Source organism: Capricornis sumatraensis, chromosome 5 (genome assembly GCF_032405125.1).
Source record: "Capricornis sumatraensis isolate serow.1 chromosome 5, serow.2, whole genome shotgun sequence".
In the NCBI taxonomy this organism is placed as follows: domain Eukaryota; kingdom Metazoa; phylum Chordata; class Mammalia; order Artiodactyla; family Bovidae; genus Capricornis; species Capricornis sumatraensis.
The window spans coordinates 121,714,125-121,775,072 of NC_091073.1; the positions used below are offsets into that span (position 1 = coordinate 121,714,125).

The 60,948-nt window shown below is 53.0% G+C and overlaps 1 protein-coding gene and 1 non-coding gene across 3 annotated transcripts; one reads left to right on the forward strand and one right to left on the reverse strand.

Moving 5' to 3' along the window:
* Nucleotides 1-16,769: 16,769 nt before the first annotated feature.
* Nucleotides 16,770-57,898, reverse strand: CNPY1 (canopy FGF signaling regulator 1). Of its 2 annotated transcripts, none has more exons than XM_068973064.1 (4): nt 57,800-57,898; nt 24,506-24,709; nt 22,658-22,754; nt 16,770-18,729 (listed from the first exon to the last, which is right to left on the reverse strand). In XM_068973064.1, the coding sequence occupies exons 1-4, from the start codon at nt 57,896-57,898 to the stop codon at nt 18,692-18,694; spliced, it is 438 nt and encodes a 145-aa protein (XP_068829165.1). In that variant the 3' UTR covers nt 16,770-18,691. The 2 variants fall into 2 exon arrangements, with proteins under 2 accessions (XP_068829165.1, XP_068829167.1); XM_068973066.1 differs by lacking the exon at nt 57,800-57,898 and adding an exon at nt 25,048-25,133.
* On the forward strand, nt 42,979-43,050 carry TRNAC-GCA (transfer RNA cysteine (anticodon GCA)). Its single transcript has one exon. It is a non-coding gene; the product is annotated as a tRNA-Cys (tRNA).
* Nucleotides 57,899-60,948: the final 3,050 nt, after the last annotated feature.

Genomic DNA, 60,948 nt, shown 5'->3' on the forward strand with positions numbered 1-60,948 from the left:
CACTAACTCCTGAAGCTTGCTCAAACTCGTGTCCATCAAGTCGGTGATGTCATCCAACCATCTCATCCTCTGTCATCCCCTTCTCCTCTTGCCTTCCATCTTTCCCAGCATCAGGGTCTTTTCTAATAAGTCAGCTATTTGCATCAGGTGGTCAAAGTATTGGAGCTTCAGCTTTAGCATCAGTCCTTCCAATGAATATTCAAGGTTGATTTCATTTAGGATTGACTGGTTGGATCTCCTTGGTGTCCAAGGGACTCTCAAGAGTCTTCTCCGACACCACAGTTCAAAAACATCAGTTCTTCAGCGCTTCGTTTTCTTGACGGTCCAACTCTCACATATGTACATGACTACAGGAAAGACCAAACCTTTGTCAGCAAAGTGATGTCTCTGCTTTTTAATATGCTGTCTAGGTTGGTCATAGCTGTTCTTCCAAGGAGCAAGTGTCTTTTAACTTCATGGCTGCAGTCACCATCTGCAGTGATTTGGGAGCCCAAGAAAAGAAAGTCTGTCATTGTTTCCATTGTTTCCCCACCTATTTGCCATGAAGTGATTAAAAGGGGTGCCACGGTCTTCATTTTTTGAACAGCCTGTCAGCATTGTTTAATGTAAAATGGATCTATAGCTGTGTCATGATGCTCTCAGTCACAAGAAACAGAAAAAAACATTGGCTTAAACAAGCCCCAAGGTCCAGCAGTAAGATGGCTTCAGGAAAGGCTTGAGCAGGGCTCACCAGCGTCACCCGGGCTGGCTTTCTTTGCCTCTCCCTTTGACTCCCCAGTTGTTGGCTTCATCCTAATGCTTCCTTTCTGCATGGATACAGTTTGACTTCTGGCCAAAATGGGGGTCTCAGGCTTCTTGCTTCTCACGCAGAGGACTCCCACTCCTGGGTCCCACGCTTAGAAAGAAGGAAGGTCCTTCCCAGAGGCTCCCAGTGACCACGTCCTGGTGCCTCACTGGCTCACATCGCGTTCTGTGCTTTTCTTGAGCCAATGACCAGGTGACGTGGTGGCTGACCTGCCCAATCAGAGCCCTCCCTGGAGCTGGGCCCGGGTCAGCCCCTTCCAGGAGGCACCCACGGAAACCCAGGGTCCTGGGTGGAAGGAAGTGTGTGGGCAGCGGATGCAGGAGGGGCCCATCTGGGGTGAGGCTGCAGGCAGGCCACTGTCTGGCTCTTCCAAGCCGTTTTGTCCCCGTCTCCCCTCTCCACCGCAGACCTGGTTCACACCGGCCAGGTTGGTGTTGAATTAGAGCTTGTCAGCTGTTCCTCTTGGGACATGCTCGTGTCCAGAGAGGGGCTTCTCAGCTGGCTTGAGTGGTAAAAGAACCCGCCTGCCAACACAGGAGACGTAAGAGACATGGGTTCAATCTCCGGGTGGGGAAGATCCCCTGGAGGAGCGCATGGCAACCCACTCCAGTATTCTTGCCTGAAGAATCCCAAGGAAAGAGGAGCCTGGTGGGCTACAGTCCGTGGGGTCACAAAGAGTCAGACATGATTGAAGTGACTTAGCACACAGTGTCCAGATAACTCCTCCAGGGTTTCTGGTCTCCACCTGGCCACCCCCCACACCATGTCCATCATGAGCCCCACTCGAGGTCAGGACCCCCCCTTTATACTGCAAAGCATGACGCCTCCTGCTACAACACAGGCTGAGCTCTGCCCTGGGCTCCGTTCACTCAACTCTGCTGACCCGACAGTGACTTTCAGGGTCTCCCATATCCCTTGTTCCAGCCACCAACTCCTTCTTGAGCTGTGACCTAGGGGGTCACTTGCCTTGTTGCCCCCTTGGGGCCCCCTTCTCCTCTCAGGGGAGCACGGCCCCTTTGCCATCTGGACCCCCGGTCATCAGGACCAACACCAGCCTCTGGGCACAGGTGTGATGGAAACCGGCCCACCTGTGAGAGCCAGCCTCGCAGAGCCGCTCCGCCATGATCCCTAGGGTGTCCTTGGCTTTAGGAGGCCGGTGGCTCCTTGGCTGTCCCTTTCTCGCAGCACAGCCGGGCTTTCTCCGAAGTCCCCTCCTGGCCTGGGGCTGGTCTGCCTCTTGGCAAGCCCCCGCCCTGCCCCCTCCATCACGCCCCACCCCCTGCTGGGTTGTCTGTCTTCTAAGGACACAATTACCCCTAGGAGGTCAGGGACTCCCTGGAGCCCTGACCTGACTGGTGTCCCCCACCCTCACCAGGGTCCCACTCCCGTCTCTCCAAGACGCCTTCCTGGGCTGCTGTCTGCTCCAGGCCGGTCGGGTGGAGCCCTAGATGGGTGTCAAGGAGGGGTCTTTGGAGGCTATCCGTCACAAGCCAGGTGCTCTGACCCAGAGACCCTGCTCCTGGGGTCCCAGGCCTTCGGGGGTCAGCGCACTGCTCTATGGGTCCCTGTCACTGAGGCCAGGGCAGGCCCGGGAGCTTTCAGCCCTCAGCAGATGGTGCTGGGTGACCTCTGCAAGTTAATTTCTTGGCTGCCACTATGAACTCCCAAGGGGAGTGTCTGCACATCAGAGAGAACTCGGAGCGTGGCTGCCTGTAATCTGACAGGCTGAACAGGGGCCGGAGCGGACCGGGAGACCTGGGCAACGGGAGGTCTCCCTCCTGGGGGACGGCGCTGTCCTCTCCCCACCAGGCGGGCTCTGGGGAGGCCCCAGGCAGGGCCCTGCCACTGCCCAGTGTGGGAGCCGGTGGTCTTCGGTCTGTGCCTCGGTTTCCCCACTGGCGGTGCTCTCTTCATCCGTTCTGGGATAGCCAACTGCACGCCCAGGCCCAACGCCCTGCTTGCCTCCTGTGCGCAGGGCCTCGGCCAGAGAGCCAGTCTGGGCCTGTCTGTCGTGCCCACACAGCTTTTCATGCCAGCTCGAAGGAACTCACACCCCGCTTCCACGTTTCCAGCCCGACCCATCCCTTTCATCTGGAGCAGTGATCCCGGCCTTCTCAGATAAAAAGATCTCTTTTAACATCCGAAGATTGGATCCACAGCCGGATGGTTGTTACGGTGGTAGTGCTTTCTGAGAAAACGTAGACAGTAACACAGCTTTCAGCTCCACAGGGCTTTTTAAAAACAGCTTTGTATTTACTTGTGTTTGGCTGTCCCGGGCCTTCGCTGCCGTGCGCGCTCATCTCCAGTTGCCATGCGTGGGCTTCTGGTTGTGAGGGCTTCTCTGGGTGCAGAGTTCGGGCTCCAGGGCACGCGGGCTTTTGTGGTTGTGGCTTCAGGGTTCTAGAGGTTCGCTCAGTAGATGTGGCTCACGGGCTTAGCTGTTCCAAGGCACGTGGGATCTTCCCGGACCAAGGATCGAACCCATGTCCTCTGCACTGGCAAGCAGATGCTTCACCACCAACCCACCAGGGAAGCCCTCCATGGGGCTTTTAAATGACATTTTATCAACCACATCAGCACCCGCATGTACCTCAGACATAATTTATATATGTGTACATATGTATCCGCTCAAAAATACATGCATTACGTGTATACACTCCCACGAGCGTATCCACCCTGTGAGAACAGAGCATTACAGCAAGGAGGCCCCCAAGCACAGGGTATTCTGCACAGGACACTGAAGGCACTTCTCTGGAGACCCTTCTGCCGCCAGCAGGGCCTAGATCCCTGGGCAGCTCTGTCCCCAGGGGCTGTGTGGAGACCCAGGCTGCTTCACACACAGTGCAGTCTAGGAGGGCTTTCCGTGCCAGCCGACATGGAAGCCACTTGTCCACGTGCCTGTCCAGCCTTTGAAACGTGGCTAGGGCAGTGGAGGACCTGAATTTTAATTTTATTTAATTGTAACTGATTTAAGGGAACTCTCCCCAGGGCTCTTGGCTCTGTGCTGGGCACGGCCCTCACCCGAGGGCCTCCCCGCCATCTGCCTGGTCCAGACTGCGCGACAATGCTGGAGGTGGCAAGACACCCTGCAGGAGGCGGCCCAAGGGTTCCAGCTCATAGTCCCTTAGAGGATTTCCTCTCACGGGGGTGCTGAGGGGGTTGGGGGGAGGGCGGGGCAGCCACTCGCTGGGGTTGGAGGTGGGGCTGTGAAGGGAGAAGGAATTTCGGGGGACAGTTGTGGGCCTCGCTGTGCTACTAACACCAGGTCTGGATCCGTAGCATGTATTTTGTCTGTAGAACTAACTGGTAAAGGATGCATTGGAGGCCCCTTGCAGTCACGGCATCCCCCTGGGGTGGTTCGGTGACCTGGCTCGGCCCCTGGCTCAGGTCCTTCCCTGGCCACGCGATGCAGCCAGCCCAAGCTCTGAGCTGGATTGGGGTCCCTGCCTGCCTGTCACTGTCCTGTCCTCGACCCCCTCAGCTGGGCTCCCTGCCCCCCGGGGTCCAGCTGCCTTGGCCGCTGCAGCCCCAGGTTACACTCCGCCCAGCAGCATGATGCTCCCATCTGTTGGTGCGTCCATCATCCGGGGGTCTCTGAGGATTCTGGCCTCACTTCACCTCCCTGGCATCCCTGAGAGTGACAAAGGGGCCTCCCCGCTGGCCTGAGGGGTACACTGAGGAGGGGTACAGCCCCACCCCAACCCTGGCCTGATGCGCAAAGCCCTGGGCAGGACGGGGAGGGCCGCTGGACAGACAGCTCCTACGGGGCCAGAACGCACAGCCCCGCGTTCCTGTGATGGAAGCTGCCCGGGACTCGGGCGTCCAGCCCCAGCACACTCTCCCCTGTCCCTTTGTGTTTCTGTCCTGCCACGGGTGACCACCCCACTGCCGGGATCCTGAGCAGGGAAGCTGTGTGAGAACTCGTGCGCGTGGAAGTGGGGTCAGAGATGCCGGGGGCAGGGGAGGCGGGCGTGCTCAGGGGAAGTCAGCACTACTTGCCGGGCCAAGAGGTCGGCCACAGAAAGCGATGCTGAAGGTGGTGGCAGGGCCCGATGGTGGAGGCGGCATCAGGGACGGTGGTGAGAGGTCCCTGGAGCAGATAAAGGGTGGGCTGCAGGGGGGTGGCCTCCAAGGGGCCAGCAGAGAAGAGATGAAGCCTGCACCCGTGTGTCGGGGGGTGAATGCCAAGAGAGGAGCCCCAGAGGCAGCAGGGGGGTGGCCTCCAAGGGGCCAGGAGAGAAGAGATGAAGCCTGCACCCGGGTGTCGGGGGGTGAATGCCAAGAGAGGAGCCCCAGAGGCAGCAGGGTCAGCAGGCACAGTGGTGCTGGGGCAGCCTGGCTCCTGTTCAGGCCTTTATCTCTCCACCAACCCCAGGGCCTGGAGTGTCCTCCCTGGAGCGGGCAGAAGAGCCCCACACAGCAGCCCTCCCCTTCGCCACCCAGCACAGGCCAGGAGGACCGAGGTTCCAGGCGGGCATCGCCACAGGGCAAGGACCATGCTCTCTGGCTGAGTGTCGCTGTGTTCTCAGCCACTCCTTGCATCCCCAGCCTGGGTCGCCAAGTCCCTGGGAAGGAGGGATGGTTCCCAACAGGAAACATGAGCTCAGGACACCGGCCCCCCACTGTTCCCCCAGGGTCCTTCCCTGCCTCCCTCCCCTACTCCCACTCCAGGAATGGTCCTGAGCACCGCTGACCAGGACTTCATGGTTCAGAAGCCACCAGAAGGCAAAGGGCGAAGGGGCCACTGGCGGCCCCCGCCCCCGGCACGCCTGGCTGCCTCGCTCTGTGTGCGCGGTGGGAAGGGCTGGCCCGCGGAGGGACAGGGGCGCACCCCGGGGAGAGACGGGCAGCTGCTCCTTTACATTTCTAATCAGGACCCGGAGCCAGGACGCGCCCTGCCCCGGCCCTGCGGGGCTCGAGGGGACCGGAGGCTACAGGGGGCTCATGCGTCAGGAGGCTGACGTCCCCGGAAGGGGGACTGTCAGGAGTGTTAGCGGGAAGGGCAGCCGGCCCCAGGATGGCGCCGTGGCATGAAGGAGGTATTTCCAGTTGTCTGCTGATTTTTTTTTTTTTTTTTTTTAGCAACACTAGAGGGTGGTACTGGGGGTAAAGAGCCCGCCTACCAACGCAGGAGAGGTAAAAGATGCGGGTTTGATCCCTGGCTCGGAAAGATCCCCTGGAGGAGGAAATGGCAGCCCACTCCAGTGTTCTTGCCTGGAGAATCCCATGGACAGAGGAGCATGGCGGGCTACAGTCCATGGGGTCACAAAGAGTCGGACACGACCTAATCGACTCAGTACCCAGAGAGCAAAGAGCTGTTTCTCCACCGGCAGGCCCCAGAGCCCAGCACGCCGGGGGGAAGGCCACCTAAGCACCTGGACTCAGCGCTGGGTGTCCACAACCTTCCTCCCCCAACCCCGGAGTCTGGCTGCTCGTTCTGGCCCCTCCTCTAACAAGGAGGGGAAGTCTTGGCCGGGGGGCTGATCCGGGGCATCGCTTTCCGGTCCCTTCCGACGTTGCCATGGTGGACCTCAGGCATCTACACGCTTGCAGGAAACGGGGCAGGAGAGAACGCGCTGACATGGAAGACGGAAATTTTTTTTTTTAATGTGCAAACAGTCTGGGGAACCCACAGCAACAAAGGGAAAAAAGAGGAGACAGCCCAACAAAGCCTGGAAGGGCAGAGGGGGCTGAGAAGCTGAAGGGGGGCGCAGGCAGAGGAGCAGGCCGCAGATTAGCAAATGAGCCGGGGGCGAGGGCCGGGTGGGGGAGGCCTTGCTAGGCCTGGGGGCTCCCAGGACGTGGGGGTGGGCCCTGGAGGGACGACGGTTCGCCCGATGTGGGGACGTGGGGACAGAAACACGACTGAGACGAGCAGGCCAGACAGGCCAGGATAAGGACTGCAAACTGCCGCGACGGCAAATACTTCCGGGCATCACCGTGGGCGGAGGCGTCCGGAAATTCACAGAACCGCGGGGCGGAGCCACCGTCCAGCCGGGCCTTTGCGCCCCGGGAGGAAGGAAGACCATCTCGGAGGCCAAGGTCTGCTGGGCTCGCCCCCCTGTTGCAAGCTCTCTCCCCAGCACCCCTCAGCTGCCTCTTGTCTATTGTGTTTGTTTTGACCGAGATGGAATTGGCAGGTAACGTTATGCTCCTCCTGGGTGTACAGCGTAAAGACTCGATATGTACACGCATCGCAAAAGAGCGTGGTGTTTGCCTTCATGACCAGAGAGAGAACAAGCCTAAGAATCCTCATCACGATGGAAAAAAATGCGGCAACAACGGGAGGCAGTGGTTTTACTAGACTTATAATGGCGAGCATTTCACAGTATAGTCAGCCTGCGATTCAGACACAGAGTCACACCCGAATACCGGGATCCAGACACCCCAGAGGGGCAGGAAGAATGTCGAGAGAGCAGCGCGAGTCAACACGGGAGAGAAACACCCGAGGGGCAAGAATGGGCTGAACTCGGGCTGAGAGAGGGGGATGGGGCGCAGCTGGAGGCAGGCTGGGAGCCTTCCTGGCCCATGAAGCCTGGAGGACCGGGGCAGGAGCTGGGCAGGAGGTGGTAGGTTTGGGGCAGGGGCAGTATGGCGACAGGTGAAGCAGCAGAGATGCAAACGCCAGGGGCAGGCAGCACAGGGGAGGATGCCCCCAAGGAAGTGGCCGACGGGCGTCAGCTCCCTCCCTGAGAGCTCGCTGGGATGCTCAGAGTATCCTGGGCAATGGAGGCAAGACCATCCGTCAGTCGGTAACTCTGCAGCCCTGGGAGGTAGGAACACGTGACTGGAAGGGACACTCCGCGGGGAGTCCTACTGTTGATGGATGAAAAGAGAGAACATCCAATCGCCTGCTTTCCCTTCAGATGACCAGTTAGGTGAAGAAATCACCATGTACGGGCCCACTCTTCTTTTCCCCCCTGTTTCTAAATTTGGGGCTGTGCTGGCTGTTCCTGGCTGCTGTGGGCTTTTCTCGAGCTGCGGCGAGTGGGAGCTACTATTCCCGCTGCGGTGCACAGGGCTCTCATTCTGCTGCCCTCTCTCGTTGTGGAGCACAGGCTCTGGTGCGTGGGTGTCTCAGGAGCCGGAGCTCACGGGCTCAGCGGTTCCGGCTCCTGGGCTCTGGAGCGCTGGCTCGGTCGTCGCGGCGCATGCGCTTAGCTGAGCAGCATGGGGGATCGTCCGGGACCGGGGGTGGAACCCAGGTCCTCTGCCTTGGCAGGCGGATTCTCACCCAGTGCACCACCAGAAAAGTCCCCATTCTTGCTGGTATTTATTACTGGAAATGTATGAGATTAGTCTCTTTGAGGGGCCCACTTTCCCCCAGAGCGCTTCGTTTTGTAAAGAGTTCTGGCGACACAAGACCCAAAGACCTTATGGTCCCATCTCCCTTTGCCACCAAAGTATAGTAAGTGGAGCTTACCATTGACTTATTTGTACATGCTTCCGGTAAATCTGAACGCTGGTCTGAAGGGTTCCTTCAAGCAGCCGCGTTACTGATTTGAGTGCTCCCGAAAGAAAGCGCTGGTGGTTGGCTTTTGTGAGCTGCTTCTCAGATGAAAGGAGTCCTCTAATCCCCCCTGGATGAAACAAGTCTGCTTATGGGGTTCAGATTGGGGTTTTGTATCACCCATAAAAATTTTCTTCATATGAGATGAGACGGTTGGCATCACCGACTCAACAGACGTGAATCTGAGCAAACTCCAGGAGATGGTGAAGGACAGGGAAGCCTGAGGTACTGCGGTTCGTGGGTTCACAGAGAGTCGGACACGACTGAGTGACTGAACAACAGTGCTTCTGAGACCATTTTGTACCTTTACTAGTAGTAGTAAGTGCAGCTGACTGGTCTTTGGGGGAGCATTTCAGGATGAAACCTGGGACCACTTTAGGACGGGAGGGTAAGAAGGGGAGAGGCTAAGCCAGACCAGCAGGCCAGCACCTCTGGCAGGAGCCCAAGGGTGGGGCTCTAACTTGCTGTGTGGCCTTGGACCAAACAGCCCCTCCATTCCTCATTCATCCTCTCAACATCGCTTATTTCTATTTCCTTTAGGGCAGGAGTTACTCACCTGGGTTCTGTGAATTTGGGTGGGAAAAACCCATCCTTGTTCCCATCTATCTCTAACTAACATGGACCAGTTCGTTTCATTATGAGATCGGCATAATGACGCTCTGGCAAGCATTGTGTCGCCTGTGACACTGTGAACCACAGACGCCTCTGTGCTGTGCTACAGTTGTTACAGATGATAGCACAGTTCCTGCTCCATGCCTGCTGCTTCAAAGTGGGTGATGAGACCTCGTTAGTTAACCTATCAGTAAAGGTGCATACATCACAAGTGTATTTCGTAACTATCTTAAATCTAATTGGTTTCCTAGAGGTCTTGTGTATTTCGCTTCATGCATTTAAACATCTTTGCCTAAGGAGGGTTCCCAGGGCTCCCAGGGCATTTAAAAAAAGGTTAATAAGCTCTGCCTAGAGGGGTGCTGAGGGGTTGAATGGTGGCTACAGGAGAAGCAGCTCTTTAGGGCAAAAGAAGGGAAAGTTGAGTTCACAGACCACGTTCCTATTGCAGCGGTGAACTCAAGGGAATGACTCCGGGGGCTGAAGGGCTGACCTGGGCTGACTTCGTGACCTGCCTGTGTTCAGAGCGGCCGGTTCCTGCGGGGCGGTGTCTGGGCCACTCCTCCCGGGCCTGGCTGACCCGGCACGGGTGAGCACCACGTCACCCAGCAGCACCCGGCTGGGTCGGCGGCCTGAACAGGGTGGCGCGGCCCTGCTCACCACCCACCTGCCACCCACCCGCCTCTCACTGGCACCACGTCCCTGCTGTGGTCCTGAGGAGAGATGTCGCCCGCGGACTAACCGGCAGGGCTGCCCCCATGGTCCTGCTCGTGTCGATGACCGGCCGGGGCCGCCCAGGGGCCCCAGACCTGCTTCCGGGGTCTGACAGTGGGGCACCCCAGGGAGGCACGCTGGCCCTGCGGTAGGGACGCCTGGGCCTTTAGCCCTGGTCACGTGTCTCTCCAGACCCTGGTTTCTTGGCCCTATTTCTTGGCTGCTCTGCTCTGGCCGCGGGATATCACTCCCCTGACCAGCGGCTGAACCCATGTCTCCTGCAGTGGGAGCTCAGTCTCGACCACTGGACCACCGGGGAGGTCCTAGATGCTGGTTGTTTCAGCTTCGCATGAAGGCGGTAATTGTATTTCTGAACCACCAGTGCACACGGAATGGTCTGGAAGCATCACTGGGACTGCAGTTATCAGAGCAGCGGAGCGCTCCCGGGGCCAGACAGGGTGGGGTGTGGCAGGGCTCACCTGAACTCTGGGTGACCGGCTTCAGCCTACAGCTTGGGAACCTCGCCAGGCGGGCATGGGTTGGTCCAGGTTCCACTGTCTTTGGAGTGAAGATGCAGGAATTTGCCAAGCAGGGGACGGCTCTCCTAGATGCCAGATCTCCCCAGGAGGATGGCACCATCTTAGACTCCAAAGGCATTGTGGGTACCAGAGACTCAAGGCTCCCTAAGGCCTCCCTGGACCACGAGGAACCTGGTCCAGGCTGATGGGGACGGTGCCCGCCTCGCAAGGGCCACACAGAGACCCCAGTGATTCACATGTGCTAATGCCAGAAATCCTACTTCCAGAAATTCATCCAAAGGAAATTTCCTTGAATATGCTAAAGACACAGCTACCAGATGGCTCAGTGGTAAAGCACCAACCTGCCACTGCGGGAGAGGCAGGAGATGCGGGTTCGATCCCTGGGTCAGGAAGATCCCCTGGAGAGGGACATGGCACCCCACTCCAGTATTCTTGCCTGGAGAATTCCATGGACAGGAGAGCCTGGCGGGCTACAGTCCACGGGGTCACAGAGTCAGACACAATTGAGCACACACACGCAGCTTCCAAAACTCACCTTCATCTTTTTCACAATGATAAAAATACTGAAGATAATCCAGATGACCCAACACAGGAGACTGAACGAGTGTGGTGTGTGTGAGAACACGAGGTCACACTTGGCAGCCGTCAGAGTCACGGTGTTAAAGGGGATGAGACAACAGGGAAAGGAGCTCACCGCACGTTGAGGGCAAAGGCTACTCACAAGCAGGAGGGAAGATGTCTAATTCACACACGTGTACTCACACGTGTGCACAGACATACATATGTGAGACAACTAGCTGAGTGATGAAGCTGAGAAAAGTCTTATTTTCTTATTTTTTAAATCTATATTTTCTAAATACATGTATTTCTTTTTACTTATAAGAAAGAACATAGGGGGTTTTTTTGTGTCTGATTTTCATTTTATTTTGTCTGGATTTTTTTTTCTGGGCCACATGGCATGAGGGATCTTAGTTCCCCCAATCAGGGATCGAACCTGCACCCCTTTCTGGGGAAGGATGGAGTCCGAACTGCAGGACCGCCAGGGAAGTCCCTGTTTTGCCTGGTTTTAAAAAAGGAAAGCTAAGTTAAAGAGGCAGAAATGCCCTTCTCTGCAGTGTCCCTGGTCGGGGCAGACGGAGGCGGCCCTGGGCACCCACCTGCCGCAGCCCTGCCTGCTCTGGTCTGAACCACACTTTCTGAGCCTTCAGAGGAACGAGGACTCCCACAGCATGAGCCCCGTGGACCCCAGAAAGGCAGACCCAGTGCGGGGCAGGGCGCTTAGGTGGTCTCGAATGTGGTCTCCCAGATGGGCAGAAGACCAGCAACGTCCACGCAGGGGCTCAGGAGCGCGGAGATGGGGCCAGCAGATAGAGCAGTGGAACAAGGCTGGAGGTCCGCCCCGCCACCTCCGGATAAGGGGGTGTTCCTGACCGGGGGGTCGCCAGGATGCAGGCTCGTCCAGGGGCGTCATCTGACACAGACTCTAAGGGAATCCGCGAGTGCCCATCTCCTCCCGGACACCTTCCACTCTGTGAGAACCGAAGGTAATAAATAAAACCAAAATGTCCTCTCCCTTACTGAAATTTACCCAAACTAGATGAAATGGCTCCACCATCGGAGCACGGCATGACACTCAGGCAGTGCCCACGGCCCCAGCATACCCCAGGAGGTCGCAGTTCTGCGAAAGCCCGGAGGGTAGGTTCCTGAAGATGCCCAGCCCCGCGTGGCCCCAGGGTGCACAGCGGAGGCCCTGGGGCCAGAATGGGGCCCCACACTTCCTGCCAGTCCCCCTGCAAAACCAAGAGCAGACTGAGGTCGGGCTGGCCTCTGTCCCTTAGCTGAGGATCATGGAGGCCCCTGCACCGCGGTGTCCCCGAGGGGGCGGGGCAAGAACACCTCCATCCTCGGCAGGCTCCAGCTTCTTCCTCGGCGGCTCTGCTTCTTCAGCCTCACATGCTCTTGTACCAGACCCCTTCTCTCAACCCTAGCAAAGGCCACGGGCCAGGGAACGTACCTTCCAAAAAGCTTCCGTACAGATTCCGAAAGCTGTCCCTGGACGTGTTTACCGCTGGCACTCCCCAGCCTCCAGCCGGGTCTTTACCCTCTCTGCACCCGCTGACCCCCTCCAAGGGGCTGGTCACCCTGGAAGAGGTGGTCCTAGCGGGGAGACCACAGAGCCCAGCTCAGGTCCACCCAGGGGGACATCATTTCTCACGCTGAAGACCCCAGCGCGGTCTCCCTCCACACATGCCCCCTTTCCCATGTCGGGTTCCGGTTCCACAGGGCGTGGAGGGTGCAGTGCCCACGGTCACAGACGCGTTTCCCTGAACTCCTCCTGGTGCCCGCTGCACCCAGGGGCCCGCTGACCCAGGATGGTGACGAGCAGGGCAAGTCCAGGCGTGTGGAGAGCGGGTGGGGGGTCGTGATGGGGCCAGCTGCCGTGCAGGGACCCCACGAGGGACGGGGCGCCAGGCGTCCTGCCATAGTGCCAGCTGACGAGGCCACCTGGAGCAAGGGCCCGGGCCTGCGGGCGGACGAGGGGACGTCCGGGACGGGCTGGGGCATTGCTCACTCAGGTCTGACCACGAAGCTCTATTTCTCAGCCAGGCAAGAGCAGGACTTCGAGCCGGGCTGGCTCCCAGGTTCAGACCAACGAGAACAAGCCGGAGAAGCTGGTGGGCCCCCTCCATTCCCGCGGCTTTCCCACAGCCTCACGGGCTGGCCAGCCGAGAAGCCTGCTCCCTGGGGCCTCAGGTCAAGGACATCCCCCAGAGGGACCGCTCCCCCCGGTCCTGCTCCCCTCGCCTGCCTGGGCGCCCCCTCAGTGCCAGGGCCTGGGGGGCCCTGCCTGGGCCTTGTGACGACCTTGCCCGGAGGGGAGGGCATCTCTGGTCCCACCGCTGTCCCCTGAGCCACGGGGTGACTGCGGGCCCTCGGCAATCGTGGGAACGCAGGAGAGAGCTTCCACCACTGGGTATGTTGTCGGGCACCAAGGCTCCCTTGGACCTACCCTACGCCGAGGAGAAGGAAAAGGATTTCTGAGCGAGCAGTAAGTATTCCTTTCTCAAGGCTGAAGGTCTCACACACCCTTAGTTCATACGGACAATCAGCAGCTCGTCCTTGGGTTTTATGAAACACAAACGCTGCTTCAGACGCTTCTCTTCCTGCGAAAGGGCCTTGCAAGGCACCAGGAGGAGGTGCGAGGCCGGATGAGCCTTCTGTGGTTTGACAGGAGAAAACGCACGTCCAGCACACAGTGCCTCAGCTTGTGCACGGCTGGCCCACACCCTGGCGGCTTTCACCCTCAGAACTGGTGCAGGTTTTAGCGCCCACAAAGTATACAAAAGCCAGCTAATTTGCAACATCTCCTATTCACCATTTGGGGGTATTGCTTAAGAAAACCTACTCAAGTGACCCTTTAATCTTAGGGCATTAATATTTAATCACGGCTTTGATTGCATATAAAGGCAGTTTGCGGGCATATTTTCACCTAAAGGTCTAATAATTTAATAACACTTATTGAAGCTGCATTTGCATGAGACCTTGCTCTCTTTTAATACCATGTTGCTTTAAATGGAGTCCATTTTTAATGGGGACCAAATAGTCTATTTTTTGGTTCTCTGCTTTCTTCTACAAACCACAGGGCATGAAGGTGCTTAATCAAGGTCCTTTGATGAAGAACAGCAAAGCCATAAAGATCATTTCTATCAGACAGTGGAGCTCACCTGACTGAAGTGAAGTCTCCTCTCTCTGCGGACAGTGGTTCCCCCAGCGTTATCAGCACCTTTTATTGGCCGCTATCAGATCACACAGCAGAGAAATCCCCACTGGTCAGAGAGCAGCTTGGGGCAAACCCCTGACACGGAATGTCGGCAGGACATCAGCACTCTTCAGGAGCCAGCTTCTCTGCTCACAAAGTTTAAGACTGGTATTAACAGTTTTACTTATCACTTAGAGGATCCTTCTGACTCCCAGGCAGGCCCTTAATTAGCTGACATTGGGCTTCCAATGTTTCATTATATAACCTGCATTCCTTAGATATTGGTTTAGTAACAATCCCTAAAGGAGAAAGAAGTCGCTAGAATCTCTGCTCTAAGGAAAGATCTGTATGCCTCCAAGCTGCATCACAGATCAACCAAGTCTGCAGTCAGGAAACTTGGGCCTACACTGTAGTTCAACAGAACATGACTCTATCTGATCGAATGGCTTACCCTGCTGTATCAGGCTTCCGCTTTGCGCTATTGTTTGGGGGAGGGTATACAATTTTGACCCATGGCTCCTTGGAATTTTGTTCATAATACTAAGCCATATTATAGTAAGATTCAAATACATTTCCCATGTAACATCGTGGCTTATTTTCTTAGTAACTTTTTCCTCATTTTTATTTTTTAAATTATGAAGTATAATAACACACTTATAGGAGGCTTAGGAAATACACAACAAAGGTATATATCGTTGTTCACTGTTCAGTCGCTAAGTTATGTCTGACTCTTTGCGACCTCACGGACTGCAGCACACCAGGCTTCTTAGTCCTTCACGTATGGTTCCACTATGTATTACAATTATTTAATAAAGATTTTTAGCTGGAGTTTCAATAGCAAAGTCTCAAAAATTAACAATGAATATGCAGAAAGGTAGGAGGGTGCAGCAGACCTGAGAAGCACCGTGAGCCAATTCAACGTAATGATCTATATAATCTTCACACAACACTAGGATATGGACCCTACTCCAGTTCTCATAGACTGCAAACTAGCAGACGCCGGAGTATATCCAGGGCCATAAACCATGGTGCAGAAATCCCGTGGTCTCAAGGTACTGATCACACAGAGTCTGTCCTCTCTTGTCCCTGCACGCTTCCCGCTAACCTTGTAACAGATCAAACGTGTCTCAGGAGCAGTTTGCTGTTGTGGGGTAGAACATTTTCTATGTGTGTTATGGTACAGCCTATCTTTTTTCTTTCTTGGAAATCAAGATGGGAGTATAGGAATGATTTTTTTTTTCTTTAAGGAATTAAATTTCTGGACACTTTTTCTCTGGGATCACCCTGGTGCTGGCCACGCTGTAGCTGGGCTCTCTGAGCCCTGACTTGATTCCTATCTATGTACCTAGGCTTGTAGGCTGCACCTACAAACCTAGGTTTCTACCCACCCAGCCACCTTCCAAATCCCCCCAGGACTGGCAAGGAGAGAGCTGTATCTGATGCTTTAGACTCCACTTCCACAAACTGTCCTTACAAAGCAAAGCTTGGTCTTTCCGGTGATGGTCCTACAGACAAATGAGCCAATATTCTATTCAGTGCAATCATCATCTGTTTGAGCAGGGCAAATCCTGAAAACAGATGAAAACGGTGGATCCTTCCTCCCCAGCAAATACATGTTTCAGGCAGGAGGTGCCAAGCAGGACCCCCAGAGAAGCATGTCATCTGCCTCTTTTTATGGGTAATTCATGGGCAACGAGTTTCTACGACTTTCATATTTCAATTTCATTTGTTGCATTTGACCTTTCATTTATTTAAGTCCTTGCTCTAAAAGCAAATAATCTGAGGAATTTAAGAAACTTATAAAGGGGGATTAAATTGTAGGCTAAAGATCACAATAAAAAATGCACATATCTAATGAGTATCCTTTTTATCGTGACTATATTATATTGTTAATTGCATTCTGGCATAAAACTATGGAATATGCTAAGGACTGGGTGTCAAGATTAAAGATTACCTCAAAGATTTGCCTTAGAGTTTAACACAGGATACACGATCACATCAAAGGCTGGCTTTTTCTCATATTCATTACAACATGAATTTTAAGATAGATTGGTATACAGTTTAAAATATTTATTTAGATCATACTATTACATATATGAATAAATGTCAACCAAACAGAGAAACAGGTATAAAAAATATAACCAGCTATTGACTCTCTTTTTTTAGGGCTTGTCTTAGTAAATCAAGTATTGATTGCTCCCTTTTGGGACTTTGTTCTATTCCACTCTCCACTCCTCAGTGAAATAGATTCATTGGTCTTGGCTTATTCTTTGCAAACAGTAATCCACATAACAAAATATAAGCTGTGCATCTCAGCCAATTTGGTCCTTTTCTTTATGAGAAGAGGCTCACAGAAGTCTTCCATAGAGACCCAAAGAAACCATCTCATAAACTACAATTTGAAACCATCTACCTCAAACACGTCTTCTCTCCTCATTATTTTAATAAGTAATGTAAACCTCCCCCAACGTTTTCTCCAGGAATTTCTTCTCAGTATTAGGTTGCTTTTCAGGGGCTCTAAGAAACTTTTCTGTTACACCCTGGGTGTTGTCTTCTTTTTCCTTTTTTCTGGCTTTTTGCTTTTGTTTTTCGGTCAATAAAAGTCATTAAAAGGCAGGAGCGTGGTTGGAGGGACGATGGAGCCAGGGGCTCCTCTCTCATTATTTTTCATTAGCAAAAGCAGCGCAGCCTCACCATGACCCAGAGGGAAACCTAGGAGTCGTCGCAGCCGTAAGAAGCGCAGTGACTCATATCCAGGATTCAAATGTAGTTTTAATCAGCAATCACAAATGTTTACATGAGTTTAGCAAGTTTGATCTGGAAAGAAAAATAGCTACGTCATGAGATACTGAAAATCTTGTAAGAGACAAGATTATTTTTACTAGGAAGTAAGAAAAAACTGAATAGCCATATTGAGCAAAACCTTGAGATATTCACTGTGAGAGGCGAGGCGCGTGCTTCTCGTCACAGCAGAAGCATCAGCATCCACGAGAAACACCATCAGTGGCGTGAAGGCAGACCGCCCCACGGCCGCTCAGGGTGGAACCCAAAGCCCACACTCTCTTAAATTCTACAACGGCATGAGCACTGTCCATGTAAGGGTTTGTCAGCGACACCCCCCCCCACACACACACGTGTTACGGTTCCAACGGGGACTCCGTGCCAGCATCTCTGCCGTGTTCCCGTGAAGAAACAGTTTAGTGTTTAGCAAGGAAGCCGAAGGTAGGAAAACATTTATGGCATATTATCTGATAAGTGAACGAAACCTGAATAGGTGAGTTTACTAAAGTTTTAGGCACCATGCTTTAAGTCAGTTTTCCTACTGTCCTGAAAAACGACTCGAATTCTTAAATGCCATTTCCGTTGTTCTGTCAGCTGCAGGCAGCGCAGACGCACCGGGTCCTAATATTTGGCTCCACACACTTCTCAATCAGTTAGGGAACCAGAAACTTTCTCAGTGAGTGAATGACACTGACATAGAAGCCTGACTTTTAACACAAGTTGAGGTGGGAAAGGGAGAAAGGAAACCTCTTTCTCTTCATGTTGGCAAATTTTTCTAAACTTACAAATTGTTTTCTCCCGAAGTGTCAGCTGAACGGTTTGAGTAATGTGCTTTCTAGGTAACCACGTAACACATGGCAAATAGTTTCTGCTTTTGGAGGCGGAACATCAACCCACTTTATAAATTTCCCACGGATAACAATGAGAATTTCTTCTTTCAAATGTGTGTGTGAAGCATGCCCTGATATTTTAAACAATTAAAGTTTTAGTCCACTAAATGTAAATTTAACAGAGACAGTGAAATCTCCAACAAATTAGATTCCCCAAGACAATGAAATCTCTAAGAGTGAGATTACTACACTCCATTAAGCTGGTCAAAAGGCAATTTTCTGTAAGTTTCCACCTCTCCTTCCATCTCCACACCTACAAAAACATCCATAGACAGAACAATAGTTGGTTAGTAGTAAAATCTACATGCTAAATGCTAGGTGAAAACCTTTAAAAAACAAAGCATGACAGGAGAGTTTGCAGCTAAATAAACGTGTCCATTGGTGTCAGCCTTTAAGAATACACGATAATAAATACACGAATAATAAACCAACTTTCTAAATCAGTTCAGTTCAGAACGCATGCATTAGAAAGGCCAATATAACTGTTCACTATTAAAGTGTTCACTGCTTTCTATTCATTTGGTTAAATTTTAGGAATTAGAAAGTATTTAAACTTAAGGTTTCTAGCAATTTAAATTTCCTTCCTGACATAAAGTGAATTCATTTCTTTCAGTGATAGCCATACAGCCCAGAAAAATTAGCCTGGAATTTTGCAATGCATTTTCTTAATTTTGTGACTAATCAAGTACTTATGAAATCAAACCAAGTCCTTTTCAAACAGGACACTATATGCTATATGTGCGTGGACACTGCAGCGCATGTTACTAAACCCTTATTTCATTTGTGATGTGTCTTCACGTTTGACCTCTCACTAAACTAGATGCTTTCCTGCCAAGACTGTTTGTAAATACCAAAATCCACAAAAGTAGTTGTTTCATGTACTCCTCAACTGCACCTGGAGAAAGAAGTGGGATTTGTCATGATGCCAAAGAAGAGATATTCAGTAAAATATCAAAGATGAGAGCCTGCAGTATGAAAAAGAGACACAGCGCTTCTTCTCGTGAAGAAAGGTGAAGACAGAAACGCAGACGTTGGCCTCGGGGGCCGCGCCGTGACTCCTCTCTGCTAGCGGCACCGTCATTCCTAGAGTTCAGTATGCTTAGTGGACGTTTCACACAGACCTGGGGGGGAAAAATTAGATGGCATCACTCTCACATTTAACATCACCCATAGGTCACTTGCTTTCTGCAAAGCACATTCTTGTGGAAGCACATTGAAAAAAAAAAAAAACCTTCTGACATTTTCAAATACACACAAGTAGAGAGAAGAATACAGTTTATTCCGCTGCAGGCTGGTCACCCACTGCTACCCCAGGGGCACTGCCAGCCTTCCTTCCTGCAGCATTGTGAAACAAAGCTCATGGGTTGTGTCCTCCTGCCCATGGCCATGGGAGTGTTTAAGGAAAACTCGAGACAGGGCATCAGTGTGCTGGGCACTTAATCCAAGGTGCGGAGAGGCTGGGATCCATAGTACATTTCCCACTGGAAGCAGAGAATGCCAGCTCTCTAGACTGGGTGATGGATTATTCTAGCTACATAATTTATTTAAAATAGGAAATAGGCTAGCCTTTGTGTTATTTTGTATCATGTATTAGCCTTGAAAGTAATTATTTTTAATATTAGAATTTACCACCCTCTTTAATGCTTGAAAATCTATACAGAAAGGTCAAAATGCTTTTACTTTAAATGCAGGCTCACCATTTCAGAATACTTGAGACCTTATTCCTTAGGTGGCCATTCAAACTGCTCATGTCACAAAATTGGTCTCATGTTTTTTTTTAATGTTAAGATTTGATACCAAAGCAGAAGTGATATGTATATAAAACATATTTACGTATTTATATTTATAAACTCACTCTTCCTAATGAATACCTCCACAAACCAAAGAATCCATTCATCCATAATCTAGAGTGACATGTTTAACCTTGAGTGAAATATAGCCATCTTTTTAATCATGACCTTGTATCTTATTAAGATTTTAAAATACCATTTTTACTCCAAGACATTACAATGAAAATCTAGAGAAGCCTGGGTCAAATGCTACAAAACATCCAACTGGGAAAATCTACTGAACTCTTATTTTCTGCCTAGGGAAAAAGGAGATTCGTAAGAAATAGCCTATTACCACTATTGCTGTCTCAGGCCCCTGAAACAGAGCGCACTTGGTAACTTTTCTTCTCTCCACTGAATAAACTACAGTGGCGTCTGCAGGTCCGCCTGCAAACCCACAGCACTCCACTGAGATGCTTCTCACTCATCAAAAAGATAACACATGTTTATGAAAATCTCAGGGAAGTATTATTTTTAAAGCCAAACACAGTCATCCTAAGTTTAACATATGTTTTCTCCATTATTCCCCATTTATCTGTGTATAGGGGTGGGCCTTATATTTTAAACAATCATACATGTGTTAATTAATTAGATGGATGGACACATCAAATCACCATGATGTACACTTAAATACCTTACAGAAATTTCCCAGGTCATTTATACCTCTAAAGCTGAAATGCTGACGTCTGTGAACGTGCACTGATCTGCTCCCGTGCTAACTATTACAAATACAGTGAAAAGGTCTACCTTAACTAGAAAAAAAGCAAAAATCTCTCTCACACACACAAATATATAAGGTGTATATAGAGTATATTAACCTCCCAACCAAACTTCTAGTTCTAAAAATGTCTATCTTTGAAAAGATCATTAAGCTCCCTAAAAGCAATGTAGATATTTTACGAGCCCTCAGGACAGTGTTTGTTTATAGTATATAGAAAAAGTATTGGTTAATGTAGTTTCATAACCTCGGTTACACACTCGTGCACACACACACACGGTCATCTCTTTAAAGCATCATTTAAACGTGCAGAGGGATCGCAGCAAAGCTGTGGTAGAACAGGATAAAACAAAGCCTCACCTTTTCAGAGCAGAGGCTGACCCTCACGCTGCCATAGGAAACTTGCTGTGCTTGTATCTCAGAGTGCGTGAAAAGCATCTGGAGCTTCTCTATGATACGAGAGCCTCATCTTTTACACAGCTTTCTAAAACCGTCCCGTATGTTAAAACATGCTATTTCTTTGTTGGCTGCAATCATGCATTAGGATTATTCTCAATACTTTGTCACTTTAGCTTTTTCCTGAGAATAATTTTTAAGTTTGGAAACCCCTTGACCTTGTGATGTGGTTTACTTACTTCAAGGATGGCGTGGTGGGGGAGGGGGCAGTTAGGAGGGGCGGGGACTCTTGCCTCTTTTTAGCATTAATGGATTCCTAGTTTTTATTTATAAATTGTTTAGAGCACCCATAAGTACGTTTCACAGAGGCACAGCCTGAAAAAGCTCACTCCCCTTCACTAGGCAGCAGCCATGTGGCGGAGAAGCCTCTGGAGTGGTTGGCTACCTTGCTCTCTCAGTAGGTCTGGTGCACTGCTACTTGCGTGTACAATGCAAACACTTAATCAGTCTTTTAAAAATCGATGCTGTTAAGAATGACTTGATCATGTTCTATTTTACACTAGTAATACCGCACATATCTTAAGTTTACGCTTTACACTGTATTTTCTTTAGGAGACTATTAATTTTTATGTCCAATTATAAATATACGGAAGGAATGAAGAGATAGTTAATGTAATGGAAATTAAGCTGAACTGCTGCACTTGGAAACAGTGTTTCCTCAGAATCTTATTATTTGAAGCAACTCCTGCCATAAAGAGTTGGCGAAACTTTCTAGAGACTTCCATAATATCTGAGCAGGTACTCATATAGCAAAGACGATTATGACAAGCCCAAACCCTTGGAGGAAAAACAGGAAAACAAACGTTCCCGATCCCATTCATTACACTTTTGTTTAGATCCTAACAGACACATTCATCTCTGAATTGCTTGAAAACCCTCTAAAATACTTTCTCTGGGAAATTGTGATGATGTGAAGTTCGCTCCCATTATGTGACATTCACTACTTACAACAGCACATATCCAAAATCAATGGAAAAAGCTCTAGAATTCCTGCCTATATTCTGACTATATCACTTCACTTTGCCCTGCAAACTCCCAGCCAAACTGGATTTTAAACAGAGAACAACCCCATCAGCTACTCAGTAAGAAAACTTGGTCATGTTAATGGAAATCTATTACTTTCTTGTTCAATAACTTCGATGACAAACATATATCTTCAAACTGCAGTAACTATTATTTTAAGGACTTTGGCACTACATTTGATTCTATGGATGCAGGTCTATTTATTTATTTTTTAAATTATATTTAATTATAAACAAGTGCTGACTGCTAAACATCTGAAGCGTCCATAATTGCATAAAAGTTATTTCCCCAGCTTTCAATCATCATTTCCATATATGACACTCATTTCTTCAAAGATATCTGAAAACAATGTGCAACCTGTCCTACATCCTTTAAAGTATCAAAATGACACAGGCTAAAAGGCGTGTGTTTAAGCGGGGGTCGGGCTGATCCTGTGTTTCAGCTCTGTATACAGGAAATAACGTTTTGGTAGTGTTTTCTAGCTTCTGGTTGTGTGTATGTATGTGTTCATACATACAAATCAAATATTACTTTCCACACCAGAAAAAGAATGTTTTAAGAAGTAGATATTTGGGGAAAGGAACTTGAAAAAAATTTTTCAGCACCAAATAAACCAACAGGAAAACATTAGAAATTTCTTACTAAAGAGACCCCCCTCTCTCTTGGGGCAGGTGAGCAGGCAAGTCATAAAGAAATCCTTCCCTTGTCCAGGGTGGAGAACTCAGCTCTAAAAGTTTAAAAGGAGAAGTGCTTTGGATGCCGGCAGGGCTGACCAAACCTCTGCTCCTTCCCGGCTGGAAGTCAAGCATGTTTGAATTCACTTAAAAACGTCGAGGAGCAGAAGTACAAGCAACAAGGCCTCGCAGCCTTGCTTCCGCTCACACGCTCACACGGAGTCCTCTCTGATTCATCGGAGGCCGGTGGCAGGGAGACAGAGGCTCGGTTTGAAAAAAATAAAAACAAGCTGCTGAGCGGGAGAGGGGTGGGCCTGGGAGAGGGCGCATGCCGCATCAGACACAGTACCTGACTTTCTACCGCACAGTGCGTCAGCGAGCTGGTGTGCCTCCTGGGTGATAAGCGAAAAGATTTCATCTTCGAACTCTTCTATTATAGTCTCACACTGCAGAAACAGAACACCACCAGACGTGGATAGATGTGCGCTCACAGGACACCGTGCTAGGAAGGACTTGTCACAGTTTTATTAGCTAAAAACATCATGTTACCAAGGTGGTCCATTTTCATCAGCCCTTTTGGTTTAAGACATCACTGCATGGGATGAACCCTCTCCCTAGAATGCTAATTGCATCATTTTCCCCAAGACTCAGCTGACTGATTAGTCGTGTTGAAAGACGAGGGTAAGGCAGGAAAACGGTTCTTCGTATTTGTTTCTCTTCCTCAAACTGGAATGGAATGCAAGGAACAGGAGGGGGGGCGCTCCCACTTATGGAGCTGAAAAGTGTTTGCTTTTTTGGTGGGTTTTTGTTTTTTTGGAAACTTTAAAGAACATGGCTCCTTAAAATGGTTAAACCAGTTTCCTTTATATTTAACATAACAATCCATTTTGCGGTTCTAAAGCAGGATCTGAAATGTGAAAACAATTAAGCTTTCTCAGCAATGAACACACAAACGCATCTTCCATTGCCCTCTGGATAACAGCTTGTCAGTCACTCGGGAAACTTTCTTTTCTAACAGTTACAGATCCATCTATAATTTCACTTCGCTCCCCCCCACCCTCTGCCCCCAAATCTGACATTTCTGAAAAGAGGGTGCTCAAATGTACCCATGCTTCTGAAACCCTTGAATTCTGACTGGAGTATGTGTCTGCCTTGGGGAAACACAAGCTTACACTCTTAGGAACTGTAATGCTAAATGGTGTTCACTGGAGACTTGGAACTCATTTTCCGAGTTCATTAAGTGAGACTCAAAAAAATTTTAAATGGCATTTGAAAATATTTAACTTCCGCTATCACGTGTTTATGGAAGACCTGTGAAATATAAGCACTTTCCTCTCTGCAGTCCCCTGCTCCAGCATCTCCAGCCCTGGAATTACTGCCTTGATTTTTTAATTAAAACGAAATCTTCCAAAGTCAGCTGCCGCCCTTCTATCAGGGGGTAGGCATGTCTGACATTTTGGCCACCGCGTGAACCACAGACATTTCTTAAATAGGCTTTCCCATCACTGGATCTGACTCAACAGCGAAAGTACAATGAAATCTCTTGCCATATATCTGGTAGGCACATTCTGAGCCAGAGGCCACCGTTCAAGTAGAATAAACATGAAGGGAGGAAATGTGCCACAAGGCCGACGGTCATACCTAAGCCTTTGTTTCACCGAGTCTGTGCTAAAATAGTTGGATTAACTCCGGAGGAGAATTCTCCCTCTTCTGTGAAGCCTGAGAAAAAAGTGATGTGCGTCATTCTCCCTCCATCGCGTGGCTATCCATATTTCAAAACAGCACTCATTTTAATTTAGGTTTTAATCTCAGAACCACAGCCCCTGTGCCTGGCACAGGAGCCTGTACAAGAGCTGCCCGCCCATGGGACCGACTGAGTCCCCTTCCCCACCGTCCCGGGAGCAAAGCAGCCTCAAACGGTGCCTCCAAGTCACTGGGACTTGTAACGCACCTCCTGGAAAATATCATTTAAGTGTCTCCACGGAGATGAAAATACCACGGCCCCCCAGTGATGCGAAAGGCAAGTCACTGAGCGCCTGGTTAACACCGAGAAAGCAGCAGAACAACAAGGCTAACAGGCAACATTTTAACGGGCCTGTCTCAAAACTCAACAAAATCCCAAACAGCAAGAAATTTCTTTAAAGTACCAAAAACACGTTCACGGAGCATAGAATTCCTCTGCGGAAAAAGAGCTTACCGCGAATTTCAACGGTCTGTAAGCATCTGAATAAAAATAGAATTTTTTAAATTCTTGGTATATTTTGTCTCCTTTCCTCGGAGCAAATCTCTTGAAAGTCTTCTCCTTCGTCACGGGGTCTTCTTCGAGTCTGTAGTCATTCATCCGCTCGCACACTTTGTCCAGCAGGTCTGCGAGGAATGCCTCCGACTGGGCTAAGGGAATCTATGAAGAAAAAAACAAAACCAGAAAAGGCAGGAAACTTGACTTAATGTTAGTGTTACTTAAGAGCCATTCCCTTGAACGCACGTGGCAGCGCCCCCCCGCCCCCCCTCATGCGCGCAGTTTTCCTGTCCGGTTACTGCCCAGTTACATTATTTACAGCATTTAAGAGGTTAGCTAAAATTCCGGTTTTTAACAGGTGCCTATGTTTGAAAGTGATCACAAGAGAAACTTCTAATCGAACTAGCAACTATCCTTCCACAGGAGACAATTTCTGAAAATCACGGAGCATGCAGAAGAAGGCTCTGAGCCACAGAGAAGGGCTGTTATTATCTATTTACTTGCGAGAAACCGATAGTCAGGAGCCGGAGCGCGGGGCCTCTCTGCGGCCGCGCACCTCTCGAGCTGGGCCCAGGCCCGGGCTCGCGCTCCGCAGCGGCCTGGCCTCTCGGCGGCCGCCGGGGTCCTGGGCAGGGCCGGGAGCCGCGTGGCGCGGAAAAGCCGGGCGGACAGCCTGTCCCCGCTCGCGGGGCGCGGGCGCGTCGTCTTTGGAGCAGCCGGTGCGGGGGTCCGCGCGCCCCTCTCCCTCCGGAATCCGGCGAGGATTCAGGGGACCCTGTGACCACCACGTCCGCCCCGCGCGGGGGTCAAAGAGCACCCCGCGCCCTTGGTAACAGGGACAAAAAAAAAACCACCACCCTACTCGGGGGCCGTCTAGACAGGTCAAGGTGCAGGAGGCCGCGTCCCCGCGGCGCCTTCCGGAAGGGGGCGGGGACCCGCCAAGGGCGCCGCGGGCGCGCCGCGGCCCCGGCCTCCGCGGGCCTTTCTGCCTCTCCACCCTCTGCTGATCAAAGTAGGAAGTTTGCCTGACAGCCGGGGTGAAAGGGGCCGGACCACAAATGAACTCGATTTCGGCGCTGTGCATATACCGCGCCTCCATTGTCCCCCTTTCAGACGCAGTGTGAACCCTTCCGGTGCCGGCGACCGCGCGGCGCTCACGGGCGCGCTCCGGGCGCACAAAGGCCCCGCGCCCCGCCCGCCGCCCGCGCCCCGCGCCCCGCGCCCCTGAGCGCAAACCTGCTTGCAGCCCCGACCGCGCCGGCGGCCCTGCGCTCACCCCCAGTCCCAGCAAGGAGCCAACTATGCGCGGGGACAGGGCACCGCGGGAACTTTCCACCGCCCCCAGCACGGGCGTGGGGGTGAAATTTCCCACCTTCTCCCGGCGAACCTGGAGACCGACTCCGAGCTGCTTTCAAGGCCCCTGCGGTCAGCTTGGCAATTAAGTCGTTTGTTAAGCTGGAGTCTACTGCAACATCCTTGATTAGCTAAAATATCGTTTTTTTAAAGGAGTGATTTTTTTTTCATGTCTACGATCAGAAGACCCTTTATAAAGTAGCTGAAAGTGCACTATAAAAACACAATAAATACAAAGTAATCACACTTTTAATTGTGCCATGTAAGCCTCGTAAGTTGTAAACACAACCAAAACCATAGGTTAACCAACAAAATCTGTTTTATGGACTTCCGGAGACGAAAGATTATACGTGTTGGGACTTAAAAGCTAGGAAAGAGAAGTCAGTTCTTAAATTACAATTAGTCAAGCAGATCGTGAACAGAATGAGTATGGTCTTCATTCTGCCAGGAGAGTGCTGCTGTGTCTTTCCTGGTCTGGTCCATATGAAGAGGCTCCTAGCACTTTCTGGATGTCAACAAAGCGGCACTTTAACCTCCAAGTGAAGAGCTGGCGCTTTCGTTTAGAAATCTGTCATCAGGAATGCCTTCTCTCTGCCCCTCCCTAGCCCTCTCCCCAGTCCCCAGTCTCAGCGTAAGCATTGGGGAGACGCTGTCACTGAAAAGAGAGGCTGTGCGCGCTGGAGGGTGCTCTTGGAACCCTGGACGAATATACCACACTGGTTCCCGTGGCGCCGAGACCACTTTCGAAATCCTTTTTTAAAACAGACCTGACTTTCTGAGCGGCGTACGAAAACCCTGAGTATATAAGATCTGAACAAATCAGAACGTTAAAAACGTGAGACCTTCCACAACTTACTTTTGAGAGCCATTTTATTTATTTCCCGGTTGGTGCTTTTTAAAAACAAAACAAAAAACCATAGCCACGTGATAACTTTCTACGAAACAGGATTGTTTTTCTTGTTTTGAAATTGGGATTTCGTATGTCCCAATAGAGTAGTGTTGCACCAGTTTTAACACAAATATGTGGTATCCAGGGATCAACACGTGAGTTTTGTGGATTTCATACACCTTTGAAGGCTAACTGGCTTTTTGATGTAATTAGCTGGCTCTTTCTAGTAAACGTTCTTTAATAGAAAGAGTAGGACATGTTGCTGGCAGAGAGCTCAGAAAATGCCCTTTTACAATCTTCACTGAGAGCAAGAAAAAACACACAGCAGGAGACGAGTCGAGTTGGTTCCACAGGAATACTTTTTTTAAATTGACCTAAAATCCCAATCAACGCATCTGATTTTGTGAGAAAATTTTAAAGAAAAAGATGCTTATGCATGTCAACTCTTTATACGTTTATTAAAATGCACACAATTAGGGTTTAACATGATTTCACTTTTAAAATGCACACAATTAGGGTTTAAAATGATTCCACTTAGCTGAACTACTTTCACTAAATTTAAAGACTGTTTGGGGAATAATTGAGGCTTTTTCTCCCCTCAAAGTGTTTTGATTTTAAGAGTGCAATAAGTATTGAGACAAGTGGAATAAAACTGAGGCTTTCTTTCTATACTATGAAGATTTTGAATAGTACTTGTCAATAAAGCAACTCCTATTGTAGTCTTAGGGAAGCGTTGCCTCCGTCCTGGAAGGAGGGTCTCAGAGATACTAACCTCATTAAAATATGAATGAAAAAGGCCGCCATCATTGTATCGGGAGAAAACTGATTCACCGGCCATTACTTTTACACATGGACTCATTTGGTGTAAGTTATAAATACAAAAACAATCCGTTACGATTTCGTTGCTGTCTCAGTGCACTCTCAGAGTAAAATCCTAACTTTTCTCTTTCTGAAACCCAGCTATGACTCTTTTTTTTTTGTTTGTTTACTTTTAGGCCCCTTCTGACCATGTGCTTGTTCTGTGAGCAATGACATGGGGGTGGGAGGAGGTACTCATATTCCAACTTGAAAACAGAAAAAGGTAGCTGAAAGTTTGGGGTTCAGTTTCTCTAGAAAGCTGGAGTTAGGGAATTTTTCGAGACCACTATGACAACACTTTAATAACAGTCAATTACAGGGTGCTTTCCGTGTTTGCTCATTACTATGTCTCTGTTAATCTTGTAGCAAATTTCTTGCTTGATAGCTATCACAATCAGGCAGTGATACAATTACATTACGGTGTATAGTCGGACGTGAAAACTGTCCTTGTGGTATGCTGTCTCCTTCATAACAGTCTGACAATCTCAAATAAATCTTACTTATCTGGATGCTTATTTTGGAATGCCCCTGAGATAGGAAACCAGCACTTAGCCTGCTTAGTTTCACATTGTTGCAAAGGTTTTCTTTCTAGAGGTGTCATTAATATAAAAAATTTAATTGCATTATAGCAAATATTACATCTACTTTAATCACTAACTTTTCATCCATAAAAATACTGAAATCACTTCTGATATTAGTTAAAAGTCAATATTTAGAAGTGAAAATTCAAACCTCCTTTGCTTTAGGCTACAACAGAGAGCATGAATTCAGAAACTCTTGTAAGTTGATGAGATATATAATTAGCTTTTATGCTAATTGACTGCTATGAGTTTGTTGTGTGACACTTCTTCATATAATATGCAAATAGCATTGACTGTTTAGTTTTATTGGACAATATAATTAGAAATCTAAAGAAGCTCATTTCGATGAAGAATAATAAAGGTTGATAAATTTTCCAGTGTTCTGTATATCAGAAAAAAATGAATCCCATCTGGACTTAATCAATAAGAGAGATTTTAAGCAGCCTTTGTTCAGAGAGCCAAAGCCAGCCAACATATAACAGAATTAATATTAGCTTTTTCAGCTACATAAATTTGATGTTAAAACAGGTGAATTTGTGCAATCAATAAAACCTTGGGGGCAAAAATACAAAGACTGCAGCACAACTTACCACAAATGATACAATAAATTTATGAAAACAACATCAAAATTTTGCCTCCTTTAATCTGAATAGTGAGAGAAAGTCATTATTTGAAATAAATATTTTGCAAGTGTTTCCTATTTTTATTCCTGGACATATTATGTCAACATAAAGTATATGCTCAGAGTGTGAGAAAAATAGAAATAATAAAAAGAATAATGTGATTTGGGGGAAAATTTTTCCTAGAATTCAAAACTATTAAAATTTCAATCACATTTTAAAAAAAAGTCTGGAGCCTGTTTTCAGCTAAACAATGCAGAAACCTTGAAAGTATAGAAAAATTGCATACTGGATCACTGTTAATGAACTCCAAATGGGAGTCACTGAACTCAATTTGACTTCCTAAAGTTAAAAAATATATACTTTCTTTTCATTATTAAATAGAAATTGGCACTGCCATTTGGTTTCTCATCTTAAAAAGTATTCTATTTATTAGTCTTGTAAGAAAGTTTACTTTTCAAACATTTTTAGGTGAACTGAAATACAACTATCCATGTGAAAAAGGTTACAATTTTTCAATCTTTGTTAAAAATCACTCTAAGAGAGGATTTACGGCGACCTTTTCACGCTCCTTCTGAGCTTTGACCTCTGCTGGCTTACCCCGGAAGGATTTTGCAGATTAGAAAAAAGTAATAGAAGACAGTGACAGTGCTCAAAAGGGCAAAGGCAGGAAGAGCTGCAGCGGTGACAGAGGCGATGGGAACGTGTCCATTCAGCCAACAGTATTTATTCAGCTCCGTCTCCGCACCAGACAAACTTACCTCTCTAATTCAGCCTTTTTAAAGGGGACTTTCTTGTGATTCTGAACAAAAATTCAAAGAAATACTTGAAAAAGACTGCCTGGAAGAGAGCCAGTAAACCCCAGTGGATGATAATATGACTGCCTGTCTATCAATTTAGCTAAAGATCACATAAATAGATATCCGAGTCCTTATGTTACAATTTTCTCCCCCCATGTCCGAAAGCTGCCAGTCTTTCACCATCTTGCTTCTGAAAACACAATAGGCATCCATTTCTAACCATTTCTGCAAACTGCTTTCCTGGAATAGAAGTGAAAAGTCACCTCCGGGAACTCTGTTGTGGCATTTCCCGGTTGCGTCATGCCTGTGAGATCTCCTTTGGAAGTCTCAGCTCTCAGAGGAAAAGGACGAAGACTGGGATCAGTTCAGAACCTCGAGTTTCATCTCCCTCATTGCGGAAACATGCGCACACAGACGTTCCCGCTGGCCGCAGAGGAAACCCTTTCTTTAAAAATAGTTTTAAATAGAAAAAGTAACACATTCACTTGCTTTTTTTTTTTAATCGGAAAAGAACAAAAGCATAGAGTAAAAAGTAAGAAGGATGCCTCCCCTAGACCCTAATGCCCAGCTCTCCATCCTCCAGAGACATTCTTGGTGCACTCACGGTACGTGAGTGAATGTGTGTGCGTGTGTGTATGTATGTGCGTGCAGGTCTGTATGTCTGTGTGTCTGTGTGTGTCCTCGGGTGCCTGGGTGTCTATGTATGTCCATGTGTGCGTGTGCCCATGTGCATGTGCGTCTGTTCTCACGCGTGCCTGTGTGTCCCTGTGTGTCTGTGTGTGCTTGTGTGAATGTGCCTGTGGGTCTGTATGCATCTGTGTGTGTCCATGTGTGTCTATGTGTGCTTGTGTGCGTGTGCATGTGCGTCCCTGTGTGTCTGTGTGTGCTTGTGCGTATGTGCCTGTGGGTCTGTATGTGTCTGTGTGTCCCTGTGTGCTTGTGTGTGTGTGTGCATGTGCGTCTGTTCTCACGTGTGCCTGTGTGTCCCTATGTGTCCATGTGTGCTTGTGCGAATGTGCCTGTGGGTCTGTATGTGCCTGTGTGTCCCTGTGTGTCCATGTGTGCTTGTGTGTGTGTGTGCCTGTGGGTCTGTATGTGTGTGTGTCCATGGGTGTCTATGTGTGCTTGTGTGTATGTGTCTGTGTGTCCCTGTGTGTCTGTGTGTGCTTGTGTGTGTGTGCCTGTGGGTCTCTATGTGTCTGTGTGTCCCTGTGTGTGCATGTGTGCCTGTGTGTATGTGTCTGTGTGTGTCCACGGGTGTCTGTGTGTGCTTGTGTGTATGTGTCTGTGTGTGTCCATGGGTGTCTGTGTCCATGGGTGTATCTGTGTGTGCTTGTGTGTGTCTGTGTGTGCTTGTGTGTGTGTGCCTGTGGGTCTGTGTCTGTGTGTGCACGTGTGCCTGTGTGTATGTGTCTGTGTGTGTCCACGTGTGTCTGTGTGTGCTTGTGTGTGTGTGCCTGTGGGTCTTATGTGCATGCGTCTGTGTGTCCGGGTGTATCTGTGTGTGCATGTGTATGTGTGCATGAGTGTCTCTGTGTGTGTGTCCATGTGCATGTGTGTATATGTGAGTGTCCATGTGTGCACTTCTGAGCGTCCTCCTCTTTGTACAAGATCCAAGCCCAGCACAGCCCCTGTCTTTCTCACCTGGGGATAAAAGGGCTCGGGCACATCCAGAAGGCTGAGGACGGTCTCCCCTTGGACCTCGGATGAAGGACACTCACTGCGGAGGCGGCTAAACTTTAAATCCGTGCAGATTCGAGATGCCCCATGTCCTGAGGACCGGTTCAAAGTGAGCTCCTGGCCAGTGTGAGCTATGGCAGAACCCCTCTGGATTGTTTGTTAAACATCAGTTTGGGGACACTCTTACCTTATTCTATCCTGAAACAATAGTTTTGAGGGGGTGAGGTGAGTGTTTTGCCCCCTTTCCTGGTTGAGTAGCCCTGGCCTGGAGGCTTCCTTCCACGGCCCTGACGCTGCCAGGCCATCATGCTGAGGACTCAGCCACGCAGACACTGGGGCAGGAAGGCCTTAGAGACTCCCTCCCAGGTGGGGAGACTGAGGCTCCGACAGGGGTGACTTGCCAGGGCCCCACAGGGCAGAGCCGTTTCAGTTGGCACACCGTTCTGCCGCCCACGAAGCAGCCAGCAGGGCCATCCCCCGGCTCCCCCAGACCTCGGGTGGTGGGGCCAGTGAAGAGGTGATTAAGGTAAAACCCTGATGCTGGGAAGGACTGCGGGCAGGAGGAGAGGGAGGCAGCAGGGGATGAGCTGCTCGGATGGCATCACCGACGCGCTAGACGTGAATGAGTTCGAGCAGACTCTAGGAGATGGAGGAGAGGGAAGCCTGGCGTGCTGCAGTCCGTGGGGTCACAAAGAGTCGGACATGACTGAGTGACTGCACAACACAGGCAAGCTAAGGTCACCAGTCCCGAGGGCCCTGATCTGATCTGACCAGCGTCCTTACGAGCCGGGCTCAGGACACAGACACGCACAGAGGGACAGCTTGTGAGGCACGGCGGGGCGGAAGGCGGGGGAGATGGCATCGGCCGGACAGGAGAGAGGCCTCGGGAGGAACCGGCCCTGCCCACACCTGGGTCGGGATTCCCAGCCCCGGACTGCAGACAATACTTTTCTGCTGTTTAAGCCGCTCGGTCCGTGGGACTTAGGCTGCCGAGCTCCTAACACAGTCCCAGACCGTATTTAGCCCTGGCCTGAAGTCTTGTGAGTGCAGCCCACGCCCAAGAGGTGGCCGGGGCTGCCCGAGGGCCTACCGTCACGAGGGGACCCAGAATGACATGAGACGCGGGCCGGCGCCCAGACGCACGTGTGCTGTGATCCTGTCTGAGCCAGGGCGACCCTGCTCTGGCCCTCTCAAACACCTCCACCCTGGTCAGGACTGCCTACAGCCTACGGAGGGCCGGACCACAAGCTGGCCCCCTCGCTCGCCAGAGGCCTGGCCTATAAACCTGGGAGGAAAGCCCCAGCTGCTCTCGCGTGTCTGACCAGGGCAAGTAACTGGTAGGAAGACCCTTCAAGAGTTCGGCACGACACACAGATGTAAAAGGACATGATGTCTTTCCTTCTGATGGATGCCGACTGTTTTAGCGTGTAGATTACTTACAAGTGAAGCGGACTGAAGGAACGCAGACCGATCTCTGCAGCCTCCTAACTGGTGGGCTAGTAGACAGTCCTGGGACTCCGACGCAGCGCCATGAAAAGCCAGCCTGAGGACCTCTCACCGTTTTCACCCCTGCCCATCCTCTCAGAATCAGAGAGCTGCCAGCCACGGGCATCCAGACCCGTGGCACGCAAAGCGTGGTCTGAGGCCCAGCAGTCTTGGCCTCAGGACCCTGTGCCCCCGCCCAGACCTGCCGCCACTCTCCCCGTCCCCCAGCCCCTCGGGCGCTGTGTGCACAGGGAGGGGCCTCACAGCTTAGGATCCTGCTGACGCTCGGGGCGGCAGTGGCAAGAGGGGGCTGCCTGCTCTGATTTTCTATTTGCTGCTTCTGTGCTCTGCCTAAGAAAGAGCAGAGGCCGGAAGAAGGGCCATTTGTACAGAGAGACTGAGTCAAAGGCTTGTCCTTAGAGATGTGTGTGGGGTGACCTGCAAAGAGGCCTGGGTCCTCAGACCAGACAGCGCCTCTGGGTGGACCTCACCCCCCCACCCCCACCATTACCATGATGAGCGCTGAGCTGAGTGAGACAGCAGGTCACAAGTGAGCAGACCGGGCCCAGGGCACTGATGTTTCATCCACAAGCAGAGAAAACTGAAGGGGCCAAGGAGGCTACAGTGAGGGGCACAGCCTTCCTGGACGCCTGTCTTGAGGGGAGATTACAAGGCTGAACACTGAAAGCAAAAATGAGCTCATTCTCCATGGCATTATTTTTCTCTCATGCAGTTCTGGCCTTCCCTCTGTTCTGCAAACCCACACCAGGAGGGAGGATCCAGTGTAACTCTGCTGGGAGGTCCTGGTGCCAGGAGGAGCGTCCCAAGCTGGAGTCCATGTCACGGCACACCCTCCTGCCCCAGCCCGGCACCCAGGCAATGGAGTAAAAAAAGCAGAACAGAAAAGGGTTGTGTTTCCTCTGATGCGCCAAACTCAGCTCACCCAACGCTAGCAGCGTGAGAACAGCTTTAACACAACATTTGAGATCCTGCATCTCCTCCTGGCTCGGAAGTTCCTTTGTCTCAGAAACCAAAAAAAAAGAAAAAAAGCGTGGGGACTTCCCTAGCTTCCTGCCTAGCTATTTCAAATTCCAAAAGATGATGCTGTGAAAGTGCTGCACTCAATATGCCAGCAAATCTGGAAAACTCAGCAGTGGCCACAGGACTGGAAAAGGTCAGTTTCATTCCAATCCCAAAGAAAGGCAACGCCAAAGAATGCTCAAACTACCGCACAATTGCACTCATTGCACACACTAGCAAACTAATGCTCAAAATTCTCTAAGCCAGGCTTCAACAGTACATGAACCAAGAACTTCCAGATGTGCAAGCTGGATTTAGAAAAGGCAGAGGAACCAGAGGGCAAATTGCCAACATCCGCTGGATCATGGAAAAAGCAAGAGAGTTCCAGAAAAACATCTGCTTTATTTACTATGTCAAAGCCTTTGACTGTGTGGATCACAACAAATTGTGGACAATTCTTAAAGATATGGGAATACCAGACCATATTACCTGCCTCCTGAGAAATCTGTATGCAGGTCAGGAAGCAACATTTAGAAACAGACATGGAACAACAGACTGGTTCCAAATTGGTAAAGAAGTACATCAAGGCTGTATATTGTCGCCCTGTTTATTTAATTTATATGCAGAGTAATCTGGACTGGATGAAGCATAAGCTGGAATCAAGATTTCTGGGAGAAATATCAATAACCTCAGATATGCAGATGACACCACCCTTATGGCAGAAAGCGAAGAAGAACTAAAGAGCCTCTTAATGAAAGTGAAAGAGGAGAGTGAAAAAGCTGGTTTAAAACTCAACATTCAAAAAACGAAGATTCTGGCATCCAGTCCCATAATTTCATGGCAAATAGATGGGGAAATAATGGAAACAGTGAGAGACTTTATTTTCTTGGACTCCAAAATCACTGCAGCCATGAAATTAAAAGACACTTGCTCCTTGGAGGAAAAGCTATGACAAACCTAGACAGCACATTAAAAAGAGAGACATTACTTTGCCAACAAAGGTCTTTCTAGTCAAGGCTATAGCTTTTCCAGTAGTTGAGTATGGATGTGAGAGTTGGACCTAAAGAAAGCTGAGCACCAAAGAATTGATGCTTTTGAACTGTGGCGTTGAAGAAGACTTGAGAGTCCTTTGAACTGCAAGATCAAACCAGTCAATCATAAAAGAAATCAGTCCTAAATATTCATTGGAAGGACTGATGCTAAAGCTGGAACCCCAATCCTTTGGCCACCTGATGCAAAGAACTGACTCTTTGGAAAAGACCCTGATGCTGGGAAAGATTGAGGACAGGAGGAGAAGGGGATGACAGAGGATGAGATGGTTGGATGGCATCACCTACTTGATGGACATGGGTTTGGGAAAACTCTGGGAAGTGGTGATGGACAGGGAGGCCTGGTGTGCTGCAGCGCATGGGGTGACAGAGTCAGCCAGGACTGAGCGACTGAACTGAGCTGGCATTCTGGTGGTTAAGACTCCAAGCTCTCAGTGCAGGGGGCACGGGTTTGATCTCTGGTTGGGAACTAAGATCCCACATGCTGCGCAGCAATGCCAAAAACAGAAAAAAAGGGCACCTGGTTCTGAGCCAGTCGGTCCTGGGGCAGTGACCAGATGTGTTGTAGCTTCAGGTGCAGTGGGGACCGATGATCAGTAAACCACTGAACGGTGGAGGGAGCCACCACCCCCTGTCCAGGGGGAAGGGTCATCGGCGTTCCTGCTTTCCTGCTAATTCTTGGGTTCCAAGTCATAGCATCTCTTAAAGCCTCAAAAGAATGGATGCAAAACATGGGCCTGATGAGATCCCGAACCTCTCTCCACAGAAGGACAGAGAGGGGACTTCCCTGGGGGTCTAGTGGCTGGGAATCCACCTGCCATTGCTGGGGACACAGGTTCCATCCCTGGTCTGGGAGGATCCCACCAGCCGCAGAGCAGCTGGGCCTGTGAGCCACAGCTGCTGAGTCTGTGCTCTGCCACAGAAGAAGCCACCGCAATGCGAAGGCTGCCCCCCGCAAAGAGAGACCAGTGTCCGCTTGCCACAACTAGAGCAAAGCCCCGCGGCGACCAACCACCCGGCACCGCCAGGAGAAAGGTTTTAATGTAAAAAGAGAGAGACGGTTCCTACGTCAGCTTTGTTCTTGTCCCAAAGAACATTTGGCTTGTTCAGTTTGGTTTCCTCCTTGAGGGCCGCCAGTGAACTTGAGTCTTCCCAAATCAAAGCCTTCACAAGCTAAGCGTGCAAGGAGGTGCTGTTCATTCAAGTGTGCAATGAGGTGCTGTTTCACTCAAGCAACCGGGCTCAGATGCAAGGAGGGAGTTCCCACCATCTCAGTACCACGCCCGGCCCTGGCCCAGCCCCCTCTTGTGTCCCCAGTGCCCCCTTGCCCCATCACAGGCCTTTCCAGGAGCCCCCGGCTCCACGACCGTCCGATCAGCCAGGTGGTGGGCGCCCATGAGAATCCACAGCTTCCTCGAAGCCCCTTCACTTTGGACATGTAGGGAGTTGCCCACATTTAAAGCGAGATGAATGATTCTACTCTGAGCATTTCTGCACATGAGGTACTTTTTCTCCTGTTGGACTATTTTCTCAGGCCGTGTTCCTTAATGTAGGCTGCGGCTGCTGCTGCTGAGTCGCTTCAGTCGTGTCCGACTCTGTGCGACCCCATAGACCGCAGCCCACCAGGCTCCCCCGTCCCTGGGATTCTCCAGGCAAGAATATTGGAGTGGGTTGCCATCGCCTTCTCCATAATGTAGGCTAACTAAGTCCTATTTGGTTTTATCTACTGATGCTTCTGGTCAGACCACGAACCCCAGTCTGCCTAACAGAGAGACACCTGTGAAAATAAACTATGAACCCAGACGGGGCAACGTTCCTCAGCGGTTTCCCTAAAGAGGAGTGGCTCCCTCCAGGCCTGAGCACCGAGTTCCTCGGAAACCTGCTCCAGGGAGACGGTGAGAGGAGGAACAGCTGGGGTTTATCACAGGCCTGCGGCATCACTCAGCACCTACGGGGCTCCACCCTGTCACAGCAGTGTCTCCACTCGGCCCCCTGCTAACGCTTCCAAAAGGAGCTGGGCCTGAGGTCATTTTGTTCCATTTGAGCCGAGCTAACGCGAAAGCTCTTTCTTCCTGATTTCTGTGCATTTGGATAAATGTTATCTTTCTGCTCTTTAACACCCAGATCTTGGAGGAGGGTTATATTTCTAAATATATTCTATATTTGGAAACTGGGAGTAAGAAACGTTCCCCTATCGCTCCCAAAGAGAAGCTGTGGGCGGGACCTGGGCTGTGGGTGGGGCCTGGGCTGTGGGTGGGGCCTGGGACATGGGTGGGGCCGGAGTTGTGGGTGGGGTCTGGGCCGTAGGTGGGGCCTGATCTGTGGGTGGGGCCTGGGCCGTGGGTGGAGCCTGGGCCATGGGTGGGACAGGAGTTGTGGGTGGGGCCTGGGCCGTAGGTGGGGCCTGATCTGTGGGTGGGGCCTGGGCCGTGGGTGGGGCCGGAGTTGTGGGTGGGGGCTGGGCCGTGGGTGGAGTGAGCATTCTGGGACCTCTCCACTGGGCTCCAGGATCGCAGAGGCCACGGGCATGGCTAAACTGCACTCAGCAAGCGCGGTGCTGGGAAGCAAGACAAGTGACCCACTCTGAGGACAGGGCAAGTGCCCTACCCGTGCGGAAGCTGGAAGAACGGTGCCTGAGGAGAGGTCCACAGACCCAAGCGGTGAAATCTATCAGGCGACCGATGTTTACTGAGCACCTGTTGGGTTCCAGATACTGGGTTAGACGTGAAGAGACAGCAGTGAGCAAAATTAAGGTGGCCTCTGTCCTCCCAGAATCTGTGGTCTGGCCCCCACCTGAAATCACACAGGGCCATGTTGGCCTCGAGGTTTGTGTCCATGAGCCAAGACCGGTTTTTACATTTACAAATGGCTGGAAAAAAATCAAAAGAATATTTTGTGACACGTGAAAATGAAATGAAATTCGAATTTCAGTCCCCACGGTAAATCTGTCTGGTTCTTTCCAGAAGACTCTTGCCCAGCCCTCCTCTGGCGAGCTGAGCCCCGGTGCCCCATCCCCCACCCGGCCCCGCCCTCTGAGTGATGTCCAGGTTCCACAGCTCCCACCACCCCAGCGTCCTCCCTGCTCTGGCGGCCACAGTGCCTCTCCCGGAGGACCCGACAACAGGTCTCCCAGACGTGTTACACACATGTGTGCACACATGCATGTACACACACACGTGGATACACATGCAGATACTGAGGGAGCCTCATGGCCCCGAGGGAGCCTGGAGCATCTTCTACCCAGGCCCTGCTCTCCTCCCACCCACAGTGACGCCACAGTCATGGAGCTTCCTGCACACTTTGATCTAAGAACCCCCCCTCCCCCCGCAACACACACACACTGCTGGGGTGGGTATTGTTTCCTATTGCAGGCCAGGAAACAGAGGCCTCGAGAGATGTACTCAGTGATTTCAGGGGGCCAGGCCTGCCTCTACCCTGGTACCACACAGCCGGCCCCACAGCAGACACAGCAGATGTCTGTGGCTCCTGGGGCCTGCTGCCCAGGGCCTCCCCCAGTGAGATGCCCTTCTCTCCACCCACGAGGCTGTGCCTCTCCTGTCTCCCTCCACCAAGGCTGGGGGGCCCATCCCACCTCCCCAGACACACCACCGAGGAGCTGGTCCCTTGCTCCAGGTCACAGAACTCGGGTGCACGCTGAAGTCAGAAGCTAGTCAGGTCCGTATGAGGCCAAAGCCTTTCTCTGAGTGCGGGGGCCAAAGGGCATGACCCCTCCTGAGCCTTCAAGGAGTGCACACTGCCCTGGGCAGACACCTGTCACGACTGGCACCAAGCGGGGGGCGGGGGGAGGGCAAAGCTACTGTTTGTAGCGAACAACCAGCATCAGGAGACTCAGCCTCACACCTCAGCCGTCTTTCCCAAGACTCAGCATGCTGCTTTCCCTCCAAAGCTTCCAAGGAGAGAACCGTTAGAAACCGCAAACGCAAAGCTGTAGTGCATTCCACCCAGCTCCCTCGCCGAGGGCTGCATGGCGCCCACTGCCAGTCCTGGATCCTCTTGCACTGGGAAAACGACGCAATCCTCTAAATGCATCCCTTTATCCCTCCCCGATTGTGGAGTCGAACAATTCCGATTCAGTGGAATAAGGAGCAATTAACGGGACGAGGGATTTATTAAGGATAAGTCATGCCAGACAGTTTTGACAGCTTGTTTTGAGTGTGACAGAATTACAAAATGCATTATGTATTTAGACTTTTGTGCAGCGTCTAATTCCAGGCTCGTGAAGTTATTCTTCGCAAATGGTCTGAACCAGCCAGGAGGAGAACAGTCTCACGTACTGGAAATGAGCGCAAAGATCAGAGACAAAAGGTACAGGGCATTCAGCTGCAGGCCCAGACGGAGGCCAGGAAGGGGGGTGAGCTTCCTGAGGGCAGTGGGGGTCAGGGTCAGGGTTTGTTTCCCTAAAGTCTTTAGTGTGATTCTGTCCACCACCCTACATGGGGCGGGATGTCCCAGCCCCAGCCCCGCTGCCTGCGGCCTTAGCAGCCTCTGAACGAGCGAACGTGAGGAGGGGCTGCAGAGGGTCCCCACCCACCCTTTGGCACCTTTGTCATCTGCGGACCCTCAGCGACAGGGCAGGGTGGGAAGGCAAACCCACTCAGTCTGGTGGAATCAGAAAGACAGAGCCAAGTCTGAACCTGCAGGGGTCAAACTGTCTCTGGAAAGATAAGCTCACGTCCACACACCTGGCACCGTGAGTGCAGGAGCGTCTTTGCAGAGGTAAGGAGCTACGGTGAGGGCATATTCAGTTCGGGTGGGCCCTGATCCAGTGTGGCTGATGTCCTGCTAGGAACTGGAGGAGGGCACAGACACGCAGACAGGGGAAGGCCACATGCTGAGCGAGGCAGAGACCCGGGGGACACATCCCCAACCCAAGGAACACCAAGGACTGCGGTGACAAGAGGCAGGAAATCCACTTTTCCCCGAGTCCCCGAGAAAAAACCAACCGCCAACACCTTGGTTTGGGACTTCTGGCCTCCTGAACGGGGAGACAGTCCATCCCTGAGCCCCGGTCTGTGGTGCTTTGTGACACAAGTCTCAGAAATGAAGCGCTACTGAGTGAGTCCAGACGCCCCAGGGCAGGAGGGGCGCTGTGGACGGAGGTGCTGCCGAAGCCACACTCCCGTCTCGTCCTGGGAGGAAGGCCGACTTCCCTCGGGGATCTGAGTGGGAAAGCGGGGCGTTCCCATCCTCTTCAGGGTCCCAGGAGGACTCAGGCCAGGGAGAGGGAGCAGCCACCAGGCCGCTAGCCAGCACCGGGGGTCGGTGCCACTCCTTTTGTTTGTATTGATCAATTGAAACGCATGCGTGGCCAGAGTTTGGTTAATTAACCTTAATTCTGTGCTAAGCTACTGTAATCTTTAATTCTCTCCCATCACTTTCCGCCCTCTGATAATTATTATTTTTATCTGTCCGTGGTTACTGAATCATCTGTTTTATCTCGTCTCCCCGAGGACAGTGTGGTGTTGAATCGTTGTACACGCCCAGATGCTAATGTCAGTGTTTTCTCTTGACTAATTGGACCACAGTGCCTCTGTCTGGGTCGTATATATGGTCCAGCAGCACCAGTGATGGCAGAGACGTGGGAGCCACGGGGCTGGGGGCTTGGGACGCAGGACCAGGGGCTGGCCGTGTGCGTGGCTGCCCCAGGGTGCGCAGGGCAGAGGGCGCAGGGCAGAGGGCACAGGGCAGCCCTCCCAGGTCTGCAGACGTGGATGCTGGCGTCACAGACTCCTTTCAGGCCCCCCTGAGCTTGCTCAGCACACACCTGACACCACACTCACAACATCATCAGATCAAACGCCCAGGATGCTCACCGGTGGCGATCCTCTTTTATTACGTTTTTATTTATTCATTTTTTAACTCTTTGGCCGAGCCGTGCAACATGTGGGATCTTAGTTCCCTGACCAGGGATTAAACCCGCTTTCCCTGAAGCGGAAGCAGGGAGTCTTAACCGCTGGACCGCGAGGGAAGTCCCTGAGTACGTTTTTTCCTTGACATTCCATCATCTTCCCAGGCTCTTCAGAAAATAGTGGAAACAGTCCCCAAACGCCTTGCAGAACGAAAGGAGAAGTGACATACCTGTCAAGCAAACATTTATTCTTTTATTTCACAGAAATTGAGAATGAACACACCATGAGCCAAATATTATGCTATGAGTTGTAGGGAACATGAGTTCAGCATAGAACGTGTCCTTCAGGACAGAGAATACGACAGAACGCAAGCAACTAGGATAAATCACGGGCTTTAACAAACGCTCTGAAAAGCTACAGAAATACTTCGGATGTTCGGATCTTGCGAGGGAACGTCTGTGTTTCAGTTCCTGACAGATGCATCCTTGAAAAGCTGACAACGTCATTCTAATGCAACAGGGAGGGGGAGCGCGGTTTGTTTAGTAGACGGCGCTAACACAGATGACTTGCCAGAAGGAAAGAAAGCTGGACCACCCCTCACACCATATCCAAAAACCGAGTTCTGAATAGACTCAACGTTGAAACGTGAAAGCACAAGCTATCGGAAGAAAATTCAGAAAGCAATCAGTACAAAGATGGGGATGCAGTCTTGAACGAGATGAGACACCCAAGGGCATCAAGAAAAGAGACTGCTTGTGGGGCAAAGGCACCAAGGCCTCAGACAGATGCCACCAAGAACTCGCGTGGGAGGCGCGGAGCCAGCCGCCCTGCACGGTCACCCGGGAAATAACACGCAAGACTAACGGACTCACAGAACACGGGTAAAGGTCACAAATGAGCAACTCAAGCACCGGAAACCTGCTTAACATCCTGGGAGCCAGTGAGGGGGAAATCGAGACGGGAGTGAGATGCCATTTTTCATATATTACCAGGAATTAAACAATGACGTCATCCAGTTCTGGCAAAAGCCCAGGAGAGCCCGCAGGTGTGGCCAGCAGATACAATGTGGCAATAACCTGTGGGGAGAAAAGCTGGCGGCAAGGATGAGTCAAGATGTGCCTGCCCTGGGAGCCCCACCCCATGGAGAGTCTGTCCTGCAGAAATCACGGGAACCGCACATATATAATCAGGTTTCCCTGCGGGCTCAGACAGTAAAGAATCCGCCTGCAATGCAGGAGACCCGGCTTCGATCCCTGGGTCGGGAAGATCCCCTGGAGGAGGAAACAGCAACCCACCCCAGTATTCTTGCCTGGAGAATCCCATGGACGGAGGCGCCTGGAGCACATAGTCCATGGGGTCACAAAGAGTCAGACACGACTAAGCAATTAACACACACACACACACACACACGCGTAACCAGGAGGCTTGTTGCAGTGTTGCTGTAGCGGCAACACCTGGAAGCAGCCTGTGTGCGCATTTGTAGGAGAACAGTCCCAGTGACCAGGCTGGGCCTCCATCCACTGACCTGGAGGCCATCCATGACGTGTGTTCATTAAGTGAGTGTTTTAGCGTGGGCCACCTTTACCAAACACCACCAGCTGGGAGGATTACACAGTAGAAGTATTTTCGCACAGTCCTGGAGGCTGGACATCCGAGATCCAGGGTCCAGCTGAATCTGACGACTCCCCTCCTGCTTGGCCCACGGCCACCCCTCTCTGTGACCTCACTCGGCCAAGAGAGCGGGCTGGCATCTCTGACTCTTCTTATGGGGACACCAGTCCCATGCGATTGAGCCCCACCCTATGACCTCACTTACCCTGAACACCCTCCTCGAAGACCTCAACATAGTCACATGGTGGGGAGGTTAGGGTTCGACATGTGAATCGGGGAAGGGGGAGGACAGCCATCCGTCTACGGGGTGAAGAATGCATTTAAACTTAACATTTAAATCGGTTTAACATTTCCATGCCCTTCAGGGGAATATATATATAGCATGATTTTACTATTATTTTTAAGTGATAAAAAGAGAAAAATGAATACATATCAGATGTGCGTGTTTGTTCAGGTTTGAGGATCGTGGGAAGTCAGCAGGGGAGGGTGGAAGGGTCACTGACAAACTTTTTGGTGTGGATCTCAAGTTAAAATTACCATGTTACTTCTGTAATTTAAGTTTTCTAATGAAGAAAAAAAAATTGAAAACCCCAAACCCCAAATAGTCAGTGGGTTTCCCTGGTGGCTCAGATGGTAAAGCATCTGCCTGCAATGCAGAAGACCTGGGTTCAATCCCTGGCTCGGGAAGATCCCCTGGAGAAGGAAATGGCACCCCACTCCAGTACTCTTTCCTGGAAATTTCTGTGGACAGAGGAGCCTTGTAGGCTACAGTCCATGGGGTCGCAAAGAGTCGGACACGACTGAGCAACGTTACTTCACTTCATTTCAAATAGTCAGCAGGCACAAGTGTGTCCCATACCACCTGGAAACTGCTGAACACCCATCAGGGGCTCCCAGCCCACTGCTCCCCAGTCTGGGGGACCTCACCCCCAGGAGCCCCCAGAGACCCAGCCTCTGGGCAGCATCGCCTGACCCTCTGTCGAGAACTCAACTCCTCCCCTGAAACACCAGGAGAGCTGCCCACAGAGGAGCTTATTAGTGGACCCAGCGGCCTCTGGACTATGAGAGGCAACTCTTCACCCCACATTTTCCGTAGAGCTCTCCAGACGGACTGAACTCCAACCAATCGAGGGGCCAGAGACGCCTCCTTCCCTCTGATGTTCCAGAAAGTTCAGGAGAAGAGCGTGAGAAGAGCCCAAAGAGCATAATTATTTTTTTTAACCAAACTTCAACAGTGGACAGGGGAGAATATTCTCTCCTCACATAAATTTTAAAGCCTCTCGGTTGGTGCTGTGCCCACCCCAGCGCTTCCTCGGCCTCTCTTATCGTAAGCAGGGCCCTGACTTTTCCTTCTGTCCCACGTCAGGCTCGACTGGGGGACTCAGGGGCTGTCCCCACCATGGAAGTCACATGGGAGCAGAGACGAGGGGCGTTCGGGTCCAGCCCTTGAAAACCACGCACCAGAGCCCCCAATCCATCCCCCCTGAAGGCTGTGCAAGCTGAGGCAGTTTCTGCATCCAGAGCTGAACCCTGTAGGAGAGGAGGTGGTCTTCATGCCCACTGAGAGCCCCCCACAGCCCTCCACCCTCCAAGCACAGTCCTGCATCCTCCAGGCCTCTCTCCTTTGTCAGAGACCCGGTTATAGGCAAAGATTCTGCACCTGCCAGGAAAACAACTGTCCCCAGCAGGGGATACTGGCCTCCGAGCCTGGGAGACGGAGGACGCCGTGTCTCCGAGCAGGGTCCCTCCTCCCCTGCTCCAGCCTCCATGCCCTTGGCCGTCCCGGGCGTCCTGCCTGCGTCTCCCCTCTGAGCATCTCCAGTCTTGCTGGCCCTCCTGTAAGGACTCCAGTCACCGGATCGGGGCCCATCTTAGTCCATCATCTTAACTACGAACATCTCCTCAGGTCCTGTGGTCAAACAAGGTCACATTCCGAGGCTCTGTGTGGATGTGAATGGGGGGTGGGTGCTGTTCAGCACAGCTAATCACCAGATTCGCATGTGGTTTTCTTCCATGCCCCTTCCTCCCTGCATCACTCCTTCCAAACTGGACCTGACCACAGCTGAGGGCCAACCACGGCGGCTGGGGTTTCAATGTAAGAGAGCCATGCAACGCCAGGTGGCCATCCTTCGTAAAGGGACAGCCACAGCTTTCTCTGAACACTGGAACTCCAAGTCTAAGAAACTAAAACTCCTGCGTTCCCCTGGTGGCTCAGCGGTAAAGTATCCACCTCCCAGTACAGGAGACTCAGGTTGATCCCTGGTCCGGGAAGATCCCACAGCTAGGCCGGGGCACCCCAACTATTGGGCATGTGCTCTAGGGCCCGGGGGCCACAGCTCCTGAAGCCCGCGCACGCTGGAGCCCGCGCCCTGCGACGAGCGACGCCTCCGCAGTGAGAGGCCCACGCACCGCAACGGACGGCAGCCGGGCTGGCCCCAAGCAGAGGGAAGCCGAGCAGCGGCCAAGACCCAGCGCAGACAGAAAGCACCGACTAAGTAACAAGAAAAGACGATTCCTGTTGAACAGGGCTTCTCAAGCTCGGTGCTGGACAATGAAGACCAGCGAATCCTCTGTGGCGGTGGCTGTCCTGTGCCCACAGCGCCCGCCTCTCCCCGCGAGGCCGGGTGGCTCCCTGGCACTCCCCTTCCCTGCCAGCTGCGTCTCCAGTGTTGCTTCAGGTGGCCCCCAGCAGAGACCCGCGGCCGCGGACCAGGTTCCGAGCGGAAGCCTCTGCTGAGTCACCATGATGGGGAATGAGGCCGTCTGGCTGCTCTGGGCTTGCTGGCATGGCATCCGGGCTGACCGTGGGGCAGCATCCTCGGCGGCCAAGCCCAGCCCCATCCCCTGCCAGCAGGTGCACGGCAGCCTCCAGGCCTCTGCTGACCGCAGGCACAGCACACTGGGTGACCACCCACATTTTATTTGTGAATAGGCTACTCATCATAGATAGACTCTTAAAAACAATTGGGTCATACTAGACCTAAATTCTGATGATCAGTCTTCTCTGCCTTCTCTTTCATGTTTTTAAATTGAAAATCAAGGAATAGGGTCCCTATTAGGGCTTCCCAGGGGGCGCTAGTGGTAAAGAACCTGCCTGCCAATGAGAAGATGCAAGACACGTGGGTTCAATCTCTAGGTCTGGAAGATCCCCTGGAGGAGGAAACGGCAACTTGCTCCAGTATTCTTGTCTGGAGAATCCCATGGACAGAGGAGCCTGGTGGGCTACAGTCCACGGAGTTGTAAAGAGTTGAACACAAATGAGCATGCACGCACTTCTTTTGTGGGGGACACTACTGACAGCTTCCCTGGTAGCTCAGCTGGTAAAGAATCTGCCCGCAACACAGGAGACCCAAGTTCAATTCCTGGGTTGGGAAGATCCCCTGGAGAAGGGAAAGGCTACCCACTCCAGTATTCTGGCCTGGAGAATTCCATGGACTGTATAGTCCACAGGGTTTCAAAGAGTGGGACACGACTAAGCCACTTTCACTTGCCACTGTTGCTTAACATGAAGCTAAACTAAAGAATTTCTTTCCCTCAAGATCATGTGAACTTAGCATGTACATCATTAGACTAGCCACGGCATCTGAACTAGGGAGGTTCAGATACCACTTAGAAGGTTAAAAACGTGTTTGGACGGCAGGAGGGCTCCTCAAGCCTTAGACTGAGGATGTGCTGAGCCCACGGCCAGGTAGTGGTGTGTGCGCACCTTTGACGGGGGCCGGTGATTTCACCAGCCGATCCATCCTGCCGTTCTTGTCCTCTCTCTCTGCATTGGGACTCCAGCTCTCCCTCGTCAGGGGTGACGGCCAGTGATGCACGGTCCGCACTCTGAGGTGCGCTGGTCCCTGACTTGTCTGGTTCCTAATCACTCCTCAGCTGAGCCTTCAGGAACTCTGGCTGCTCTCAGCGCCTCACAGTCCATCAGGCAGACACAGCCGGGAGTCCAAGCAAGATGCAAGGCCATTGGCTGGTGGCTAGAGGGGCAGGGATCCAGGGAAATGCCCAGTCATCAGGGAAGGGGAACATTGCCCATCAGGTCCCTGGAGGCCTGAGCCCTGAGCCCCGCATGTCCCAGGATATATCAGACAGACCTGGGAGAACGAGAGCTGCTCATGTGCTGTAAATCGCCCAGCTCCCTGGAGAATCTTGTGTGAAAGTGTGAGACCCAAGTCAGCTTGGATCTCAATGACAGCTTGAGCGAATAAACCAGAATGCGTGTCAACATCTGTTCAACATCATAAATAGGAGTTTACTTCAATCAGATCAGTGTCTGGTAGGACCCTCTGTAAGTGAAAATAATGCTGCAATTTAGAAAAGCGGTAAGAAATTGGTTCTGAAAGTTCGCCTGATATTCTCTAATAGCTGCTTTATAACAAAGACAGTTCCATCTGCTCTGCCTGCCAATTCATGCTCGGCCCTGAGGGCTGTTTCTTTCTCTGGGTCATTGTCCTATTAAATGGTTCTTTGACTATTTGGGTACCAGGACACCTTTTTATACCATGGCTTTATGTTATGTTACCAACCATCTCTTCCTCACTCCATAGTCAGAAAACAAAATACACTAATTTCTCCTTTATCACTCAATAAAACCAAAAAAGATCTGCAACGGATATCCCTTCAAGCCTGCTGACATACAGATCAGAGAGAGCAGGACGTCTCTGGGGGATCGTCCATGCATTAGAGGGGCTAAGAATAAACCACATGCAGAGCACGCGTGAGCGGTGACCGGGGCCTCGGTGTGGCCACACAGAGATAACCTGGGACTCGATGTGACCACATACAGATAACAGACAACCTGGGCCTCGGTGTGACCACCTACAGATAACAGATAACCTGGGCCTCGGTGTGGCCACCTACAGACAACCTGGGCCTCGGTGTGACCACATACAGATAACAGATATCCTGGACCTCAGTGTGACCACGTACAGATAACAGATAACCTGGGCCTCGGTGTGACCACATACAGATAACAGATATCCTGGACCTCAGTGTGACCACGTACAGATAACAGATAACCTGGGACTCAATGTGACCACATACAGATAACAGATAACCTGGGACTCAATGTGACCACATACAGATAACAGATAACCTGGGCCTCGGTGTGGCCACATACAGACAACCTGGGCCTCTGTGTGAACACCTACAGATAACCTGGGCCTCGGTGTGACCACATACAGATAACCTGGGCCTCGGTGTGACCACCTACAGATAACCTGGGCCTCGGTGTGACCACCTACAGATAACCTGGGCCTCGGTGTGACCACCTACAGATAACCTGGGCCTCGGTGTGACCACCTACAGATAACCTGGGCCTCGGTGTGACCACCTACAGATAACTGCAGAGTCAGGCATCCCAGGGTTGCGCCCACCACGGTCGTCCCCACATGGGCTGAACCCCGGACAACACGTGTCTGTGCCTGTCTATCACAGCCTCCCCTCCCGTCCTCAGCTCGGAAGGCGGGAAGAAGGAACGGGCCAGGGCTGGCAGCTCAGAACCTTGACATAACTTCAATTGGCCAGCAAGTGGAACTGCTGTGGGCTCACAGACCTCGAGAGCAGACTGGGGTTGCCAGGGGGTGGGGGTGCAGGAGGGTGGGATTGGGAGTTTGGGGTGAGCAGATACAGACTGGGGTACATGGGATGGATAAACAAGAAGGTCCTGCTGTGTAGCGCAGGGAACTATAGTCAATATCCTGTGATAAACCGTAATGGAAAAGAATACAAAAAAGATGCATCTGTGTGTGAATAACTCAGTCACTTTGGTGTGCAGCAGAAATCAACCCAACATTGTAAATCAACTCTACTTCAGTAAAATAAATACATAAAAAGGACTGCTCTGTAGTCAATCCTGGAACATGCTGATCAGTCAGAAAGACAGAAGGGAAAAAAGGAAAGTTTGTGAGGTTTGGGGAGAATAGATACAGGTATATGTATGGCTGAGTCCCTTGGCGGTTCGCTTGAAACTACCACAACATTGTTAATTGGCTATACCCCAATACAAAATAAAAAGCGTAAAATCTGGATTAAAAAAAAAGGAAAGCTCATGCCATCCCCGAAAAGACTCTCAAAGCAACATGAATGCTTGTTCCCTGAATTTTTAAGAGCATGCCCAGGCGGCAGAGGCTGCAGATCACTCTGCTGACAGCTGGGAAGAGAGTTCCCGGAACAAGGCCCAGAGAAAACCCGGCGACCTGCAGGGTGTTCTTTAGGATGCGCGGGACACGCCTTCGGCAGTCCACCCCAGAGGCAGAGGTCGACCTCAACTCTGAATTCCACTCGCCAACAGCATTAAGCGCAGTGGAAATCTGAGCACCTTTGACGGGAGAAGCAATGTCTTTGGGATTAAAGCAATTCTCTTCCTTAGGAAAGAAAAATAGGCAGTCTAATTACCTGCTCCCAGTGGCAGCAACGGTCCTTCCAGCCTCAGTCTAAGGCGACCGACTCAGTGGCTTGGCCTTCCCTGCATTGTTTCAACACCTACCAAGAGGATTAAAAATAATCTCCTTCCCTTTTAATTTTGCATCACCCCTCTACCCTGCATGCCCTGGGGACGCCATGAATGTTTAATCCCCGCGGTTTGGGGGTGGGGGAAGGTTAACCCTTGTTGAGGCGCCGGCTGGATGGGAAGCCCTGGGGAAAAGGGCCCCCTGGTGGCCCTGCCCGGAAGCGCACCGAGCGCCCGGCCAGGGCTCGAGGTTCGTGGGCAGAGCTGTGTCTTTGCCGTGCTCAGGGGCCCCCAGCGTCCCCCTCTGGGTGGGTACCAGCCAAGCCTGCCCACGCTGGTACCTCCCACCGCCCCCACCACACTCGGGTGACCCAGTCTCCCCTCTCGGCTCTGAGACGGGCAACTGCGCCCTCACAGGTTTGTGCCGTGAGTGTGTGTGCGCACGCTCACACCCATGCACACGCGGTGCGCACACATGCACGCACACGTCCGTGCACACGCACATCACACACGCCTGCACACACTCGCTCCTGCCCCTCAGGTTTGCATTGCACCCTGGCCTCTCAGGGGGCGGCTGAGGCTGAGGAGGAAGAGGGTTTGGCCATCAAAGGCGGTTCCAACCTGGTGGTCCAGCCAGTGGCAGTGCTGCCCCGGGGACAGGCCCAGGGCAACTCAGACAGCTCGGGGCCCTCCGGCAGGGGCGAGAGGCCGGTGTGGAGTCTGCCGAGTGCAGGGGACGCCAGCCTGTCAGCCCCGAGGGAGGAAGAAACTGGCAGTCCTGCAGGGCCCAGATGTCCACAGCTGGGCAGGGGGCAGCGAGCTGGCCAGGGTGAGGAATCCAAAGTCCCGCCCTCGTCCCAGGGTCCTGGCCCCACGGCCGGAGCAGCCACAGCTGCGCCCATTCAGCGCCAAACTTCCTGAACCTTCTGGCCGCCAGGCCTTGGTCCCCAGCCCTCCTGGTGGCTGCGTGGGAGCATCTAAGCCCTGAAACCCTGCATTCAGTCCCCGCTATTTAAAATCACCGCAGAGATTCTCACACTCGGCACACCCCTGACTGAGATGGGATGGGTGCAAGATCGTCTGCAGATCTGGGCCGGCCGACCTTACCGGGTTAGAGGCGCTGAGGGCAGGTCACATGTAAGATGGGACCATGCCAGGCCCAGGCCTGCAGTGGTGTCCATCTGGGGCCTCCCGGGACCTTAGTGTCTGCGGAGTGAGGCCGGGCTTCAAGCCCAAGGTGGGTGACTGACCCCATTGCATCGGGAGATTATCGGCTTTAGCTGCTCTGCGCTGGGGCTGCAGGTTGTCAGTCTGAGGAACCCTCACTTGGGTGACACGGTAGATGCCTGGTGACCACAGAGCCACTGCGGCACAGCCTGTCCCCAGCGGCCACAGGGCGAAACTGCCTGTGGTCACCTGGCCCAGCTCCCTGGCAATCAGCCAGGTGAGCGCGGGTGTCAGAGCCCGAGCCAGGCTGTGCAGGCAGAAGGGAGACATTCCACTCTCAGTCTGCCCCCCAGACCTTCCTCAGGAGCCCCCTGCCCCGAAGTCCCCACCCTCCTCGGAACATGCAGGGGACCCCGAGGATTGGATCCCCGAATGACCACGGCAGCAGCTCCCCCGCCCACCCGCGCCGGTGGCCAGGAGGGCAGCTCTTGTGGGAGCTGTCCCTGGACTCACGCGGGAGAGAGGCCCGTGGCACTGTATCAACAAATCAGCACAACAGCCAGGGGGCTTCTCTTTAAAAAAATGAAAGAGGAACTTCTCTGGCGGCTCAGTGGGTTAGAATCCGCCTGCCAGTTCAGGGGACACGGGTTCTGCCCTGGTCTGGGAAGACGCCATGGGGCAGCTAAAGCCTGCGAGCCACAGCTACGAAGCCTTGAGCTGCAGCTGCTGACGCCCGTGTGCCTCGAGCCTGAGCTCTCCAACAAGAGAGGGCACCGCCACGAGAAGCCTGTGCGCCCCAGCGGAGGGTAGCCCCTGCTGGCTGCAGCTGGCGGCAGAAGCCCACACGGAGCAACGGAGCCCCAGCACAGCCGAAAATAAATAAACAGGTGTTTTTTTTAAAAAAAGGATTCTTTATAGAAAAAGTTCAAATATAACTTGTTTAAATAAAAGAAAGAAAAGGAGAGATAAAAGAGAAGACGACACACAGTCAAAGCCGTCAGCTAAACGAATGACTCAGGTGCAAAGGACCCCAAGTGCACAGGCGTGAAAACTAGAAAGGCCTCTCCTCTTCATTCTTCTCTGGGAGAGAAGGAAAAGGGAGCCTGGATGGACAGCAGCCAGGCTGTCGAGGACTGAACACACAGATTCTGCGTGTGTCCTCTGGATGCCTGAGATAGGAGATCCGCTAGTCTCAGAGACTGGGTCCAGGGCCCCCGCGGCTCACAGAGAGAAGAATCAGCAACAGAGACAAAGCTGACAGCCCCCTGACTCCAGCGCTGCCTTCCCGGGACTGCCCAAACCTCCCAAGGCTGGGGATGGAAGGCAGCCCCCACTGCTGACCCGGTGGGCCACCAGGAACCAGGACCAGAGGCCACATAGACCAGGGGGTGGCCACCTGCCTGCTGGCACGTGTTCTGTGCAGCAGATATCCATGTGTGCCTGCCACCTCACTGAGAGCAAGACTACTTTTGAGAATTGGAATTCCTGAAATGACATGGAATTCTTTCGATTTCTCGGAAAAAAAAAAAACACCCAAACTTAATTTTTTAAATTACGCAGTAATAATCTGTCCATGATGGGAAAACGTTAGACAGATGAGCCAAAAAAAAACCCCAAAGCCTCATGGCAATGCCCGGATGACCCCATCACCATCGAGGCATATACTGTGTCCCCATCCTCCAAGACCAGATGCTCACTCGTGGGGAGCACCTGTATACGCTGAGTAGTCACTTCCTTTTTGTACTTAAACCTGCACTCCACCTTCCTGATTCACAGGTTCACGTGAACATAATTTTGTCTATAACTGTCAAAGTAATATATCGAATAAGGTGTTAGCCACCACCTGAATATTCATTAGAAGGACTGATGCTGAAGCGCCAATATTTTGGCCACTTGATGGGAAGAGCCAACTCATTGGAAAAGACCCTGAAGCTGGAGAAGATTGAGGGCAGGAGGAGAAGGGGACGACAGAGGATGAGATAAGGTTGGATGGCATCACCAACTCAGTGGACATGGGTTTAAGCAAAGTCTGGGAGATGGTGAAGGACAGGGAAGCCTGGCGTGCTGCAGTCCATGGGGTCACAAAGAGCTGGACATAACTTAGCTGCTGAATTACACACAACTGTGGGCTGACGACATCCATAAAACATCTTAAGGGTGGTCCCACAACTCCTGCTTGCCCGTGTAGCTTCCAGCCCTGCGCCCATCCGCACACCATCTCTTTCTACCGCTTGCAGGAAACTTCGAGAGAGAGCTCAGGACTGTCCCCCACCCCACTTCAGCCCCATCGTCAGTCCGGGGTCTCCGCAGTCTTCTGGGCCCTCACGCTCACAGCACAGGGTGGAAATGTGGGCCGCCGGGCGGCCTCCTGCCACAGGACCGCCGACCCCCGACCCTCAGGCTGACAGACCTGCCTCTGTCACCCTCCTCTGCTCAGGCAGGGCCCCCACCCCAGGGCGGGCCTCATCTCACGGGGACTCCCGGGTCGGGCACACTCCCTTGCAGTGTCCTGACCGTAAGATACCATCTGGAGTGCCTTGGGGCTGGGGTGTCAGGGTCTTTTGGACAAATTCCCCGCTTGTTGAAACGGAGCGTAAGGCAACAGTTTTCCATTTTTCTGTCCTGAATGTTGTCTACACGTGACACCAGGAGATGGGTGGCTCATCGGGGACCACGAGGAGCACCCGCCCACCAGGCTGAGCTCTCTTTCTGCCAAGATCGGCAGACAGGAAAGGCAGAAAGGGGCTTGGTCACCCCTGGGGTCCCTGGGCCTCTGAACTCACCCCCAATGCCACCGACAGGCGGAGTGCCTGCTGTGTAGGACAGGAGACGCTGCTTCAGCTGGCTGGCCCGGCGTTCGACGCTGAGCTTCCCAGGGCCGCCTTTTTGAAACGAGCAGTGGTCACACCATCAGGCTCTGATGCTGGGAGTGGGGATGAAGACCAGATCTGTCTCTCACTGCTGTCACATGCAGCGCTCACTCTGCTCCCCTCTGAGGCCCGAGAACTCCTCCTCTCCACCACACCCAGCACAGCTGAACACGCCCAGGCGTCCTGGCTCAGGGTGGCCCTGGGGCCAGAGCATAACCTCTGAGCTACAGCGGCTGGGAGCCGGGAGCCGGGAGCCGGGAGCCAGGAGCCAGGCCGCCGGGGCCCCTGTGGGCTGGGGAGACACCTGTGGCGCCCAGGACGCCTTGGTTCCTGGGTCCACAGACTGCGCAGACCACCAACACCCAGCCTGCTTTCTGCCGTAACCCCTGGAGGAGAGGTTCTGTTGGTTTCCGCTTGGGGAATAGCAATTCCTGTGGCACTGATGGGTACGAACAGTCCTCCCGAATGAGACATCTTTAGGCTGCGGTCCCATGCTGAGAAGGGCCATCTGCTGCCGGGGCTCTCAATGTTTGGGCCGTGACCCACTTTTTGCGATGCAACTCATTACATAAAGCGTCAGGAGACAATAGCTTCCGTCGTCACGATGCACTCTAACACTCCACGCACATGCTCCCACGCCCGTTTCACCCCTGGACGCTGACTGATGGCCCGATGGTTGGGGGGCCCCGCAGTCTGACCATCACTACGGGACTGAGTTCCCCTCTGCCCCCAGGCGGCCTGTGACTGTCCAACTTACCCTCTCATCTCGCTGGCAAACAGGCCTCCGTGCTGCCACGAGGATGGGGTCAATTCAAGCAAATGAGGCTTCTCTTCACCTCAGCACTCTGCGCCCCTCCCCTCAGGCCTGCCCGGGTCCGGGGCCCGGAGCCAGGCTGGGAGCCCCAAGCTCCACTGTCCACTGAGTCTGCGACGCTCCCACCTCAGGCCTGGCTTGGTTACCACTCAGAGAAAATGGGGCCTCTCCCCAAGGGTCTCCCGGCCCAGCACACCGGGTGGGGAGTTGATGGGGGCCGGGTGGGGAGTTGATGGGGGCCGGGTGGGGAGTTGATGGGGGCCCGGTGGCCCTCCTGGGCACGGGGGACCAGAGGGGCACTTTGCCTGAGAGGGCCTCACAGTACCTGTCTGGGTCTGGGTTTCACTGGAAGTTCATTGACCCCTCCCCCACTTCTCCAAACGTGGGCGGGGAGGGGACAGAAGGTAAAGGGGAATCTTCCGGGGGCGGCTGGGGCCCGAGTCCACTGGGGACGGTCCCGGGCCGGGGGAGCGCTCCTGAGAGGTACCGCACCCAGGAGGACTGGACCCCCCTCCCTGCGCTGCCCCACCCCCAGTCTAGCCCTTTCTGCTCACTGGAGAAAACTCTAGGAGAGAGCAGGGCTCCTGGAGTCAGTAGGAACCCCCGGGGATACGGGACAAAAGCCATCTGCCCCATCTTCCCCCCCCAACCCCGACCTCCCACCCCATCCCCGACCTCCCACCCCAACCCCGACCTCCCACCCAAAACTGACCTCCCACCCCAACCCCGACCTCCCACCCCATCCCCGACCTCCCACCCCATCCCCGACCTCCCACCCCAACCCCGACCTCCCACCCCAACCCCGACCTCCCACCCCATCCCCGACCTCCCACCCCAACCCCGACCTCCCACCCCAACCCCTACCTCCCACCCAAAACTGACCTCCCACCCCAACCCCGAACTCCCACACCAATCCCGACCTCCCACCCCAACCCTAACCTCCCACCCAAAACTGACCTCCTACCCCAACCCCGACCTCCCACCCCACCCCAACCTCCCACCCCAACTCCAAACCTGACTTCAACCCTGACCTGACCGCACCCGAGCCCCACCCCATCCTCCAAGGGCCGGCCCTCCGAATATCCCCACCTCCCAGCATCCTACAGGTGGCCGTGCGGGGGGTGTGTCCTGGTGTCTGTGGTCCAGTGAGCGGCCTCTGGGGCAGGCCGCCCTGCACAGGGGTGTACGGAGCTGAGAGAGGAAACAGGGGAGGAGGGCTCAAGGCCAGGCTGGCCCGGGGCCACGGGGCACATGAGGCCGCATGGCTGAGCCAAAGCAGGGCGGAGCCGGCCGGTGGTGGGGGCCAGGGCAGGTCCTAACCCCGCAGAGCCGGGCCTGCCTCCTGTAGTGGGTGCGGCCTGAGGACAGGCTCCCCGGGCTCCCCAAGCCCGTCTCCCAGGCTCCCCCAGCTCCTGGACCGGGGGCTGCGGCATCCCAGCTGGGACACCCACTGGAAGAGTCAGGGAACAGACAGGGCGGGTGGATTTCAGTACAGGCCCCAGTGCTTCCACTGCAGAGTGTGGAGGGCAGAGAAAAGGCCGTGGGGGGAGGCGCACAGGCAGGTGGTGGGTCTCGCTGCCTTTGGCCAGCATGTCGGGACGCACCCCGAGTCTAGGCCTCTCCCAGCTGGAGCGCAGGCCCAGTCCCCCCGGGTGCTTCTTTTTTGTGTGTGTGTGCGTGTGTGTGCTTCTCAAACACCAAGCTGAGCATATACAGAAGGACCGAGAGATGCCTGCACACCAGCCCCGCCGGCAGGCCGCCAGCCCCGCATCCAAGGCGGTGGGTGAGGTCCTGACTTCATGCTGCACAAGGCCCCTGCGTTTCAAGTCTGGCCAGCCAAGAAAATGGCCACGGGGCTTTGAAGCCGGGGAGCATTTCCTGAGTGGGTGGGAGGGAATGCTGCTGGGTTCTGTGAGGCATGGGAACTGCCGCAGTCACTGGCCTCGTGTATGCCAGCGGTCGGGAGACTGGCCTCCAGCCCTGATCACAAAGCCGCACGGTTCCAGGACACGTGGCTGGAAGCCCAGCTTCTCTGGGCACTGTGGCCCCTCCCTGTGCCGGTCCGGAGAGTCCGGCTCCAGTGCCGAGCGCTAGATTTGGGGGGGGCCTCTCCCCATGACTGCTGAACATGCCCCAGGACAGCGGGACTTGTGGACGCCGGGCCTCTGAGGTCACCTTGGCCCAAGGGATGGACGCGGCAGAATGGCGGCTCTCGGGGCTCAGCAGTCAGTTTGCGGTGACTTTGAAGATGTGGTTTCAAGTCGATTGTCTTGGAGCGGAGCTGAGCAGGCCTGTTGCTGCTGGATGTGAGTCCACGTGGGAGCTCGGGGCACTCTGCACGGACCCCAGGGAAAGCCCCCAGGGGTGCAGTGGGAGACCTTGGAGGGGGCAGGGCCCATGTGCGCCCGCCCCAGCCCCACGGGGCCCACTGTCTCCAAGGGACCCTGGGACACCGCTGACTTGCTCTGCGTGTTCTCATCAGAAAGCAGGTTTACTCTGCAGGTCGCTGTCAGGACAGGAAATCACTGAAAGGCTGGCATGGTGGGGTTCTTGATCAACAGCTGCCAGCTCCCCGAGGTCGCCACCCCACCACCTCCTCTGGGACCTTCCAGGTCACTCTTGAGAGAAAGACTCCTTCCCCTGTCCTGGCCCAGATGCACCAGCAATGGGTCCGGTAACCCACAGTCTAATCTCTTACCATAGCGACCCTCCCTTTGCTTTAGAGGCTGCACCAGCCCCTGCACACACCTTCCCTGCCCTGCTGGACGGTGGGAGACAGTGTGGCCGGCGGAGGGGCCAGGGCTGCTCCGCCCCTGCAGGTCACTGTGACCGCCAGGGCCACCTTGTCACAGGGAATCGGCCTGAATGGAGCTGCCGTGGGTGCACGGCGATCTTTCCTGGGGAAGCACCTGAGTTATCAGAATTATCCAATACTTCTGGTGAATTACTTGGGGAAATTCTGGGAGAAGGGTTGACGTGGGAAGGAAGGCCCTGCCCTTCTTGGGGTGGCTCCTGACCCAACATGTCTCTTAAAGACGCCCTTCGGAGTGCCCTGCTGGGCCTTGGCCAGCCCACTCCCACGCTGTCTGATGGGCAAGTGCTCCAGAAAGAGGTGGAAAAAGCAGACTGCCCAACTCAGTCATTTGTTCAAGTACTGGACCAAACCAACAGGAAATCCAAACCCAACTTCCGTTCAGCCCTGAGCACGTTGGGTGACATTGTGCAACACCTTTTCCAGACTTGTTTCACTTGTGTGTGTGAGTCGCTCAGTCACGTCTGACTCTTTGCGACCCCATGAACTGTAGCCCACCAGGCTCCTCTGTCCACGGGGATTCTCCAGGCAAGAATACTGAGGTGGGTTTTGCCATGCATGCCCTCCTCCAGGGGATCTTCCAGACCCAGGGATTGAACCCAGGTGGCCTGCATTGCAGGCAGATTCTTTACCAGCTACGCCACCAGGGAAGCCCTTGTTTTGCTTAGGATGACTATGAAATCACTTACTCTTCTGAGCACTTACCACCTGAGCGCTGGGTGGGGGGAGAAGACAGGAGCCCAGGTTTGCCCTGGCCCCACCTAGACCCTCCCTCTTGGATCCTTAGACCCCTGCCATCAGACACTCAGGGCAGGGTGGGGCGGGGTGGTGGAGGGGGGGCCCTCCTGGGTGGGTTCCATGAAGGAAGCATATCCATCTTTCCACTCAGACAAGTGACTGAGTCTGTCTCAGAGACGGGTCTCGCATCCTTACCCCCAGGAGAATACTCTGCGGATCTTGGCGGCAGGGCTGGGGAGCCTGGGGGAGGCGTTCAGCCTCTGAGGTCCCTAGGCAGCCCCCGCAGCCGCTCTGGGTCCCCTGCAGGCCTCACCCAAGAACCGTGGAAGCGCTATTTTTATCCTGATGCACAATAGTGCCGAAACGCCTTCCGACTTGACAAGACACAAAATTTAGGTGCTGGGAGAGAGACTTCAATTTCAAGCTTAAAGATTACTTTGGGTCCCCCAGGACTCAGAAGCAATTTAGAGCTGATACCCTGAACAAGAGAAAGGTTAGAAGATTAAGACCAACTGCTGTTTGGATAAATGGCTGGTAATTGCCCGCACCCGCAATTATACACGGGGACATAATTTCTTTTCCGCTACCTTTCTCCTCTCCTGCGTCCCGTCAGGATTTATTCGGAAGGAGCCCACCTTGGTCTTCTCCTGCCGAGCCTTGGTGACGTCGTACTCCACTTCGTCCATCAGAGCCCTGCACGCTAAACAAGGCAAGGAGTGCGCGTTACTCCTGGAAGGGCCCCCCACCCGAGCCTCAGTCCAGCTGCAGAGTCTCGAGCCCACAGTCCCCGGGGCTGGAACAAGCTCCTGTCCTCTGGTTGCTTCTGCACAGGCCAAGACGTGCAGAGTTTTCAGAGAGCCAGGCTGAGGCTTTCTTTGCTTATCCTTTTGCCCCCTGTGTTTTTCATAAACCACATACATTTTACGTTTTCATGTAAAACACTTTTTTGTTAAAGAATAGAGAGGCCTTCGCTCCGAGTCTTTCAGAGTTCCCTGAGCCACACTGGGTCACAGCCATTACACCCTCGGAGCCTCAGCAAAGGGAAGTACATTGTCAGAAACGGGGCCCTGCTCCCAAAGACACACTTTGGCTGAATTTAAAATCTCAGGGAACCTCTGAAACTGACCTTTCTACCCAGTTCTGGAGCTGATTCTGCTCCTCTTCTCAGGCACGGCTGCCCAGCTGAGAATTCTCACCAAGAAAAAGTAAACGAAGTGACAATGCCTCCAACATCAGCCTCGTTTGCTCAACAGGACGCTGGTTCTGAAATTGCTGTCTTTGCCCCCATTCTGACATGGATGTCGGAGGAGCCCAGCAAAGCCGGGGCTGCTCAAAGCCCCTTGCCTGGTGTTAAACGAGGCGTGCACACATTTTCTGTCTGATTTGAGCGCTGCATTTCGGGGGTGAACAGCATAACCTTTAAATTCCCAAATCTGAACACGGGCATGGCTGACCCCGGTTTTAGCGCTGTTTCCTGGTTAGCATCACTGACTCAATGGACTTGAGTTTGAGCAAACTCTGGGAGATGGTGAAGGACAGGGAAGCATTGTGTGCTGCCGTCCACGGGATCACAAAGAGTCGGACCTGACCGAGCGACTGGACAACCCGATCGTACACCAGAGTGGGATGGCGTGGGCTCAGCCTGCGTCGACGGTAGCAAGGAGCAACCACAGTCTCGCCGACATCACTACAGACACGTCCTGCCTGCCCCATGCTGGGTCGTGAGCCACGCTTTCGACACTCCTCAGAGCCTGCAGAGTGACCCTGCGTCACGGTGAGGCTTAGAGAGACTGGGCAACGTTCCCCCAGTCCCACTCTGCAGGCCGCCCAGCACGTCTGTGGGGGCGCGCGGGCAAGCCATGGGTCACCCAGCCCAGCTGCTGACCGAGTGACCCTCGGGCAGTGTGAGCCGTCCTTGATCATTAGGGTTACCTACTATGGAGGTGCCGGCCTCCTGAGTGACACCTGCTCTTTCTCCATCCCCAGGGCTCCGAGAACAGCTCGTCGGTACATGGAGCCAGTGGGAGTTGGAAGGGCAGCAGACAGTTGCCCGAAGCCTGGAGAGCCTGGCACGGCCTGCTGCTCCAAGCCCAGCCTGCAGCCGCACGCCTCCTTCCCAGCTTCCGGGACCTTGTAACTTGGCATCCCAGCACCTTCCTGAAGGCTCTTGACCCCGTGATGCCCTCCTGTCACGCTGGACCAGCGCCCTGGGCACTCGGGGCAGCTGTCCCGGCCCCCTGGATGGCAGCTTCCCTCCTCTGTGGGGAGCCTCAGCACTGCCCTTCCGAGTCCATTACGGCCCCAGGAAAGGTCACCAGGGAGTCCCTGACCCGCCGAGCCCACCGGTGGGGGTGGGGGCCGCACACCCCCAGCCTCGCGGCTGGCGGATGGCCCAGCACCGTGGCCGGGAGGCCTCTCAGGAAGAAAGCATGGGTGCCCGTTGCGGCTGAGGACGGCTCAGGATCCCTGGGGATGGACAGGTGTGGGCAAGGGTGTCCTTGAGGCTCCTGACCCCCTTCACTCCTTGCTCCCAGGAAGGGGAAGGGAGTGGGAGCCAGTCTCTCGGCCACAGGGAAGGGAACGGTCAGTGCGAAGGGGCAGTGGCTGGTGTGGCCGCGGTGCTGGGAGGCGGCTTCCAGGGGTCCCCCCAAGAGGGCCGTGGCAGGCCGGCCTGAGGAGCCCCACGGAGCAGGGCCCGGGGGACCAGGGGCCTCCATGCTCCAGCAGTGCCCCCCAGCCCTTCCTGATACAGCTGCTGCTTGGAGGGCAGCGGGGTCCCCGTTCACAGCCCGGGGCTTCTGAGCCTGCCCTGGGTGCCTGCTTCGCTCCTCTGCCCCACTTAGCTCTCTCTTCATCAGAGGGGGAGGATAACCTAGGAGCCGCCTAGCGTCCACATCCACTCAGCAGACCGACCACCCCGCCCAGCTGGACCCGGCAACCCTCCTGGGACCCCAGTCCTGCGTGGCTCTCTGCTCTGTGCCTGCAGACTCGGGTTCCAGGATGTTCCAGGATCTGGCAGGTCTAGGATGCTCCAGGCTCTGTGGAGCCCACGGGGTGAACCTGGCCGCCGTGCCTACCCCCGGGCAATCTGTGCTGTTAATGTCCTGCTCCTTTCAGCTCGGGCCAAGTCTGGGGAGAGCCGGGGCAGGCTGGGGAGAGGAAAGCAGAGTTGACGGCGGGGTTGCCGTGGTCCCCACACCCCTGGCCCTGCCTTCTCTTCTGTGGCACCAGCTGCCTGGAGTCCCAGCCTCCAGTGCCCACACTCGCAGGTCAAGCAGAGCGGCTCGGGGCAGAGGTGAGCCCCACCCACGCCGAAGGCCGGGCTTCCCGGACAGCCCTGGAGGGCGTGAGGTCGTCCAGGCCTGCGTCCTGACCTCCCCTGCGCAGGGAAGGGGTGGCTCGAGCAGAACAGATCATTTCACATTTTTGCCCCAGGTCACAGAACAAGTTAACACAGTCACATCAGCGACCTGGGCCTCCAGATTTCTAGTCCGGCATTAATTTAAATGTTAATCTGAAATCTTCACTGAAGTCACTGGAGTTTCGAGTTTATTAGAGCAGGCGGCGGGCCTGAAGCCTCCTGGGGGGGTTGGCGGGTCACGTTGCCTGCCAGAGGGCGAGCCCTCCCCCCAGCTGGGCCTGCCTGTCTCCTCCCTCCGTCTGCCTCCTCCTCTCTCCTGGCCTTTTCTCTCTCTTACTGGGAGTGAGATTTGGAAACGGGGAGGAGACGAGGCGG

Excerpts from the sequence above, each read along its gene's own strand:
- CNPY1 (XM_068973064.1), bottom strand. The coding sequence starts at position 57,898 with ATGGACGAAGTGGAGTACGACGTCACCAAGGCTCGGCAGGAGAAGACC. Across the intron at positions 24,710-57,799 it reads GGACGCAGGAGAGGAGAAAG|ATTCCCTTAGCCCAGTCGGA; the intron begins GTAGCGGAAAAG and ends TTTTCTTCATAG. Across the intron at positions 18,730-22,657 it reads ACTGTGCGGTAGAAAGTCAG|GTCTGTGTGAAACGTCCACT; the intron begins GTACTGTGTCTG and ends TTTCCCCCCCAG.